Source organism: Nycticebus coucang, chromosome 16 (genome assembly GCF_027406575.1).
Source record: "Nycticebus coucang isolate mNycCou1 chromosome 16, mNycCou1.pri, whole genome shotgun sequence".
In the NCBI taxonomy this organism is placed as follows: domain Eukaryota; kingdom Metazoa; phylum Chordata; class Mammalia; order Primates; family Lorisidae; genus Nycticebus; species Nycticebus coucang.
Genome location: NC_069795.1, coordinates 58152223 through 58222865, shown reverse-complemented (window position 1 = coordinate 58222865; position 70643 = coordinate 58152223). Strand labels below are relative to the sequence as shown.

General features: G+C 43.7%; 2 protein-coding genes and 2 non-coding genes across 4 annotated transcripts in view; 3 read left to right on the top strand and 1 right to left on the bottom strand.

Annotated features, from left to right (window-relative positions):
* DPPA4 (developmental pluripotency associated 4) overlaps window positions 1-6875 on the top strand; it is a 7824-nt gene extending 949 nt beyond the window's left edge. The window contains exons 3-8 of the mRNA XM_053564628.1: window positions 502-673; window positions 1117-1280; window positions 1366-1416; window positions 2338-2668; window positions 3695-3893; window positions 6725-6875. Coding sequence (XP_053420603.1) covers window positions 502-673; window positions 1117-1280; window positions 1366-1416; window positions 2338-2668; window positions 3695-3893; window positions 6725-6761 — 954 coding nt within the window. The 3' untranslated portion in view covers window positions 6762-6875. The remainder of the gene's footprint in view (window positions 1-501; window positions 674-1116; window positions 1281-1365; window positions 1417-2337; window positions 2669-3694; window positions 3894-6724) is intronic.
* A 7626-nt stretch (window positions 6876-14501) lies between these two features.
* On the top strand, window positions 14502-14637 carry LOC128568294 (small nucleolar RNA SNORA49). Its single transcript, XR_008375101.1, has one exon. It is a non-coding gene; the product is annotated as a small nucleolar RNA SNORA49 (small nucleolar RNA).
* A 10336-nt stretch (window positions 14638-24973) lies between these two features.
* LOC128568308 (small nucleolar RNA U13) lies at window positions 24974-25076 on the bottom strand. The gene has a single exon (XR_008375114.1). It is a non-coding gene; the product is annotated as a small nucleolar RNA U13 (small nucleolar RNA).
* Window positions 25077-42976: 17900 nt separating this feature from the next.
* Window positions 42977-59760, top strand: DPPA2 (developmental pluripotency associated 2). Its single transcript, XM_053564626.1, has 7 exons — window positions 42977-43078; window positions 44834-44982; window positions 49200-49359; window positions 49452-49505; window positions 50835-51096; window positions 55511-55706; window positions 59691-59760. Exons 1-7 carry the CDS (start codon window positions 43046-43048, stop codon window positions 59758-59760), a joined length of 924 nt encoding a protein of 307 aa, XP_053420601.1. The 5' UTR covers window positions 42977-43045.
* The last annotated feature ends 10883 nt before the right edge of the window (window positions 59761-70643 follow it).

Below are 70643 nucleotides of genomic sequence, written 5' to 3'. Positions count from 1 at the left end.
AGAGCAATAAACCACTGGCAGGATGTAAAGTTTTGGGATTGGGGGGAGGGTGGGTTTGTTTGAGACAGGGTCTTGGTTTATCACCTGGGCTAGAAGGCTTAGAATGCAATTCACTGAAACCTCAGACTCCAGAGCTCAATCATTCCTCTCTGCCTCAGCCTCCCAAGTAGCTGGGACTATAGACGTGTGCCCCCATACCCAGCTAATTGTCCTATTTTTTTTTTTTTTGTATAGATGGGGCGGGGGGGGGGGGGCGTCTCCCTGTTCAGGCTAATCTGGAACTCCTAAAGCCATCCTTCCTGCATCCACCTCCCAGGGTGCTAGGAATGCAGGTGTGGTGAGCCAATTCACCTGGCCAGGAAGTAACATTTTAATATAATTTATTTGGAAATGGTCAGGAATGATAGAACAGGAAAAAAATCTTAAAGTTTCCTTAAGGCAGGTAGTGTATGTGGTGGTCCTGATACCAGAGAAATGACTGACCAGCTCCTCTTTCCCCAGTGGAACTCCACAGAGGCCAGAGAAAAATGTGGGAATTACAGTGTTAACCACACATCCGCAGAAACTTCTTTGTTAGAGGATCAGCATGCTGCAAGTCAACACAATGCACCTGCTGTACCAGGAACCTCAGCAAAAGGGACCAAACGAAAAAAATCCATCAGTGGTAACAAAGGTAAGAAGTCTGCAAATAGTATACGTTCGTGAAAGCCTAACTTGAAATTCTCCTCCCTGGGCGGCACCTGTAGCTCAAAGGAGTAGGGCCCTGGCCCCATATGCCGGAGGTGGCAGGTTCAAACACAGTCCCAGCCAAAAACTGCAAAAAAAAATAAATAAAAATTCTCCTCCCTGAAGACTTTTTTTTTTTTTTTTAGACAGAATCTCAGTATGTTGCCCTTGTTAGAGTGCCGTGGCGTCACTACATGGTATAAGGACTAAAGCTGATTGTACTTCTGAAATTATTAAAAGCTACACAGGGTTGTCACTAATTTTTTTTTTTGCAGTTTTTGGCCGAGGCTGGGCTTGAACCCACCACCTCTGGCATATGGGGCCAGTGCCCTACTCCTTTGAGCCACAGACACTCAGAGTTGTCACTAATTTTATTTCATTATTCTTCAGAGTTCTGCCCCAAAAAGAAAGCAGAATGTAGTGACATGCCAAAACCTCAGAAGAAGGTGCTGCCTATTCCTCCAATACCCGATGAACTGCCACCAATTAATCTGCTTCACCGGGACACTGTACGGGCCTGGTGCCAGCAATTACACCTGAGCACCAAAGGCCAGGTGAGGGCCCGGGCCGGGGACTCTGCCACTGGGAGGAAGTGTAGGAACTTCACTTTCCTATTAACTCATTTTTATCTTCTTTTAGAAACTGGAAGTATATAAACGATTATGCACACATGCCTTTCCGAATCAAAAGGTGAGTTCACTTTTTTTTTTTTTTTAAAGAAAAATTGACAGGCTCGGTGCCTATAGCTCAGCAGCTAGGGCACCAGCCACATGCACCAGAGCTCCCAAACAACAATGACAACTACAACCAAAAAATAGCTGGGTGTTGTGGCAGGGGCCTGTAGTCCTAGCTACTTGGGAGGCTGAGGCAAGAGAATCACTTAAACCCGAAAGGTTGAGGTTGCTGTGACTAACGCCAGGGCACTCTACCTAGGGCAATGTAGTAAGACTCTCTAAAAAAAAAAAGAAGAAAGAAAAGAAAAATTGGCAGAGTGAAGGTTCAGTGTTAAGGCTAGTTACCAATTTTGGGAACAAAAGGTTGAGTTAGGGAGCTATCTTACGTCTCAGCCTCTCCAATGCCCCACCCCTAGTTCTGAGAAAGAACAGTAACCCCTCCCTACTTTTCACCAACTCTGCAAAGAATAATAAGAATAAGGCTGCTTTGTTTTAAAGATTTTTTCATTGTCAAAAATTGCATGTAAAATTGATCATGTATAGCATATGGTTATGAGACGTGTGTACCTTGTAGGATGGCTAAATTGAGCTCATTAAACATGTATTACCTCACATACTTGTTTTTTCATGGTGAGAACACTTAAAATCCACTTTTAGGAGTTTTTAAGAATATAATACATCGCACCATGTTGCACAATAGATCTCTTGAATCTATTAGTCTTATCTAACTATGCATCTTTTTTTTTTTTTTTGGTTTTTGGCCAGGGCTAGGTTTGAACCTGCCACCTCCGGCATATGGGACCGGTGCCCTATTCCTTGAGCCACAGGCGCCGCCCTAACTATGCATCTTTTGACCAATACTACCCAACCCCTGCAGACCACGCTTATGGTAGCACTTTATTTATTATTAACTTCATTACTTTAACTCTATTTGTAGGATATTCCTAGCACAGCAAAAGAGGCCAAGATCCAGAAAACACTTAAAAAAAAGTTAAAGGTGGAAAAGAAAGAAATGTCCCCAGAAGATGCTGAGCAAAGGATGTGTTCTCAGGGTACTGATCCTCCTGCAGTAGTTCTCACTCCTGGATTAGGTTCTCCCCCTGAAGAAGGGGGTTTGCCTGTCTTGGAGTCTGCTTCTCTTCTTGAGGGAGTTAATACAGTTGTTGTGACAACTTCTGCCCCAGAGACTGTGTTGGCCTCCTGGGCCAGAATTGCAGCAAGGGCCGGGTCATCCACAGAGGCAGTGGAATCTCCGAAGAAGGACTGTGGTAAGCCCCAAATTAAGAACAACTTGTTTGATGTAATAAGAAAATAGACTGGGGTGGCGCCTGTGGCTCAGTCGGTAGGGCGCCGGCCCCATATACCAAGGGTGACGGGTTCAAACCCAGCCCCGGCCAAACTGCAACCGAAAAATGGCCGGGTGTTGTGGCGGGCACCTGTAGTCCCAGCTACTCGGGAGGCTGAGGGAAGAGAATCGCTTAGGCCTGGGAGTTGGAGGTTGCTGTGAGCTGTGTGAGGCCACGGCACTCTACCGAGGGCCATAGAGTGAGACTCTGTCTCTACAAAAAAGAAAATAGACTGAATTGATAGTAACAACTGATAAATGTTAGGGTATATTAAAATCAGCTCGAAGGCTGGTGATTTCTGGGCCTCATCCACAGAGTTTCTGATACAAGCCTGGGGCAGGGCAGGAAAGTTTGCTTTTCTGACATTTTCCCGGGCAATACTAAGGATGTTGGTCTGGGGACCGTATTTTGAGAACAATTGCTGTAAATTATTGATGACATCAAGAAGGTAACAGTCTTTCCCCTTTAAGAAATTAAAAGTAGAGCAGTGCCTATGGCTCAAAGGAGTAGTGTGCCGGCCCCATATACCGGAGGTGGCGGGTTCAAACCCGGCCCCAGCCAAAAACTGCAAAAAGAAAAAAAAAAAGGAAATTTAAAGTAAAGGCAAGGTATGAAATCAACTGGCTGGATTTGAACCCCAGATCTTACTAAGACCCTTGAACTTCCTGCACTCCTTCCAGGACAACTCAGTGTTAGTCTTTCTACCATCTGCCCACTCAAAGCTGAATCACTTCCAACTAGATTTTTTTCTTTTTAACTTTGAACAAGAATTGTCTTGCACACTTTTCTAAAGGGGAACGGGATATAATAAAGGTTTAGTTAGGATTCTAGGCCTCATCTTGTAACTAGTACTTAAGAAAGAGAGAATAATCAACGGTGATAGGCTGTGATGCAGTCTCAGTCATGAGCAGGTGGTCCAGGTGTGTTCATACTTCATTACTTCCACAGATGTCAGATGGTGCGTAGTCCATGGGAAGAGTCTACCTGCAGACACAGATGGTTGGGTTCACCTGCAGTTTCATGCAGGACAAGCCTGGGTTCCCGAAAAGAAGGCAGGGAAAGTAAGCGCACTCTTCCTGCTTCCTGCCTGCAATTTTCCACCCCCACATCTTGAAGATAACATGTTGTGCCCCAAATGCGTCCACAGGTAATTATCTGGTGCTTTTCTACAAACTAAAAATGGGCACTTGATTTATAGTTGGGGAAAGTGTAGATACACATTAATCCTTTTTTTTTTTTTAGACAGTTTCACTATGTTACCATCGGTAGAGTGCTGTGGCATCACAGTTCACAGCAACTTTAAACTCCTGCGCTTAAGAGATTCTCTTGCCTCAGTGTCCCAAGTAGCTGGGACTATAGGTGCCTTCCACAACACCCGGCTATTTTTTGGTTGTAGTTGTCACTGTTTGGCAGGCCTGGGCTGGATTTGAACCTGCCAGGTCTGGTGTATGTGGCTGGCGCCTCAGCTGCTTAAGCTACTGGTGCCAAGCCTTAAGGTATTCTTGTCTCAGCCTCCCAGGTAGTTGGGACTGGGACCCACCACAACAACTGGCTATTTTTTATTTTTATTTATTTATTTTTTTTTTTTTCAGACAAATCCTCAAGCTCTCGCCCTATATAGAGAGCTGTGGCATCACAGCTCACAGCAACCTCCAACTCCTGGGCTCAAGCGATTCTCTTGCTTCAGTTTCCCAAGTAGCTGGGACTATAGGCTCCCGCCACAATACCCAGCTTTTTTTTTTTTTTTTGGTTATAGTTGTCATTCTTGTTTGGCAGGCCTGGGCTGGATTTTTGAACCTGCCAGCTCTGGTGTACGTGGCTGGCGCCGTTTGAGCTACTGGCGCCAAGCCAGAGTGAGACACTATGGGAAAAAAAATTATTAGGAAAATCCTAGGAGACTTCAACCCTTTTCATGCATTTAAAGTGATGGTGGGCCGGGCCTGGTGGCTCAACACCTGTAATCCCAGCACTATGGGAGGCTGAGGCGGGAGGATTGCTTGAGCTCAGGAGTTCGAGATTTGTCTGAGTGAGAGTGAGACCACGACTTGAGAAAAAAATTGAAAAACCCAGTCGGGTGCAGCAGCCTGAGAGGCTGAGGCAGCAGGATGCTCGCAGCCTGAATCTGAGGTTGCAGTGAGCTTAGAGGCCACTGCTCTGGGCAGAGGGTAGTACTCTGGCTCAACAAAAACAACAAAAAGGTAACAATTGTTCGGCAGGCCAGGTGCAGTGACTCACACCTATAATCATAGCATTCTGAGAGGCCAAGGGAGGTGGATTGCTTGAGCTCATGAGTTCAAAGACCTGCCTGAGCAAAAATGGAGATCCCATCTCTACTAAAAATAGAAAAATTGAGGCAAGAGGATCCCTTGAGCCCAAGATTTGGAGGTTGCTGTGAGCTATGGTTCCACTGTATGCTACCGGAGGTGACAGCTTAAGACTGTCTCAAAAAAAAAAACATAAAAAATGTTTGGCACCTCCTGTAGGTGCTGGGGATTTGTCCTTTAGGTAATTATTTGGTGGTTATTTTTTATTTATTTATTATTATTTTTTGAGACAGTCTCAAGCTGTTGCCCTGGGTAGAGTGCTATGGGGTCATAGCTCACAGCAACCTCCAACTCGGGCTCAAGCAATCCTCTTGCCTCAGTTTTTCTGTTTTTAGTAGAGACGGAGTCTGGCTTTTGCTCAGGCTGGTCTCGAACTCATGACCTCAGGCAGTCCATCCGCCTCGGCCTTCCAGAATGCTAGGATTACAGGCGTGAGCCACCGGGCTGCGCTATTTTTGTGGTTCTTTAAAGAACAGTGGTATTTTAGGAGCACATTGACAGAGGCAGAAGAGAAACAGTTTAAAAAGCTGAAATATGAAGTCAGCAGGACATTTAGCATAGGGATATTGCCTTAAGTAGTATCTAAGCTGGTGGCACCTGTGGTGGCACCTGTGGCTCAGTGAGTAGGGTGCCGGCCCCAGCGAAACTGCAACAAAAACATAACTGGGCATTGTGGCTGGCGCCTGTAGTCCCAGCTACTCAGGAGGCTGAGGCAAGAGAATCCACTAAGCTCAAGAGCTAGCGGTTGCTGTGAGCTGTGATGCTACATTACTCTACAGAGGGTGACAAAATGAGACTCTGTCTCAAAAAAAAAAAAAAAAAAATGTAGTGTCAAAGCCAAAGATGGTATGAATAATATTCTCGTTTAGTTAGTAAGAGATTCAAAGTAGTAAAGGATACAGGTAATTTAATGTTGGTGGAAAAAGAGGAGAGAAGTGGAGTCTATAATTAGATGTGTTTTCTGAAAATGCAATTCAAAAAATAGAGCAGTGAAATGCTTAAAAGGAGTTTTAATTGGTTTGTGTCACAGAGAATGAGCCTAACTATGCTTCTGGGCTTAGGTTGGGGAAGGCATCTATGGTGAGGTAGAATGTTAACAAGAATCCCTTTGGAAAGGAGGGACATGGTATAGCTCAGACTTGACTCCCAGAGGTCCATCTCACCACTCTACTTCAGTTGTGTAGAAATCATCTTGGGTTTCATCCCAATTTCTCTGTTGGCCCACCTTTGGTTTTGAGATCATAGAACACTAGAGGTCTAGGAGATCTGAAGTGCTTTGTATCCAAATCTTGACTTCCCCTCCCCTAGCCCATTGAGGGAGAGGCAGCCCCTTGGCCCTGGCACTGTGACAATCTCTGGCTGAAGTGTGAATGTGTGCTTGTCTTCCTCCTTTGGGCTGCCCTGCTTCCTGCTACACAGTTCTCTTGATCTCACGTCCTACACAGGTCAGGAACATACTACAGACACACGGTAACTTGGCTGATGTTCATTCCTTAATGACATAGTCATAGGCTTCCTATCCCTGATTCTAGTTTTATGGGCAAGTCTGTTAGAATTCCAGCAGTGGGTCTCATGGCTGTTTTCAAGGATGGAACTTGATATTGCTTCCTGATTCCTGTCTTTTTAAAAACAAAACATTTTATTTGCTTTATAGGAACAAGGCCTTAATAAAAAGTCTCCGGTGGGAATGAAGTCCTGAAAAGGGGGTATATACATCTCTGATTGGAATTGATGGCAGAAATGCTCAGCAGTCGATTACATGGTGCTACTGACAGCTGAACGCTGGTCCTCTTCACATGTGTTCACAGGCTTTGCAGACTGGTGGGTTGCAGATGTACCATCAGACCCCTGGTGGGACCTGCTGCTCCATGGGTCTGAATATAGAAAGTTAAAAAGGAAAAACACAAATTTGTAAGAAAAAAATTATTCATATTCAAAATTTTCTTAATACCCTGAGACTACTGTGGTTTGACACAGGGATAAAAACATTAGGCACTTTGACAGGGAATTTTCTCCCCTCCTATGAAGATAGAAAAAACACTAGAAGAAATGGTAGAGTTGGAAAATTTATAACTCCTTTTATAGAGTTGATAGATGTGGGGAAAGATAGGTTTATGTTCTTACAGTGTTGTTCCCTCCAGCTTGTTAGTGATCAGACTTTTTCATCATAATAAATAAACGTTTTATACCTTATTGTATATGTGTTATTTAATTTTGTTTCCATTTTTTAGCATGTTATGTATTTTCGTTGCATTGATCTTTTTTTTTTTTTTTTTGCAGTTTTTGGCCAGGGCTGGGTTTGAACCTGCCACCTCTGGCATATGGGGCCAGTGCCCTACCCCTTTGAGCCACGAGCACTGCCCAACAAAATGTTTTATTTTAAAACATTGGGAAAAAACGTTAAAAGACAAATGTTCATTATTATGTAACCAGGAATGTTAAGTATATGAAAACTAAATCTTCTAAAATGTGGTAGGCACTTCCCGAGAGCTAAATATTGTAAAAAACTGCCTTTTCTAATCAGCAGTACTCGATATGATAAAATATATATATAATAAAAACCCTACTTAATCAAAGTCATCATTGGGTTCAACTTACACAAGTTTTTTGTTTGTTTGTTTTTTTGCATACAGCCTTTTTATTTTATTTATTTATTTATTTTTTTTTGCAGTTTCTGGCCAGGGCTGGGCTTGAACCCGCCACCTCCGGCATATGAGGCCAGCGCCCTACCCCTTTGAGCCACAGGCGCAGCCCAACTTACACAAGTTTTGTCCAAGATGGTTTTTTTTTGTTTGTTTGTTTTTTTTTTTTGTAAAGACAGAGTCTCAATGTACCGCCCTCGGGTAAAGTGCCGTGGCGTCACACGGCTCACAGCAACCTCTTAACTCTTGGGCTTACGCGATTCTCTTGCCTCAGCCTCCCGAGCAGCTGGGACTACAGGCGCCCGCCACAACGCCCAGCTATTTTTTTTTTGGTTGCAGTTTGGCCGGGGCTGGGTTTGAACCCACCACCCTCGGCATATGGGGCCGGCGCCCTACTCACTGAGCCACAGGCGCTGCCCTTGTTTGTTTTTTTTTTTGTAGAGACAGAGTCTCACTTTATGGCCCTCGGTAGAGGGCCGTGGCCTCACACAGCTCACAGCAACCTCCAACTCCTGGGCTTAAGCGCTTCTCTTGCCTCAGCTTCCCGAGTAGCTGGGACTACAGGCGCCCACCACAATGCCTGGCTATTTTTTGGTTGCAGTTTGGCCGGGGCCGGGTTTGAACCTGCCACCCTTGGTATATGGGGCCGGCGCCCTACCCACTGAGCCACAGGCACTGCCCTGTCCAAGATGTTCTTGATGCATGAAGCTTCCAGTTGAATTTCAGAAATACTAACAAAGGTATCTTCTTTTTTTTGCCTGTGGATATTGGAGTATTGTATTATTGGCTTATATCTACTACAGATAACTGGTTCTAGGCCTTCAGGCATTGAAGGCATGAAATAACTTTCCCATTCATTAGACATTCTTTTTTCTCTACCACACCATCATCCAAATGGCATAGACGTCCTTGAACCCTGGGGGTGGGTGTGCTGGTGGGCTGCTCCCTTGGGAGTAGCTAAAATGCTGGTGGAACCTCACGGGACTTGAAGTAGGAGCCAGGGTAGCTACCGTGTGCAGAGACCCAAACTGGCACTGCATGCACCTACCCCCTCCCTCTGGAAACTGCTTCTGTGTCTCAAAAGTGTCTGCTCCCTTAGGGCCTAGACCTGGGCTCATACCGGTTCCGAGGGGAGGGCAGCCATGGTCTGCCTCTGTCTGGGGTATCCTGGAAGCTGCCTCCTACACCCAGGCTGGGGCAAGGAGTCGGGGGCAAAAATTCTGTCATTGCATATCAGGAGCTGGTCATGTTTTGCGTTCTCCCACTCTGGTCGTGTTTCTATTTCCTTTCTTTTTTGGGTTGTTTTTTTTTTTTTTTTTGGTGGGTGAGGTTGTGTTTGTTTTGTTTTTTGTAGAGACAGTTTCACTTTATGGCCCCGGTAGAGTGCTGTGGTGTCACACAGCTCACAGCAACCTCCAACTCCTGGGCTTAAGCGATTCTCTTGACTCGGCCTCCCAAGTAGCTGGGACTACAGGCACCAGCCACAACGCCTAGCTGCTTTTTTTTTTTTTTTTTCTTTTTTGAGACAGAGCCTCAAGCTGTGGTCCTGGGTAGAGTGCCGTGGCATCGCAGCTCGGAGCAACCTCCAACTCCTGGGCTCAAGCGAGTCTCCTGCCTCTGCCTCTCAAATAGCTGGGACTAGAAGCGCCTGCCACAATGCCCGGCTATTTTTTGGTTGCAGCCATCATTGTAGTTTGGCAGGCCCGGGCTGGATTCGAACCCGCCAGCTCAGGTGTATGTGGCTGGCGCCTTAGCTGCTTGAGCCACAAGCGCCGAGCCACAGCTGTATTTTTATTGTAGTTTGGCTGGGGCCGGGTTTGAACCCACCACCCTCAGCATATGGGGCCCGCGCCCTACCCACTGAGCCACAGGCGCTGCCCTGTTTGTTTTTTTAGAGACGGGTCTCTGCTGAATTTGGTCATAAACTTCTGAGTTCAAGCAATCCACATGCCTAAGTCTCCCAGAGTGCTTGGATTATATAGGTGTGTGCCACCACGCCCAGCTTCTCTCTTTTGTTAATTTGGGAATTTTTGCTTTCTGATCCTGCTTAAAGATGGTTCTTTGTTTCTAGAACATTTTTTGTTTCTTGCAGTTTGGGGCTGAGGCTGGGTTTGAACCTGCCACCTCCCTCATATGGGGCCAGCGCTCTACTCCTTTGAACCACAGGCACCGCCCTCTAACACATTTAAATAAACTTAAATTTCCCTCTATACAAAATAAATGACTTGGTTCATTTCTCTGGCCGGAAAAGACTTTGACATACCTATCACAGAGTGTTAGCATCCGTGGCTTCCAGTGCTTTGATGAAGCTTGAGACTTGTAACATGTTAGGCATCTGTGGTTCAGACTGGTTTAGTGTTCCTTCATCTCTAGGGATTGCTGCTCTCAATTAAGGTTTGCTGTGGCTGTACCAGGAAAGAAGAAATATGCAGGGCCCCAGCCGAACTGCAACCAAAATATAGCTGGGCGTTGTGGCTTGCACCTGTAGTCCCAGCTACTCGGGAGGCTGAGGCAAGAGAATCGCTTAAGCCCAGGAGTTGGAGGTTGCTGTGAGCTGTGTGACACCACGGCACTCTACCGAGGGCAATAAAGTGAGACTGTCTCTACAAAAAAAAAAAAAAAATCTGCATATTTTGTAGAGACAGTCTCACCACTAATGTCATGTTCTGAGCCACAGATGCTGCCCCTGTCAGTGTGAATATACTAAAAACCCTTTGAATTATACTATTTCAAAGGGTAAATTTTATTATATGTGAATAATATTTAAATAAACCTGTTATATATATTAAAAAGTACATTGAGAGGGCGGCGCCTGTGGCTCAGTCTGTAAGGCGCCGGCCCCATATACCGCGGGTGGCAGGTTCAAACCCGGCCCCGGCCAAACTGCAACCAAAAATAGCCGGGTTTGGTGGGTGCCTGTAGTCCCAGCTACTCGGGAGGCTGAGGCAAGAGAATCGCTTAAGCCCAGGAGTTGGAGGTTGCTGTGAGCTGTGTGAGGCCACGGCACTCTACCGAGGGCCATAAAGTGAGACTCTGTCTCTACAAAAAAAAAAAAAAAAAGTACATTGAGAAAAACTATCTGCTGGACCCAGGAACTCGGAAGCCCAGCTTTGAGAGTGTTAATCAAATTAAAACTTTTCTGTCTCCTTTACCTCTCTCAGTCCCTAGGGGTCTGAGTCAGCTGAGTAATGGAAGGGTAGAGACATTAAAGGGGAAATGAAAATGAGTCATCTGTGTACCTCTTTCTGGCTTTTAGCTTTCTGCCCGAAACAAACTCTAGCTAGAGAGGAGAAAACCCTCAATTTTAAATCAAGTCTCAAATTAGCATTATGAAATGGAGCTAGAAGTTTTAATTTTCGAACTGGATTTACCTACAAGTGGCCAGAAATACTTTAGTGCAAACAAAATTTTATTCAGGGAAAGTGAAAAGAGTAACTCCAAGGAATAAATCTAATGAGGAAATTGAAGATGATTAATTAATTGAAGATAAATTAAGATTATATCCTGTAGATTGCTCCAGTTCAATAAACCAGTTGCAAGTGAAAGACATAACTGGTTGGGTGGCGCCTGTGGCTCAAGGTATGGGACCGTAGGGCGCCGGTCCCATACGCCGGAGGTGGCAGGTTCAAACCCAGCCCTGGCCAAAAACCACAAAAAAAAAAAAAGAAAGACATAACTGGCAATTCAGGTGTCAAGTAGCTCAAAATACTAGACTTTTATGAGACTTAGGCAAAAACTTTCCTTTGCTTCTCTTGGCCACAGTCCTACTTCCTTCAATAGTGCAAGGTAGTTTCTCTAATTCTGTCACTGTAAAACATAAACATGGTGTGATAATTATGATGATTGAGCTATATTTTAACAGAGTGATAAGATTTTAAAGGATGCACCTCTGGATTACCATAAAGATAATGACATTTATGATTTCCTCCATCAACCCCAAAGGAAAGAGGCAGTAAAAAAGAAGAAAGAAGTATAAGAATGAGGAGGACGGCTCGCCTGTGGCTCAAACAGCTAAGGCGCCAGCCACATACATCTGAGCTGGCAGGTTCGAATCCAGCCGGGGCCCACCAAACAACAATGATGGTTGCAACCAAAAAAAAAAAAAAATAGCTGGGCATTGTGGCAGGCGCCTGTAGTCCCAGCTACTTGGGAGGCAGAGGCAGGAGAATCACTTAAGCCCAGGAGTTGCAGGTTGCTGTGAGCTGTGATGCCATGGCACTCTACCCAGAGCGACAGCTTGAGGCTCTGTCTCAAAAAAAAAAATGTTTCTCTTGATAAACATTCCAACCGTTAAGACAGTTTATTTATTCCTCCTTCCTGCCCCTGGCAAGACACATGTACTCTCCAATTCTCCCTAATGCCCACAGGCCTCCCCCCAAATTTTTCTAATGTTTTAATTAACCACACTTTATCCCCCATTCCATCTCTCTGTTATGCTCCCTTAATGGAATACTTCTAAGAAGTAGACAATAGAACCTATGAACTCCATGTGTCTAGATGAATTCTCTTGGCATGCTATGATCTTGCTGTTTTCAGGATGGGTGCTAAGAGAAGAGATTTGACTTAATTTCCCACATGGATAGTAAAGTAACATCCATGCAGATAGATGTGTGCCTGCAGGTGCAGTGGTGTGAACTGGGTGTGAGATGCAATAGAAATAGTGGTGCAAGAAGTCTAGATCTAGACCTCCAAATGTCCTAACACGGAGGAAGACCCCAAGAGTAGGTGCTGAAGTAACTGAGCTGAAGTCAGAAGGTCTGCCAAAACATTGCTGGCAGAAGTAAATGGACTGCATGAAGAAAACGTGTGAACTCCCTGACAGGAATCAAAAGGGATGTGACCACATGTCTGAGAATAGCCCTACAAGGAGCACAGATGAGGAAGATGAGGAGCATAGGGAAATTGTTAAGGTCCCATTTCATTGGTGGCACCTGTGGCTCAAGGAGTAGGGCACAGGTCCCATATGCTGGAGGTGGTGGGTTCAAACCCAGCCCCGGCCAAAAATCACAAAAAAAAAGGTCCCATTTTATTGAATTGGACTAAATTTATTTAGAATTGCTGGAAGCAGGCCAGGCATGGTGGCTCACACCTATAACCCTAGCACTCTGGGAGGCCACAGATGGTGGATTGCCAGGAACTCAGGAGTTCCAGACCAGCCTGAGCAAAAGTAAGACCTCATCTCTACTAAAGCTAAAAAACTAGCAGGGCTTTGTGGTGGCGGACACCTATAGCACCAGCTACTCAAGAGGCTGGGGCCAAGAGTTTGAGGTTGCTGTGAGCTGTGATGCTACCCAGGGTGATGAAGTGAGACTGTCTCCAAAATAAATAAAAACGCCACAAGCAGATTTCTACATTTTTGGCATGATAGTGCTTATAGACATAATAATTGAAATTGGTTATTTCTGCCTTAACCAAGTACTTAAACTTGGCACCACCAAGAATAGTACAAACTGAATCGTGTTGTTTTTTTTTTTTCTTTTTGTAGAGACAGAGTCTCACTGTACCGCCCTCAGGTAGAGTGCTGTGGCATCACACGGCTCACAGCAACCTCTAATTCTTGGGCTTACGCGATTCTCTTGCCTCAGCCTCCCGAGCAGCTGGGACCACAGGCGCCCGCCACAGCGCCCGGCTATTTTTTTGTTGTTGCAGTTTGGCCAGGGCTGGGTTTGAACCCGCCACCCTCGGCATATGGGGCCGGCGCCCTACTCACTGAGCCACAGGCGCCGTCCCTGAATCGTGTTTTATGTTATAATACAATGGGAAGTACCTGATGTTATAGATAATATACTAGTCAAAAAGATTCCCCTCCCCACAAAAGACAGAGCCTCAAGCTATTGCCCTGGGGAGAGTGCTGTGGCATCACAGCTCACAGCAACCACCAACTCCTGGGCTCAAGCGATTCTCCTGCCTCTGCCTCCCAAGTAGCTGGGACCACAGGCACCACAAGGCCCAGCTATTTTTTGGTTGCAGCTGTCATTGTTGTTTGGCGGGCCCAGGCTGGATTTGAACCCACCAGCTCAGGTGTATGTGGCTGCCTCCTTAGCCCCTTGAGCCACAGGCACCAAGCCAGTCAAAAAGATTTAATGTTTGTGGTGGCTCATGCCTGTAATACTAGCACTCAGGGAGGATTGCTTGAGCTCAAGACAAGCTCTTTGACACCACAACTAAGCAGGAGTGAGACTCCATCTCTCTACTAAAAAAAATAGAAAAATTAGCCGGGCATTGTTACTGGTCAGGAGGCTGAGGCAGGAAGACTCCTTGAACCCAGGGGTTTGAGGTTGCTGTGAGCTAGGCTAATGTCATGGCACTCTATCCTGAGACAAAGGAGTGAGACTCTGTCTAAAAAAATTTAATATGCATCTAATCAAAACCACACAATCAGTCCTGATTATACCTGTTGTCTAGGCCTAGTTATTAAGTAAACCTACCTTGCTTTGCGTAGCAGTTGCTTGGGCATCTCCATATGTAGAGTCCCAGACCTATGCATGTAAAATGTATATATTTACCATATATAAGTCACATACCATTTTTTTTTTTTTTTTGGCAATTTTTGGCCGGGGCCGGGTTTGAATCCACCACCTCTAGTATATAGGGTTATTTGAACCCGCCCTACTCCTTTAAGCCACAGGTGCTGCCCTCACATGCCATTTTTTTTTTTTTTGTAGTTTTTGGCCGGGGCTGGGTTTGAACCTGTCACCTCCGGCATATGGGTCTGGCACCTTACTCCTTTGAGCCACAGGCGCCACCCCACATTTTTTTCAAGTGTCGTGGCTTGAATGATAAATTATAGCTCTTCTATTTAAAGAAGTATTTGTCATTGTGCCTGTCGAGTGCCCTGGCATTGTCTGAGGATAGACAAGCAAGCACACGTCCCTCCCCAGTAAGACTCTGCTATCTTTTGGGGCCTACAAGGTGAGCTGACAGTATATTCAAGATGGAATCCTCTTTTTTGTGACCGATGGCTCGTGTTAATGAGGCAGTACATAGAGACACTGGTGAGCAGTGAGTGAGAGATGATGCAGATGTACAGAAGACCCAGAAGAGAAATCTCAAACTTGGTGTTACTTTATAGCACACACCTCATGTCACACGGAACACAAATCAAACAGTTTTGTTATGGAATAATGTCTTATCCACAAGTATTAGAATGTGTCAGAGGTTTCCTAACACGTCTGTTCTGTGCCATCTCAGAAAAAAAAAAAAAAGAAGTATTTGTCATTAATTGTCTTCAAATCAAAATTGAGTACATAGGATACATGCTTCTCCATTCCTGTGATGCTTCACTAAGAATGATGTGTTCCGAGGAGGGGGAGACAAGATGGCGGACTGAAGCCAGCTTTCAACAAAGGCTCCCGTCCAGAAGGAGAGTTAAGGGACAGGAATTTAGTAAGTATCCTGGTGGACTTGAGCCTCACCAAGAGAGAAGGCTGAAGAACGCACATCAACACCGCTGAGGCAAGTTGTGATCACAAGGACGCAAACAAAAGCTGAGACTTCAAGCCAGAGTAGAAGTTGCAATAGGATCGAACAGAAACCAGCTGAAAACAAGACAGAACCACTTTGCTCCACCACACCAGACAGGGCCCCAGTTTCTCAGGCCACAACACTGTACGGGCCCTCGATAAAACCCCAGGGGAAAAACCAAAGGGAGTAAACCATGGGGCGGAATCAGCGGAAAAACTCTGGTAACATGAATAACCAGAATAGATCAACCCCCCCAAGAAAAGATACGGCAGATGTGATTGAAGATCCCATTCATAAACAACTGGCTGAGATGTCAGAAGTCGAATTCAGAATTTGGTTTGCAGACAAGATTAATAAAATGGAATTAGGAATTCGAGGAGAAATTCAAAAATTGTCTCAAGAATTTAACGAATTTAAAGACAAAACCACCAAAGACTTAGACACACTGAAACAAAAACTTACAGCCCTCAAAGATATGAAAAATACAGTAGAATCCCTCAGTAACAGAATGGAGCAAGCAGAAGAAAGGATTTCTGACATTGAAGATAAAGTCTTCGAATGCTCCCAATCTCTCAAAGAGGAAGAGAAATGGAGAGCAAAAACGGATCACTCACTCAGAGAGCTCTCAGATAATTCGAAAAAAAACAACATAAGGGTTATAGGAATTTCGGAGACTGATGAAGTAGCTGCCAAGGACACAGAGGCCCTTCTACATGAAATTATGAAAGAAAATTTTCCAGACATGCCTAGAGAATCTGAAATTCAGATAGCAGACAGCTTCAGAACCCCAGCACGATTCAACCCCAATAATCCATCTCCCAGACATATCATAATTAGCTTCACTAAAGTTAACATGAAAGAGAAGATTCTCAAAGCAGCTCGGCGAAAGAAAACTATAACGTACAAAGGTAAGAATATTAGAATAACTGCAGATCTCTCTGCTGAAACTTTTCAAGCAAGAAGAGGCTGGTCATCAACTTTTAATCTCCTAAAGCAAAAAAACTTTCAACCCAGGATCTTGTATCCAGCTAAACTGAGTTTCATCTATGATGGAGAAATTAAATACTTCAATGACATTCATATGTTGAAAAAATTTGCCATAAGTAAACCAGCTCTTCAGGATGTTCTCAGACCTATCCTCCACAATGACCAACCCAATCCTATACCACAAAAGTAAACTCACTCAGAATCTTCGGATCAAACTCCAACTTCCACACTGGCGAAAGGATTAAAAATGTCCACTGGACCTTTGAAAAACTCGATACCCAAAATTCCACCAGACTTATCAATACTCTCCATCAATGTGAATGGCTTAAACTGTCCTCTAAAGAGGCATAGGTTAGCTGACTGGATACAAAAACTCAAGCCAGATATTTGTTGCATACAAGAGTCACATCTCAACTTAAAAGACAAATACAGACTCAGGGTGAAAGGATGGTCATCCATATTTCAGGCAAATGGTAATCAGAAAAAAGCAGGTGTTGCAATTTTATTTGCAGATACAGTAGGCTTTAAACCATCAAAAGTAAGGAAGGACAAGAATGGTCACTTCATATTTGTTAAGGGTAATACTCAATATGACGAGATCTCAATTATTAATATCTATGCACCCAACCAGAATGCACCTCAATTTATAAGAGAAACTCTAACAGACATGAGTAACTTGATTTCCTCCAGCTCCATAATCATTGGAGATTTCAACACTCCCTTGGCAGTGTTGGATCGATCCTCCAGAAAGAAGCTGAGCAAAGAAATCTTAGATTTAAACCTAACCATCCAATATTTAGATTTAGCAGACATCTACAGAACATTTCATCCCAACAAAACTGAATACACATTCTTCTCATCATCCCACGGAACTTACTCCAAAATTGATCACATTTTAGGTCACAAGTCTAACCTCAGTAAATTTAAAGGAATAGAAATTATTCCATGCATCTTCTCGGACCATCATGGAATAAAACTTGAATTGAGTAACAACAGGAATCTGCATACCCATACAAAAACATGGAAGTTAAATAACCTTATGCTGAATGATAGCTGGGTCAGAGATGAGATTAAGAAAGAAATCACCAATTTTTTGGAACAAAATGACAATGAAGACACAAACTATCAGAACCTCTGGGACACTGCAAAGGCAGTTCTAAGAGGGAAATTTATAGCACTGCAAGCCTTCCTCAAGAGAACGGAAAGAGAGGAAGTTAACAACTTAATGGGACATCTCACGCAACTGGAAAAGGAAGAACATTCCAACCCCAAACCCAGTAGAAGAAAAGAAATAACCAAAATTAGAGCAGAATTAAATGAAATTGAAAACAAAAGAATAATACAACAGATCAATAAATCAAAAAGCTGGTTTTTTGAAAAGGTCAATAAAATAGATAAACCTCTGGCCAAACTAATCAGGAAAAAAAGAGTAAAATCTCTAATATCATCAATCAGAAACAACAAAGACGAAATAACCACAGACTCATCAGAAATCCAAAAAATCCTTAATGAATATTACAAGAAACTTTATTCTCAGAAATATGAAAATCTGAAGGAAATAGACCAATACTTGGAAGCACGCCACCTTCCAAGACTTAACCAGAATCAAGTGGAAATGTTGAACAGACCCATATCAAGTTCAGAAATAGCATCAACTATACAAAACCTCCCTAAAAAGAAAAGCCCGGGACCAGATGGTTTCACGTCAGAATTCTACCAAACCTTTAAAGAGGAATTAGTACCTATATTACTCAACCTGTTCCAAAATGTAGAAAAAGAAGGAAGACTACCCAACACGTTCTATGAAGCAAACATCACCCTGATCCCCAAACCAGGAAAAGACCCAACAAGAAAAGAAAATTATAGACCAATATCACTAATGAATATAGATGCAAAAATATTCAACAAGATCCTAACAAACAGAATCCAACAACACATCAAACAAATTATACATCATGACCAAGTTGGTTTTATCCCAGGGTCTCAAGGCTGGTTCAATATACGTAAATCTATAAATGTAATTCAGCACATAAACAAATTAAAAAACAAAGACCATATGATTCTCTCAATTGATGCAGAAAAAGCTTTTGATAATATCCAGCATCCCTTCATGATCAGAACACTCAAGAAAATTGGTCTAGAAGGGACTTTTCTTAAACTGATAGAGGCTATCTACAGCAAACCCACAGCCAATATCATATTGAATGGAGTTAAATTGGAATCATTTCCACTCAGATCAGGAACCAGACAAGGCTGCCCATTGTCTCCATTGCTTTTCAACATTGTAATGGAAGTTTTAGCCACCGCAATTAGGGAAGAAAAGGCGATCAAGGGTATCCATATAGGGTCAGAAGAGATCAAACTCTCGCTCTTCGCAGATGATATGATTGTGTATCTGGAAAACACTAGGGACTCTACTACAAAACTCCTAGAAGTGATCAAGGAATACAGCAGCGTCTCAGGTTACAAAATCAACATTCATAAATCGGTAGCCTTTATATACACCAACAACAGTCAAATTGAAAAAGCAGTTAAGGACTCTATCCCATTCACAGTAGTGCCAAAGAAGATGAAATATTTGGGAATTTACCTAACAAAAGACGTGAAAGATCTCTATAAAGAGAACTATGAAACTCTAAGAAAAGAAATAGCTGAAAATGTTAACAAATGGAAAAACATACCATGCTCATGGCTAGGAAGAATCAACATTATCAAAATGTCCATACTACCCAAAGCAATATATAATTTCAACGCAATCCCTATTAAAGCTCCACTGTCATATTTTAAAGATCTTGAAAAAACATTACTTCGTTTTATATGGAATCAGAAAAAACCTCGAATAGCCAAGACATTACTCAGAAATAAAAACAAAACAGGAGGAATCACACTACCAGACCTCAGACTTTACTACAAATCGATAGTGATCAAAACAGCATGGTATTGGCACAAAAACAGAGAAGTAGATATCTGGAACAGAATAGAGAACCAAGAGATGAATCCAGCTACTTACCGCTATTTGATTTTTGACAAGCCAATTAAAAACATTCAGTGGGGAAAAGATACCCTATTTAACAAATGGTGCTGGGTGAACTGGCTGGCAACCTGCAGAAGACTGAAATTGGACCCACACCTTTCACCATTAACTAAGATAGACTCTCATTGGATTAAAGATTTAAACTTAAGACATGAAACTATAAAAATACTAGAGGAGAATGCAGGGAAAACCCTTGAAGAAATTGGTCTGGGTGAGTATTTCATGAGGAGAACCCCCCGGGCAATTGAAGCAGCTTCAAAAATACACTACTGGGACTTGATCAAACTAAAAAGCTTCTGCACAGCTAAGAACACAGTAAGCAGAGCAAGCAGACAGCCCTCAGAATGGGAGAAGATATTTGCAGGGTAGAACTCTGACAAAGGTTTAATAACCAGAATCCACAGAGAACTCAAACGCATCAGCAAGAAAAAAACAAGGGATCCCATCGCAGGCTGGGCAAGGGATTTGAAGAGAAACTTCTCTGAAGAAGACAGGCGCAAGGCCTTCAGACATATGAAAAAATGCTCATCATCTTTAATCATCAGAGAAATGCAAATCAAAACTACTTTGAGATATCATCTAACTCCAATGAGACTAGCCTATATCACAAAATCTCAAGACCAGAGATGCTGGCGTGGATGCGGAGAAAAGGGAACACTTCTGCACTGCTGGTGGGAATGCAAATTAATACATTCCTTTTGGAAAGATATATGGAGAACACTCAGAGATCTAAAAATAGATCTGCCATTCAATCCTGTAATTCCTCTGCTGGGCATATACCCAGAAGACCAAAAATCACAACATAACAAAGATATTTGTACCAGAATGTTTATTGCAGCCCAATTCATAATAGCTAAGTCATGGAAAAAGCCCAAGTGCCCATCGATCCACGAATGGATTAATAAATTGTGGTATATGTATACCATGGAATACTATGCAGCCTTAAAGAAAGATGGAGACTTTACCTCTTTCATGTTTACATGGATGGAGCTGGAACATATTCTTCTTAGTAAAGTATCCCAAGAATGGAAGAAAAAATACCCAATGTACACAGTCCTACTATGAAACTAATTTGGGACTCTCACATGAAAGCTATAACCCAGCTACAACTTAACAATAGGGGGAAGTGGGAAAGGGGGGGGGTGGGTAGAGGGAGGGGAATCGGTGGGATCACACCTGTGGTGCATATTATAGGGGTATTTGCGAAACTTGGTAAATGTAGAATGTAAATGTTTTGGCACAGTAACCGAGATAACGCCGGAAAGGCTATGTTAACCACTGTGATAAAAATGTGTCAAATGGTTTATGAAGTGAGTGTATGATGCCCCATAATCATATCATTGTATACAGTTATGATTTAATAAAAAAAATTAAAAAAAAAAAAAAAAAAGAATGATGTGTTCCACCTCCATCCAGGTTAGTACAAATGCTGCAAAATCTCCATTTTTTATTGCTGAATAATATTCCATGGTATACATATACCACAGCTTACCGATACATTCCTGGGTTGAAGGACATTTAAGATGTTTCCACATTTTGGCAATTGTAAATTGGGCTGGGATAAACAGCCTAGTACAAGTGTCTTTATAATAAAAGTTTTTTTTTTCCTTCTGGATAGATGCCCAGTAATGGGATTGAAGGATCAAATAGGAGGTGTAAGTTGAGTTCTTTGAGGTTTCTCCATACTTCTTTCCAAAAAGGTTGTCTAAGTTTGCAGTCCCACCAGCAGTGTAAAAGTGTTCCTTTCTCTCCACAACCGTGCCAGCATCTGCAGTTTTGAGATTTTGTGATATAGGCCATTCGCGCTGGGGTTATGTGATATCTGGTCTTTGGAGAAGATTCTATTCATCTCTCTTCCCCGTTGATGTATGGGATTGTTGGTTTTTTTCTTGTGAATTAATTGAAGTTCTGCATAGATCCTGGTTATTAAGTGTTTGTCTGATTCAAAATATGCAAATATCCTTTCCCATTGGGTAGGATGTCTATTTGCTTTGGTTGTTGTCTCGGCTGCACAGAAACTTTTCAGTTTAATTAAATCTCATTTGTTTATTATTGCTGTTGTTGCTCTTGCCATAGCAGTCTTCCTCATAAAATCTTTCCCCAGATTGATATCTTTCAGTGTTTTTCCTATTCTTTCTTTGAGGATTTTTATAGTTTCATACCTTAAAGTTAAGTCCTTTAACCATCTTGAATCAATTTTTGTGAATGGAGCATCGTACGGGTCCAGTTTCAGTGTTTTACATGTGGATATCCAATTCTCCCAGCACCATTTATTGACTAGGGAATCTTTCCCTCAGTGGACACTCTTGTTTGGTTTATCGAAGATGAGGTGTTTGTGAGTTGATTTCATTTCCTGGTGTTCTATTTGATTCCAAATGTCTATGTCTCTATTTTTGTGCCAGTACCATACTGTCTTGACCACTATGGCCTTGTAATACAGCCTAAAATCTGGTATGGAGATACCCTCAGCTTTGTTTTTATTACTAAGAACTTCCTTAGCTATATGGGTTTTTTTCTGGTTCCATACAAAACACAGAATTGTTTTTTGCAAATCTTGAAAATAGGATGTTGGTATTTTAATAGGGATGGCGTTGAATCAGTAAATTGCTCTGGGAAGTATAGACATTTTAACAATGTTGATTCTTCCCAGCCACGAGCATGGTATGTTCTTCCATTTGTTAAAGTCCTCTGCTATTTCCTTTCTTAAGGTTACATAATTTTCTTTATAGAGGTCCTTCACCTCTTTTGTTAGGTATATTCCTAAGTATTTCATTTTCGTTGGGGCTATGGTGAAGGGATTTGTGTCTTTAATTAATATCTCATCTTGGCTGTTGTTGGCGTATACAAAAGCAACTGATGACAATTAATGACCAGGTGGGGCGTGGGGGAAGGAGAGAGCAGACAGAGAAGGAGGGAAGGGGTGAGGGAAAAAGAAAAGAACGAGAAAAGAAAAGAAAATAGTGACTTATTTTCATATAAATTGGTTTTAATTTTGACCAAAGTACATTACTTAAACATTAATTTTTAACTCAACATGTTAATATGTTGTTTAGGCTATTGTATCCTCATTTGTAAGTGACATATGTTTGTAATTTCTCCTCTATAATAATAAATTTTCTCCAACTTTAATATCAGGTGTACCGAGTTCAAGTAGAATGATTTTGATGTATTTCTTCTTTTTCTATTGTTTATAAGATTTAGCATGATGTGTTTTTTGAAATTATCTTTTACTTTTATTTATAAATATGAGTTGTCTATTTTTTGATACTTAAAGAAAATAATAAGAAGTTAACTGATGACTCCATACTGAATCTCAGAGTCAAAGCATTCTATAATAGACATACTCTTATTTGACAATGTGAATGTTACTTTCTTTGCATTCTTATTATTATTGCTTAAGATTTCGATGTAGCAATTGTCTGATTCCTTTTCCGAATGTATTTATGTTTGTTTGTTCGTTCTTTACGAGGTTTTTGTTTCTAGTCCTTATCTTAGCATTGTTATTGTTACTAAACTTTAAGTCTTTTTAATTTTGTGAAGGCAAAAAAAAGGAAACCTAATTAACACATGTATATGTAAAAATAAAAATAAAATTAAAAAAAGAAGTATTGGTGGGTAATTGGGTAAATTTGAATGTGTTATTAATATCAAATTACACTATAGCAATGTTAGCCAAATGTGGTGACTCATGCATATAATCCTAGCACTATGGGAGGCCAAGGCCAGTGGATTACTTGAGCTCAGGAGTTCCAGACCAGCCTGAGCAAGAGAGACACCTCATCTCTACTGAAAATAGAAAAAAATAATAATAATGATAATAAGTCAGGGGAACCCCTTGAGGGGTTCAAGGTTTCTGAGAGGTATGATGATGCCAAGTTACTACCCAGGATGAGAGAGTGAGATTCTGTCTCAAAAAAAATATGAGCCCTATAGCAATGTTAAATTTATTGGTCGTAAAATCTGAATACCATGGCAGGTGCCTATAGTCTCAGCTACTTGAGAGCCTGAGGCAGGAGAATCACTTAAACCTAGCTGTTAGTCTAGCCTGAGCAACAGGGAGAACCCCATCCCTAAAAACAAAACAGGGCAGCGCCTGTGGCTCAGACAGGTAGGGCGCTGGCCCCATATGCCGGAGGTGGCAGGTTCAAAACCAACTCCTGGCCCAAAACAAAACAAAACAAAACAGAAAATCCTGGTTGCTATAACCAATAGAAATAGGAAGCAGTGGTTCACACGTGTAATCCTAGCACTCTGGGAGTCCTAGGGGGGCAGGTTGACTGAGCTCAGGAGTTCAAGAGTAGCCTGATCCAGAAGTGAGACCTCATCTCTAAAAATAGCTGGTGTTGCGGTGGGCACATGTAGTCCCAGCTACTTGGGAGGCTGAGGCAAGAGAATTGCTTAAGCCCAAGAGTTGGAGGTTGCTGTGAGCTGTGATTCCATGATACTCTACCAAGGGTGCAAAGTGAGAGTGTCTCCAAAAAAAAAAAGAGAGAGATAGAAATATACAGAATATATTGCAAAATATTCCCAACTGATTAATACAGAATATATAGGTCATGACTTTTTTTTTTTGTAGAGACAGAGTCTCACTGTACAGCCCTCGGGTAGAGTGCCGTGGTGTCACACGGTTCATAGCAACCTCTAACTCTTGGGCTTACACGATTCTCTTGCCTCAGCCTCCCGAGCAGCTGGGACTACAGGCGCCCGCCACAACGCCCGGCTATTTTTTTGTTGCAGTTTGACCGGGGCTGGGCTTGAACCCTCTACCCTCGGCACATGGGGCCGGCGCCCTACTCACTGAGCCACAGGCACCGCCCATGACTTTTTTTTTTTTTGAAACAGAGTTTCACTCTTTTGCCCCAAGTTAGAGTTAATGGCCTCAGCCCAGCTCCCAGCAACCTCAAACACCTAGTTCAAGTGATCCTCCTGCCTAAGTCTCTGAGAAGCTGGTTCTACAGGTGCCTGCCACAATGCCCAGCTACGTTTTTCTATTTTTAGGAGAGACAGGGTCTCCCTCTTGCTTACACAAGTCTGGAACTCCCAAACTCAAGGGATCTTCCCACCTCAGTCTCTCAGAGAGCCAGTATTTACAGGTATGAGTCACTGTACCTGACCCTGTGCCAACTTCTATGTTTGGAAATTTGAACTAATGTATTATTTAATACTATTTAATTTTTTTTTTTTTAGAGACAGAGTCTTATTTTGTCTCCCTCAGTAGAGTGCTGTGGCGTCACAGCTCACAGCAACCTGCAACTCCTGGGCTTAGGAGATTCTCTTGCCTCAGCCTCCCGAGTAGCTGGGACTATAGGCGTCTGCCACAACTCCCAGCTTTTTTTTTTGGTAGAGACAGAGTCTTACATTACCGCCCTTGGTAGAGTGCTGTGGTGTCACAGCTCACAGCAATCTCCAACTCCTGGGCTTAGGCAATTCTCTTGCCTCAATCTTCCAAGTAGCTGGGACTACAGGTGCCCACCACAATGCCCGGCTATTTTTTTTGTTGCAGTTTGAGTGGGGCCAGGTTTGAATCTACCACCCTTGGTATATGGGGCTGGTGCCCTACCCACTGAGCCACAGGCGCTGCCCAATAGCTATTTTTTTGTTGTTGTTGCAGTTTGGCCAGGGCCGGGTTCGAACCCTCTACCCTCAGTATATGGGGTCGGCGCCCTACTCACTGAGCCACAGGCGCTGCTCCATACTATTTTAATTTTATATAACATTCTCTGAGAAACTTATTTTCTGTTGTGAGTTACATCTTTTTTTCTCTCTCTCTTTTTCATGTCAGACGGGTAATGTGCCGACATCGTAACAAGATTTATGGGAGGCACATGTCATGTATATATATGAAAACCCAATCATCAGGCTTATAAACTACAAAGGATCGCTGTTAGTTACATCTTAGAAAGAAATTCTCTCTTGTATACAGCCCCCAGAATAGTGTTTTCTGTTCTCTCTGTGAATGTCATACTTAATCCTCTGTAAAATACAACTTTAGAAGGTCTCTAGCAAATTCTTGTCTCCTCTGCTACTCTACTGTTTTAGAATGTGAAGTCCTAAACTGGACAGCGGTAATCACCCAATATTTTGATTGCCATTATCTAAAGCTGTGGTTCTCAACCTTCCTAATGCTGTGAACCTTTAATATAGTCCAAAGGGGCTGCGACTCACAGGTTGAGAATCGCCGGTCTAAAGAAGAAGAAAAATGCTGAAATTACAATACTGTAGTTTTTGAAGGATAAGAAAAGAGAAGAGGGCAGTGCCTGTGGCTCAAAGGAGTAGGACACCGGCCCCATATACCAAGGGTGGCAGGTTCAAACCTGGCCCCAGCCGAACTGCAACAACAACAACAAAATAGCCAGGTGTTGTGGCGGGCACCTGTAGTCCCACCTACTCGGGAGGCTGAGGCAAGAATCACCTAAGCCCAGGAAATGGAGGTTGCTGTGAGCTGTGTGAGGCCACGGCACTCTACCGAGGTTGATAAAGTGAGACCCTGTCTCTACAAAACTAAAATAAAATAAATAAGAAAAATGCTGAAATTACAATACTGTATTTTTTGAAGGATAAGAAAGGAGAAGAGGGCGGCACCTGTGGCTCAAAGGAAGAGTGCACAGGCCCCATATACTGGAGGTGGCAGGTTCAAACCCGGCCCCGCCCAAAAAAAACTGCAAAAGAAAGAAAAGAAAGGAGAAGAGAAAGAATTTCCTGTTCTGACAGGAAACAGAAAATTAGAGGAGACATTGGTTTATTAAAATGAGGCCCTTGGAGTAATCCTCGCATTAGAAGAACTGGGTTGGGTCATCATGTTTAGTTCTGGTCACAGAACCTCTAGATTGAAATGGTGTGGGGGGCTGGCATTCTTCCCTTCTTTGGCATGCCCCAACATTCTCTGTCCCTCCCACATCTCTCGCACTCCTTGCTTTCTGCTCTTTCATCTCTTCCCCTCACTATTTCCCCTCTCTTTAATATAAAATAAATTTACAGATAAAACTGTGTTTGGTTTTGTTTTGTTTTTTTTGGTTTTGGTTTTTTTTTGAGACAGAGTCACACTTGTCGCCCTCAGGTAGAGTGCTGTGACATCACAGCTGACAGCGATCTCAAACTCTTGTTCTTAAGCGATTCTCTTGCCTCAGTCTCCCAAATAGCTGGGACTACAGGTGCCCACCAGAATGCCCGGCTATTTTTTTTTTTTTTTGAGACAGAGCCTCAAGCTGTTGCCCTGGGTAGAGTGCCTGTGGCATCATGGCTTACAGCAACTTCAACCTCCTGGGCTCAAGCGAGTCTCCTGCCTCCACTTCCCAAGTAGCTGGGACTACTACTACTACTACTACAACGCCCCGCTGTTTTTTGGTGGCAGCCGTCATTGTTGTTTGGCGGGCTGGGCTGGATTTGAACCCACCAGCTCAGGTGTATGTGGCTGGCACCTTAGCCACTTGAGCCACAGGCGCCAAGCCTGGCTATTTTTTTTGTTGTTGCAGTAGTCATTGTTGTTTTATCAAGCCGGGGCTGGGTTCAAACCCACCAGGCCCGGTGCACATGGCTGTCGCCCTAGCCACTGAGCTATGGCACCAAGCCAAAGTTTTATAATCTAACAAAGGAAAGGGGTGGGGGTGGTAAATCACGCCAAAGGTGTTATTTTTCTCCTCTGAGTCCATTACCTAACTGAAAATTTCCCTAGAAAATGTTTTGGACTGATGTCAGACGAGAGAATAAAAATTAAATACTAAAAACAAGGAGAGGAAATGGCATTTCAGTCAGTGGAAAGGGCCTGGGCGCCTGTAGTCCCAGCTACATGGGAGGCTGAGACAAGAGGATGGCTTGCACCCAAGAGTTTGAGGTTGCTGTGAGCAATGGAGCCATGGCACTCTACCCAGGGTGACAGAATGAGACTCTGTCTCAAAAAAAAGAAAGTACTGAAGCGAGTGACACAAACCAAAAAAGACCAGTGTGTTGGAAGTACAGTGTTGGGGAACAGGATATCAGAGGAGACCAGGGAGGAACAGGGACCCAGATAACACAGGGCTTTTGTTTTGACTTTATCTTTAAAAAAAAAAACACAAGAAAAAAAATAAGAAGTTAATTGATAACTCCACACTGAACCTCAGAGTCAAAGCATTCTATAATAGACATACTCTTATTTGACAATGTGAATGTTACTTTCTGTGCATTACTATTATTATTATTGCTTAATACTTCGTTGCAGCAATCGTCTGATTTCTTTTCTGAATGTATTTGTCTTCGTTCGTTCTTTGTGAGGATTTTTTTTTCTGGTCCCTATCTTAAACATTGTTATTGTTGTTAAATTTTAAGCCTTTTTAATTTTGTGAAGGCAAAAAGTGCAAGCCTAATGAACACATGTATATGTGGAAAAACACACACACACACACACACACACACACACACACACACACACACACACGGAAGCCATTAGGAGTTCAAGGGGCTGGGCTGAAATGTCAAATTCGTATTTTAAAAAGACTACTTGCCCAGGTGGTGCCTGTGGCTCAGTGAGTAAGGTGCCAGTCCCACATACCAAGGGTGGTGGGTTCAAACCCAGCCCCAGTCAAACTGCAAAAAAATAATAGCTGCATGTTGTGGCGGGCGCCTGTAGTCCTTGCTACTCAGGAGTCTGAGTCAAGAGAATCGCCTAAGCCCAAGAGCTGGAGGTTGCTGTGAGCTGTGATGCCACGTACTCTACCAAGAGCGACAAAGTGAGACTCTGTCTCTAAAAAAAAAAAAAAAAACTACTTGCCTTCAGCATGGACAAAGGAGCAGAGGTCAAGCGGTGTGTATTATAGAAGACTAGTTAAGAAGTGTTTATTTTTAGGGTGGCGCCTGTGGCTCAGTGAGTAGGGTGCCGGCCCCATATGCCGAGGGTGGCGGGTTCAAACCCAGCCCCGGCCAAACTGTAACAAAAAAATAGCTGGGTGTTGTGACGGGTGTAGTCCCAGCTACTCGGGAGGCTGAGGCAAGAGAATCGCGTAAGCCCAACAGAGGTTGCTGTGAGCCGTGTAACGCCACGGCACTCTACCGAGGGCCGTACAGTAAAACTCTGTCTCTAAAAAAAAAAAAAAGTGTTTTTTTAGCAAGAGATATTGCTAGCTTGGACTCTGGTGGATGGGGGAAATGTAGGTAAGCTTGATAGGAATCAGTCATGGAAAAGAGGATAATCCATGTATGCAAGTAAATAAAATACTTCCCATCCAATCTTTTGCTTGTTTTCTTATTGATTATCATTTTAAAGATAGGTAGTTATAGAAACCAACTATGCTTTTCATTTAGTCCCCAAACCAGCAACAAAGGCCTTCCCCTGGGACTTTTAGAATGCAAATTATCAGGCTCCACCTCAGACCTGAATCACAAACTCTGAGGGCAGGGTCCAGCTGCTGTGTGTTTTAACAAGTCCTGGTGGTGATTCTGATAAATAGTAGAATGTTAGAACCACTCATCTTGGTGATAGAAATCAGAACTGAGGTTTAACAAAGGGCAGGAGTAGTGGGGATTGACTGGAAGGGCCACAAAGGAACTTTTCAGTGGGGAGGAAAATGTTTCTACCTTGACTAGGCTACACATTTTTGAAACTTCATCACAATAGACACTCAAGATCTATGCATTTTCCTGTGTAAATTTTACTGTAAAAGATTATAAAAGAGTTTAGTTTGAAAATCAAAGAGGAGGGTGGCGCCTGTGGCTCAGTGAGCAGGGCACCAGCCCCATGTACCGAGGGTGGTGGGTTCAATCCAGCCCCGGCCAAACTGCAACAACAAAATAGCCGGGCGTTGTGGTGGGCTCCTGTAGTCCCAGCTACTCAGGAGGCTGAGGCAAGAGAATTGCCTAAGCCCAAGAGCTGGAGGAGGCTGTGAACTGTGATGCCACAGCACTCTACCAAGGGCGACAAAGTGAGACTCTGTCTCAAAAAAAAAAAAAAAAAAAAAGAAAGAAAGAAAGAACTAAAGAAATAAAATCAAAGAGGAAATGATGCCTTACCATATGACTCTGCTCCCAGTATTTCTATACAGAGACTTCAGAGCTAGAGATTGAAAAAGTCCTGTTGAAGGTGGCGCCTGTGGCTCAATGGGTAGGGTATACAGAAGGTGTCGGGTTGAAACCCAGCCCTGGTCAAACTGCAACAAAATAATAGCCAGGCATTGCAGTGGGCGCCTGTAGTCCCAGCTACTTGGGAGGCTGAAGCAAGAGAATCACCCTAGTCCAAGAGTTGGAGGTTGCTGTGAGCTGTGTGAGGCCACAGCACTCTACCGAGGGCCATAAAGTGAGACTCTGTCTCTACAAAAAAAAAAAAAAAAAAAAAAAGAAAGAAAGAAAGAAAAAGAAAAAGCCCTGTTGGTTCAGTGCCTGTAGCTCAGTGCTAGGGCACCAGCCACATACACCAGAGCTGGCAGGTTCAAATCCAGCCCAGGCCTGCCAAACAACAGTGACAACTACAACCAAAAATAGCTGGGCATTGTGGTGGGCACCTGTAGTCCCAGCTACTTGGGAGGCTGAGGCAAGAGAATCGCTTAAAGCCAAGACTTTGAGGTTGCTGTGAGCTGTGATGCTACAGCACTCTACTGAGGGTGACAAAGTGACACTCTGTCTCAAAAAAAAAAAAGAAAAAATCCTATTTATGGCAGTCCCTGTAGCTCAGTGGGAAGGGCACTGGCCACATACACCCAGGCTGGTGTGTTCAAATCTGGCCCAGGCCAGCTAAACAACAATGACAACTGCAACAAAAAAGTAGCCAGGCATTGTGGTAGGTGCCTATAGTTCCAGCTACTTGGGAGACTGAGACAAGAGAATCGTTTAAGCCCAAGAGTTTGAGTTTGCTGTGGGCTATGATGCCACAGCACTCTATCAAGGGTGACAAAGTGAGACTCTGTCTCAATTACAAAAAAAGAAAAAGTGGGCGGCGCCTGTGGCTCAGTGGGTAGGGCGCCAGCCCCATAGACCAAAGGTAGCAGGTTCAAACCTGGCGGCAGCCAGCTAAAACAGCAGTGGCAACTGCAACAAAAACAGCCTGGCGTTGTGGCGGGCGCCTGTTGTCCTAGCAACTTGGGAGGCACTCTACTGACTCTAAAAAAGAAAAGAAAAGAAAAGAAAAAATGTTCAAGATCCAAGCTGGAAGATCAGCTTTGCTTTTTCGATTGCTGGTTGACATTGAGTGTCCCTTACCTAAATGGGAATAATCAAAATATTTATCTCACGGGTTGTAAGAATTAATGACATGTAATTAATATTGGCAGTACACCACATTTGCTGGTGATTATGCAAATATTATTTATCACAATTTTATTCAATTCCTTCTTAGCTTCTATTTTTCATTGTGTGTGTGAAGAGGTAGAGGTTTATTGAAATATAAACATTCGAAGATGTAAGATAGAAAATAACCACAACGTATGCAGACACTTGCTATAATAGGACATCTGAGGTATTTATTCTCTGCCTAGGCTACCCATGTGCTATCACATTTTTCCTGGTTACAATACATGTAAGATGGGAAAGGGGAGGGGACAGAGCTGCCCTGGCTAACTGCTGACCAAATGGCCTTAGGGACTGCATGTATATTTCAATGTTTCCCCAAGCAGAACACTTCCTGGCCAGCAAGTCCGCCTCCCATGGGTGGGCTACTTTGACACTTTTTCTGTACCTGGTGCCAAAAATATAACTTAAGTACTGGGCCGGGGGAGGTGGCTCACTCCTGTAATTCCAGCACTTGGGAGGCTGAGAAGAGAGGATTGCCTGAACTCAGGAGTTCGAGACCAGTCTGAAAAAGAGCGAGACCCTGGGCGGCACCTGTGGCTCAAAGGAGTAGGGCGCCAGGAGGTGGCGGGTTCAAACCCAGCCTCGGCCAAAAAAAACAAACAAACAAAAAAGCGAGATCCTGTCTCTAAAAATAGCCAGGCATTGTGGTAAATACCTGTAGTCCCAGCTACTTGGGAGGCTGAGGCAAGGGAATCACTTGAGTTTGAGGTTGCTGTGAGGACGCCACAGCACTCTAATGAGGATGACAAAGTGAGACTCTGTCTCAAAAAAAAAAAAAGAGAGAAAGAAAATAACTTAAGTACTGGTGACCTAGTTAGTAAATTGAGAATTTTTTTTTTTTGTTTTTTTTTTTGTAGAGACAGAGTCTCACTGTACCGCCCTTGGTAGAGTGCCGTGGCGTCACAAGGCTCACAGCAACCTCTAACTCTTGGGCTTACGCGATTCTCTTGCCTCAGCCTCCCGAGCAGCTGGGACTACAGGCGCCTGCCACAACACCCGGCTATTTTTTTGTTGCAGTTTGGCCAAGGTTGGGTTTGAACCCGCCACCCTCGGCATATGAGGCCGGCGCCCTACTCACTGAGCCACAGGCGCCGCCCGAAAATTGAGAATTTTTACTACTTAGAACAAAGACAGGAATATGAGTCCTCTTGTTAACTTTTTAATTTTATTTTTGGAAACAGAATATCATTTTGTCACCCTCGGTAGAGTGCTGTGGCATCACAGCTCACAGCAACCTCAAACTCTCAGGTTGAAGCAATTCTCTTGATTCAGCCTCCCACGTAGCTGGGACTACAGGTGCCCGCCACAGCACCTGGCTATTTTTTTGTTTGTTTGTTTGTTTGTTTTTTGCAGTTTTTGGCTGGGGCTGGGTTTGAACCCGCCACCTCTGGCATATGGGTCCGGTGCCCTACTCCTTTGAACCACAGGCACCGCCCTATTTTTTGTTTTTTAGAGATGAGTCTCACTCTGGCTCAGGCTTGTCTAGAAGCTGTGAGCCCAGGCAATCCATCCACCTCAGTCTCCTAAGTGCTGGGATTACATGCGTGAGCCACCACGCCCAGGCCCTCCTCTTATTAACTTTTATTTCTCTCTTACCTTTCACAGAAAAAGAGTGATTTATAAAAATGCATATCAAGAAAAGTCACTTTTGGGGTGGCACCTGTGGCTCAGTGAGCAGGGCGCCGGCCCCATATGCTGAGGGTGGCGAGTTCAAACCCAGACCCTGCCAAACTGCAACAACAACAAAAAAAATAGCCGGGCGTTGTGGTGGGCGCCTGTAGTCCCAGCTACTCGGGAGGCTGAGGCAGGAGAATTGCCTAAGCCCAGGAGTTGGAGGTTGCTGTGAGCTTTGTGATGCCACGACACTCTACCGAGGGCAATAAAGTGAAACTCTGTCTCTACAAAAAAAAAATAAATAAATAAAAAAAGTCACTTTTGGGTGGCGCCTGTAGCTCAGTGAATAGGGCACCAGTCCCATATACTGAGGGTGGCCCCAGCCAAACTGCAACAAAAAAATAGCCTGGTATTGTGGCGGGCACTTGTAGTCCCAGCTACTCAGGAGGCTGAGGCAAGAAAATCGCCTAAGCTCAAGAGCTGGAGGTTGCTGTGAGCTCCTACCAAGGGTAACAAAGTGAGACTCTGTCTCAAAAAAAGAAAAGTCACTTTTGGGGAGGACAGTAATGGTATAAACTCAGAATTTTTTGTTTTGTTTTGTTTTGTTTTTTGAGATAGAGTCTCATTATATCGCCCTTGGTAAAGTGCTGTGGCGTCGCAGCTCACAGCAACTTCAAACTCTTGGGCTTAAGGGATTCTCTTGCCTCAGCCTCCCAAGTAACTGGGACTACAGGCGCCTGGCACAATGCCCAGCTTTTTTTTTTTTTTTTTTGTAGTTGTTATTGTTGTTTGGCAGGCCCAGGCCTGGTTCGAACCTGCCTGCCCTCCCTCACAGCAGCCCCCCCCCCCATCGTGTATGCGGCCGGCGCCCTAGCCAGTGAGCTACAGGCACCAAGCTGACTCAGAATTTTTATATCCATTTATTTTTGCCTATTTTTGATGTGACTCGAGGCCTGAGAAGGCGGAGAGATAGATAGAAAAGAGGAAGGCCTTATTCTCAGTCTCTCCCCTCATACATCCCTCTCGTCACAATCCTTCCCATTTGCATGTTTGGAATTACTAAAATAAATAACACTCAGGCCCAGCTCCAGGAGGCTCGCACATATAATCCTAGCACTCTGGGAGGCCAAGAGGGTTGGATTGCTTGAGATGAGGAGTTCAAGACCAGCCTGAGCAAGAGTTAACCCCCCATCTCTACTAAAAATAGAAAAAACTAGCCGGGCATTGTGGTGGGTGCCTATAGTCCCAGCTACTTGAGAGGCTGAGGCAAGAGGATTGCTTGAGCCCAAGAGTTTGAGGTTGCTGTGAGCTATGATGATGACATAACAGTCTACCCAGGATGAGAGAATGAGACTCTGTCTCAAAAAATAAATAAGTAAATAAATACCTACATAAAGAAATAGGCCGGGCATGGTCGCTCAGACCTATAATCCTAGCACTTGGAAGGCCGAGGCAGGTGGGTTGCCTGAGCTTACTGGTTCAGACTGCTCGAGCAAGAGCTAACCCCTGTCTCTAAAAATAGCCAAGCATTGTCGTGGGCACCTGTAAGCCCAGCTACTTGGAAAGCTGAGGCAAGGGAATCACTTGAGCCCAAGAGTTTGAAGTTGCTGTGAGCTATGATGGTACGGCACTTTACGGAGGGTGATAAAGTGAGACATTGTCTCAAAAAAAAAATAATAAAAAGAAATAAATAAGTAACACTCATTAAAACAAAAGTTAGTGGTACATTACTTTAGGACACCGATCATGAGGCTTATTTCAGAACATGCTCACCTAGCAGAAGCGGAGCAGAAACTGTCACATTCAGGAAGAGGCTTGATGTCTGTCAGTTCAACAATGGCCACTACCCTTCACATGACCAAAATACTTTTGATCAGTAACTCAGACCAATGGGCTGTGCAACCATTCTATTCAAGAAAAGGACCAAGATCAGACCATCCTACAGCAGTAGCTTCAGCTATGTTAGTGCCACTTTTTGAATTCTCGATGCAAAATGTTTCTGGTAAGACTGACATTAACAGTCAGTGCTGGTCAGGTAGAAGGAGCAAGCTCAATTTTAATTAGCTTCCAACGGTAAAGTGGGGGAAAGAAAGCAATAAAACAAGTCACTCACCATTTAATAGTCTATCGGTTGGAAAGTGCTCTCGTAGGGTATCCCTCCCTTTGCTTGGTGCAGCTCGTTTTCTTCTGGCAGATGTCGATATTTTTCATGAATTGATTGCTAAGCCAAGTGATTTGGCCCGGTTCTATTCCCATAAAGTGTTAATATCCTCAGAAGAGAAGCACCACACCTGAGAATATGATATTTCTCTTCCCTTTCTTCAAGGCATTTAGGCAAAGGAAGTGTAGCTGTGCAAATGTGCCTTTCAGCACTCTGCTGCCAGGGGAGTAATTAACCTGTGGTCTCTCAGTTGAATTCACCAGTATGCTTTTGTCCAGGCTATAAGTCCCATCAGCTATTCCCAACAGCCATGTACAGCAGAAATTCTGAGGCAAGGCTTTTCTTTGGGCTGAGAACTCATCATCCTTGCTGACATTTTCTTAGAAGTGCACTATGGTTTACGAGTCTTACTCCCCAAACTCCTCTCTCTCTCCTTTACAGAGGTCAGACCTACATTAGGGTCTGACAGCTCTCCCAGCCTCCTCAAGTGCCCTTCACATTCTCCTTCACTATTGCTTTCTACAATGAATCTCTTGCACGCCTAATTCCATCCTGGCATTTGCTTTTTGGAGGACCTGAACAAATGCATGTGTTGGAGCAGGCAGAAAAAAAAAATGATGGAATTCTGTACTAGCTCACTCATCTGCTGGTGAACACAAAAGGACCCATTTTGATAGTCCCTGGCACATCATGGTGGTCCAATTGCTTAAGGTTTCACTGGCAGTGACCTGGAAAAAATGTCCTGGTAGAAGAGAATGCCCTCATAAGTGCAATAATTCAGGTATTTGCAAAATGTAAGTATAAAAGGATTTGTAAAGTCAATGAAGTTGTCTGAGAACTGATAGATCAAGTTCAGGGTATGGTAGCTCATGCCTGTAATCCCAGCACTTATGGAGGCCCAGAAGGGAAGATTGATTGAGGACAGAAATTTGAGAGCAGCCTGAGCAAGAGCAAGATCCCTGTGTCTATCAAAAATTAGAAAAATTAGCCAGGTGTGATGGTGCACACCTGTAGTCCTAGCTACCTGGAAGGCTGAGACAGGAGGATCGTTTGAGCCCAGGAGTTTGAGGTTGCTGTGAGCTATGATGATATCACTGCACTCTAGCTCAGGCAATAGAGTGAGACCCTGTTTCAAAAGCTTTATTTTATTTTATTTGCAGTTTTTGGCCGGGGCCGGGTTTGAACCTGCCACCTACGGTATATGAGGCCAGCACCCTACTCACTGAGCCACAGGCACTGCCCTCAAAAACTTAAAAAAAAAAAAGTTGTAATAATGTCAGTCTGGGTGCGGTGGCTCACACCTGTAATCCTAGCACTCTGGGAGGCCATGGCATGAGGCATCACACCTAGTTTTAAGTAGGAATTTTGTTTTATTATTATTTCTTTTGTAGTACCCAGCAAAAGGACCCCTAAAGGCCCCTACTGTTTCAGCCTGAGTCCCTGCACATCTCAAACCCCTGCTTGAGTTAATTCTGAGAACAGGTTTCAGAACAAGGAAGTTCCCTCAGTTCCCTAAAAACTCCTAGTCACAGGTAAAACAATGGTGAAAACTTATTCAAACTTAGTTTCCCAAGCTAAATTTGTCCTGGTGCCAACTGCCATGCTGTAGCCTCCCCTGAGCCAACTCTGTAACCCTGCCTCTGAGCTAACCGGCCACGTCATGCTTCTGTGTTCACCAGCTTGCCTGCCAACACAGCACAAAAATGGTATAAAAGACAGCCTGCTTTTCTGTTCGGGACCATTTGCCCTTTGGGGCAGCGACCTGCCTACACAGGTGTGATAAATCACCACGGTCCCCTGTGCAGGTGTAATAAATCACCATCTGATTTATACCTGAAGTGGGGTCCAAGTTTTTCTTACAGGTGGCACATGAGTACAACACTTTCTTTCTTTCTTTTATATTTTTTATTTATTTTTCTTAGAGCCTCAAGCTGTCATCCTGGGTAGAGTATCATGACATCACAGCTCATGGCAACCTCCAACTCCTGGGTTCAAGCGATTCTCTTGCCTCAGCCTCCCAAGTAGCTGGGACTACAGGCATCCGCCATAATGCCTGGCCATTTTTTGGTTGTAGTTGTCATTGTTGTTTGGCAGCCCGGGCTGGGTTCAAACCCATTACCTCTGGTGTATGTGGCTGGCACCTTAGCCACTTGAGCTACAGGCACCAAGCCTATTATTTCTTTTTTTATAAATTTGATCCTTTACTGAGACAGCACAGAAGTGGAAATTTCTTGTACTGAAGGATATGTCCAAATTTGGAACACCTTTCAGTATAATTTCATTTGACTTCTAAGAGAACTGAAGAACTCAGTAACTATATCTTCCTTGTTTTAGTGATACTAAACAATAGTTTCAGCTACTCAGCTATTTCTTTTTTCTTTCTTCTTTTTTTTTTTTTTTTAGAGACAGTCTCACTTTGTTGCCCTCAGTAGAGTGCTGTGGCGTCACAGCTCACAGCAACCTCCAGCTCCTGGGCATAGGCGATTCTCTTGCCTCAGCCTCCCGAGTAGCTGTGACTATAGGCACCCACCACAACGCCCCGCTATTTTTTTTTTTTGATGCAGTTTGGACGGGGCCAGTTTTGAAACCACCACCCTCAGTATATGGGGCCAGCGCCCTACCCACTCAGCCACAGGCGCTACCCTGAGACAGAGCCTCAAGCTGTTGCCCGGGGTAGAGTGCTGTAGTGTCACAGCTCATGGCAACCTTAAATTCTGGGGCTCAAGCGATCCTCTTGCCTCAGTTTTTCAATTTTTAGTAGAGACAGGGTCTCACTTTTGCTCAGGCTGGCACTTTGGCTCAGGCTGGTCTCAAACTCGTGAGCTCAAACAATCTACCTGCTTCAGCCTCCCAGAGTACTAGGATTATAGGCATGAGCTACCATGCCCTGCCTCAGCTATTTATTTATTTATTTTTCTTTAATTGAGACAGAGTTTTACTTTGTTGCCCTTGGTAGAGTGATATGGCATCACAGCTCATAGCAACCTCAAACTCTTGGGCTCAAAAGATTATCTTGCCTCAGCCTCCCGTGTATCTGGGACTACAGGCGCTCACCACAATGCCCAGCTACTTTTTTTGTTTAGCAGGCTCTTGCCAGGTTCAAACTCAGCAGCCCAAAGCATATGGCCAACGCCCTAACCACTAAGCTCTGGGTGTCTCCTCTCCAGCTATTTCTTTAAATTATAGAGTTCTAGGCCAGGCTTTGTGGCTCGTGACTATAATCGTAGCACTCTGGGAGGCCAATGTGGGTGGATTGTCTGAGCTCACAAGTTCGAGAGTTCCAGACCAGCCTGAGCCAGAGCAAGACTTCATCTCTAAAAATAGCCAGGTGTTGTAGCAGGCAATCTGTAGTCCCAGCTACTCGGGAGGCTGAAGCAAGAGAATCTCTTGAGCCCAAGAGTTTGAGGTTGCTGTGAGCTGTGACATCATAGCATTCTACCAAAGGTGGCAAAGTGAGACTGTCTCAAAAAACAAAAACAAAAACAAAGAAACCGTTGGGTTCTATGGGATGCCTTATGTTTGTTTTTTAACTCAATCAGAGTTACTCCACTTTTATCTATTACATCTTGGCACTCCATAAACATTTACTCTTGTACAACATGTTCTTCTGCCTTAAAAAAAGAGGATTCTGAAAAACACTTATCTAACTAAGATAAATGAGGCATTTATAATTTTTTTTTTTTTTTTGAGAGAGTCTCACTTTGTCATCCTGGGTAGCATGCCCATGGTGTCACGGCAACCTCAAACTCTTGGGCTCCAGAGATCCTCTTGCCTCAGCATCTTTAGTAACGGGGACTACAGGTGCATAGCACAGGACCTGGCTAGTTTTTCTATTTTTAGTAGAGATGGACTCTCACTTTTGCTCAGGCTGGTCTTGAACTCCTGAGCTCAGGTGATCCATCTGCCTGGCCTCCCAGAGTTCTAGTATTATAGGCATGAGCCACCTTGCCTGGTCCATTTATAAATATTTAACTTAAAATATAGTAAGTAAAATATATATCTGAAATAGGTAATGCATTTTTATTTCAGAAATTTTATCTATGATTGAAATAATTATTAGAATAAGGATTCAGAAACAGTTTTTTTCCTCTCTTTTTAAAATCTATACCTTACAACCTAAGTTATTTTCTTTTCTTTTTTTTTTTCTTTTTTTTTGTAGAGACAGAGTCTCACTTTATGGCCCTCGGTAGAGTGCCATGGCATCACACAGCTCACAGCAACCTCCAACTCCTGGGCTTAAGCGATTCTCCTGCCTCAGCCTCCCAAGTAGCTGGGACTACAGGCGCCCGCCACAACACCCAGCTATTTTTTGGTTGCAGTTCAGCCGGGGCTGGGTTTGAACCGGCCACCCTCAGTATATGGGGCCGGCGCCTTACCGACTGAGCCACAGGCGCCGCCCTTATTTTTTGTTTTTTGAGACCGAGTCTCAAGCTATCACCCTGGGTAGAGTGCTGTGATGTCATGGCTCAAAGCAATCTCAAACTCTTGGGCTTAGGTGACTCTGTTGCCTCAGCCTCCCAAGCACTTGGGACTACAGGAGCCCACCACAATGCCCAGTTATGTTTTTTTGTTGCAATTGTCATTGTAGTTTTAGCTGGCCAGGCTGGGTTTGAACCCGCCAGCTTTGGTGTATTGTCCGGTGCCCTACCCACTGAGCTATAGGCGCCACCATGCCTGGGTATTATTTTATTGCCCTCGGTAGAGTGCGTGTTGTCACAGCTCATAGCAACCTCCAACTCTTGGGCTTAGGCGAGTCTCCTGCCTCAGCCTCCCCAGTAGCTGGGACTACAGGTGCCTGCCACAATACCGCTATTTTTTGTTGCAGTTCGGCTGGGGCCGGGTTCAAACCCACCACCCTTGGTATATGTAGCTGGCGCCCTATGCACTGAGCCACAGGCACTGCCTAACCTGGATATTTTTTAAAGACAAGGTCTTGCTTTGGCTCTGGCTCAGGCTGGTCTCCGAGCTGGTCTCCAGCTACAGGTTCCGAGGCTAATTTTTTTTTTTATTTTTGCAGTTTTTGGCTGGGGCTGGGTTTGAACCCACCACCTCCAGCATATGGGGCTGGTGCCCTACTCCTTGAGCCACAGGCGCCGCCCCCACACCCCACCAGCCTAATTTTTGTAATTTTTTTTTTTTTTTTTTTGGTTTTTGGCCAGGGCTAGGTTTGAACCCGCCACCTCTGGCATATGAGACCAGCGCCCTACTCCTTGAGCCACAGGAGCTGCCTAATTTTTGTATTTTAATAGAGATGGGGTCTCACTCTTGCTCAGGCTGGTCTCCAATTCCTGAGCTCAAAGGATCCTTCCACCTTGGCCTCCCAGAGTGTTGGTATTACAGGTGTGCGCCACCATGCCCAGCCTGACCCTGTCTGTTTTGAGCCAGACAGAGTACAAGGCTCTGGGAGACCAGGGGTGGCCTACCTGGCCATTGCTGTCCTGAAACTTGCTAACTGGGGAGATGAAGTTACACATCGAATTCCAAAAACATACAGAATTAAAGATTCAATTGATTCTTAGAAGGAAGAGAGTGAGTGGAAAGAATAACAACAGGAGTAATCTCTTTCAGAGTTACTTTTAAGAACCTGGTATTTAAACTTAAAGAATGAGTAAATAGGGAGGCACCTGTGGCTCAGTGGATAGGGCACTGGCCCCATATACCGAGGGTGGTGGGTTCAGACCTGGCCCTGGCCAAATTCCAACCAAAAAATAACTGAGTGTTGTGGCAAGCACCTGTAGTCGCAGCTACTGGGGAGGCTGAGGCAGGAGAATCGCCTAAGCCCAGGAGTTGGAGGTTGCTATGAGCTGTGACAACACGCACTCTACCGAGGGCAATAAAGTGAGACTCTGTCTCTAAAAAAAGACAGAATGAGTAAACAGATGAATGAAGATGGCAAGAAAGACTTTTCATTTATTTACTTATTTACTTTTTGGGATTTTGCTATTTTGCCTGGGATAGACTCAAACTCTTGGGCTCAAGGGGTGGAGGTTGGAGGAAAGCTTGACCCTAAGAGTTTAATACCATCCTGACAAATAGTGAGACACCCCCCCTCCCAACCCTGCTTCTTTCTTTTCTTTTTCTTTCTTTTTTTTTTGCAATTTTTGGCTGGGCCTGGGCTTGAACCCTCCAGCTCTGGCATATGAGGCTGGTGCCCCACCCCTTTGAACCACAGGCGCCACCCTCTTTCTCTTTCTCTTTTTTTCCCCTTTAATTGAGACAGTTTATTTGTCGCCCTCGGTAGAGTGCTGTGACATCACAGCTCACAGCAAACTCAAACTCTTGGGCTCAAGTGATTCTCTTGCCTCAGCCTCCCAAGTAGCTGGGACTATAGGTGCCCACCACAATGCCTGGGTATTTTTAGAGACAGGGTGTTGCTCTGGCTCCGGCTGGTCTAAAACCTGTGAGCTCAGGACAATCTACCCACCTCAGCCTTCCAGAGTGCTAGGATTACAGGCATAAGCCACCGCACTCAGTCCTTAAAATCATTTTTAGATACAAAAAAAGATATTGTAGTAATAGTAGAAAAAAAGTATTTTTCACCTTAATTTATGCTTTTTTTTTTTTTTTTTTTAGGCAGAGTCTCACTCTGTTGCCTAGGCTAGAATGCCATAGTGTCAGCCTAATTCACAGTAACCTCAAATTCCTGGGCTTGAGGGATCTTCCTGCCTCTGCCTCCCAAGTAACTGGGACTATAAGTGTCCGCCATAACACCTGGCTAATTTTTTATTTTTTTTATTTTTAGTAGAGATGGGGTCTCACTGTTCCTCAGGCTGGTCTCAAGCTCCAGAGCTCAGGTGATCCTCCTGCCTTAGCCTCCCAGAGTGGTAAAATTACAGGCATGAGCCACCTCACTGGTCTCCCCTTGATTTATAAATAAAATGATATGAAGCCTGGCATTTGCTTTAAAATAACCTGGGAGAAGGGGAATGGGTAGAGGTTTGGATAAAACCAGATTGAGAGTGTGAGAATCATTAATTATTGAAGCTATATGATAGATTGATAGAGACTGATGATATTATTGTCTTTTATGTATGTTTGCACTTTCCCATAATAAAACACTTAGAAAAACTCCTAGTAAAACAGGATATTTTATTGTGAAAAATGCAACAAAAAAAATAGTATAAAAAAGGAAATAATAGTAAAAAAAAGAAAAATGGTCCTCCCACCTGAAATCCTGCCTCAACTCCTAAGGCACTAAAATCAGCTCCTGTCACCAGCTCAGCTTCCCTCTAATTTACTGAGAAAAAGCTCCTGAGGCTGCACCCAAGCAGGGAGATGAGTGCTTTGTGGGTTGATCTGCTTGCAGCAGCATTCCACTTCCATACTGGAAAGGAGGAGCAAAAGGAGGAGCTGGAATGCTAACAATTAACCGCCATTATCTACCCATCTCCAAAGCCCTTAGGTCAAATCTTCCTCAAGCCACAGTTCTTGACTTCAGGGGCCTAAGTTACCCAGAGGGCTTTTGAAGCTGTTTCTTTGGCCCTACCCTCAAGGAGGTCTGGGATGGGGCCTCATAATTTATATTTCCAATCAGTTCTTCAATAAACTGAAACTGAGCATTTGCAGACTACACTTTTACTAAATTATACTGTGAAATGAAACTGGCCATGGGCCTCCTAGCTCCTGAGACTTACGGATGGAACCATTCATGGGGCAGAGAAAGTCGTCTATAAAGGCACTTGGCTCTCAGTGCTGCCATCTTATTCCTTAACAGCAATTTCTTAGCTCTTAAAGTGACCTGAGAGAACATCTGCTTTCTCTTTCGCTACATTCTGCCTCCAACATATGCTCCAGCAATTCCCAAGTGTTTACAGCTCCCCCTGCATTCCTTATTCCATGGCTTGTCTTAATGTTTGGAGTCCTGCTGCTCCTCTTCTGCATAGCCAAACCCTTCTCTTCTGCCCAGCTCAATATATTATTATTATTTTTGAGACAGAGTCCCACTCTGTTGCCCAGACTAGAGTTCACTAGCATCAATCTCAAACTCCTGGGTTCAAGCGAGCTTCCTGCCTCAGCTTCCCCAGTAGCTGGGCCTACAGGCGCCTGCCACCATGCTCAGGTAATTTTTCTATTTTTAGAAGAGCCAAGATCTCTTTCTTAGACAGACTTTTCTGGAACTCCTGAGCTCCAGGGATCCTCCTGAGCTGGCCTCCCAGCGTGCTAGGATTATAGGCCGAGATTATAGCAGAGAGCCACCACGCCCAAACTCCACCCCCAAACCCCTCCCCCCCCCTTTTTTTGTTTTTTGAGACAGAGTCTCACTATTTTGTCCAGGCTATAAGTGCTGTGGTATCAGCCTGCCTCACTGTAATCTCAAACTCCTGGGCTGAAGCAATTCTCCTGCCTCAGCCTCCCAAGTAGCTGGAACTACAGGCTTGTATCACCATGCTCAGCTCACTTTTCTATTTTTAGTAGAGACAGGGTCTCATTCTTGCTCAGGCTGTTCTCAAACTCCTGATCTCAAAGTGATTCTCCACCTCGGCCTCTGGGAGTGCTAGCTAGGATTACAGGTATGAGCCACCAAGCTTGGCCCAAAATCGAATTTTAAAAAAGGATTTGAAGTGATTCTAATTACTCAACAATTCAACTATCACCTTACGTACAAGACAGTATAAAACAGATAAAGTTATATTGTCAGATAATGAGGGCGGGGGAGAAAGTGGAGCGAAGGAAAACAAAGCTCCTCTGGGTAACCGGAAGTGAAGGGAGACATTTGCTTATAAAAGGAGAAATCAAGCTAGAAATCTTCAGATTAAAAGAAGTAAACTGCACCTATCCTTACTATTGCTGGCTTTACCTCCCCCAGGTCCTGCTGAAAAAATGTCAGACTCAAATCACTGTAGCAGCCAGAAGGTAAGTTCTGTTCTGATAGAATTAATTTTCTCACAGAGCTGCTTTTCAAAGTCTCTGTAGGCCTTGCTTGTTTCCTTTCTGCCCCGATTCTTAGTTTCCAGATGTAAGAAACCTCCATCTGAAACCACCTCTTCTTTGCAAGTGGTAGTTACTTTTCTTTGATGTGGTTGTGGCTCCACATGTATTTGGGTGAGAGTAGAAAGAAGTAAAATTTCTTCTTCTTAGTTCAAAGGAAAGGACTTATTTTGTAGGAAAGACTACCAGTACCCCAACTGGACAAGAAAAAATAAATTAAAAAAGAAAGGAAAACTACGGTAAAAAGAACGTGGAAAGGGTAATGTGGATAAAATCAGAAAGTAGCCAATTGTTTTCTTTTTCCTCCTGGAGTAAGGAGTAATCTACTACAAATGGCCTTTAAACCAAATGAGTTTCCAGACTAGACTTGGGTTGCCCTGAAGTGTCCAAGAATCTAAACAGAGAAGCTGTCATAGCACATTTACAGGGACCACTGTACCAGCCTAGAGGAGAAGCTTGTAGTAGTTATATTATTACAGGCAAGTCCCAGAGCTACTCTGAGCTTTGAGCCTCTATTTATTTCTACAATCAAAAAATATTTGCCAAATAATATTTTTCTGAAGCTGACAAGAACGAAAGTGAGGGGAGTGGTTTAAACAAGTGCTATACACATGCAAAAATCATGATACCCGAGCTGAGAGTGAATAGAAAGCCATTGACGAGATTAAACTGGCTAAGGGGGAGGGGCACCATGTCAGCTCTACTGAAGAGCTGGAATAGAGTTTATTCAAATACCTCTGGATTTGAGAAGAAAAAAGCTAACCAGAAGCACACTTGAGCTTGTGTTACTCCGTGACATTGTTCATTTAATTCCTCAGACTCAGTTTCCTCATTTGTAAAACAAGAAACTAAAAAATGCCTGTAAATATGCTGTGAGAATTACCTGGAAGAAATATACAGAAAGCACTTAGCACAGTGCCTCTGTACTGTAGAAAACCAGTAAATGTTTCCGGCTTTTCCAATGTAATTCATTAAATAACAAAAACAACAGGGGAATGCAATTGTGTTGGGTGCTTTGTCAGTTACAGTGAAAGCTACAAAGAGCAAAACAGATAGATACCTGCTCCAGGCTCAGGCCTGGGAGCTGAAATAAGCCCTTAGAGGCTGAAGCTTAGAAAGGGTGGGGTTTGAGCTGGAGACACGGGCAGGGGCCAGGCTGTTGAGGCATTCATTTGTTCACAGATTTTTGGACTAATCTTGGTTTTAACCCGAATAACAAAAACAAGCCACTAAGTTTTCAAGAAGTAGGAGAGCGAATTGTGCAAAAAAAACAGCCAGAATGGACTGGGGATAATAGGAGGTTATTGCTTGTGTGAGTGAAATTTAATAACTGGAATTGGGAATCTTGGGTGTGATAGCAGATTCAGGAGACACAGTGAAAGTGTTTGGTGTTTTGGCTGATGGGGAGGAAGCCCTGAGGAAGTAATTCTTCAAACTCAAGCCCTACTCTTTTATTTTCTCTTTCATTATCACCCACCTGTAAATTGGCTTTTGCCCATTTTCTCATTGTTTCCTTTACCAAGGAAGGTTCTGCTAATAAACATCGTGTATAAGGAATATTAGAACTCTTCACTCCATCCACCTATTGTCTTCTCAGTTTCTGGTTCATCAGTTGTGCCTTAAAAGTAAGCAGTTTAGTTGTATAATGTTAAATAAGAATCTGTGACTGATTCTTTCCAGAATTTCTCTGAGGAGGAAATAGATGATGAAGAAAGTGTGATTTTGACATTGGTTCCAGTTAAAGATGATTCAAATAATGAACAAATGGAACCAACTGTTTCTTCAACTTCTGATGTCAAACTGAACAATCCCCAGAAACACAATGAAGATATGAGAACAGGGACTGCCTCAGTGAGCCAGCTCTACAACTCTGAGAAGTTCAGGAAAAGTAAGATTTTTTTTCCCTATCCTTTGATTCTACAGCACCAATTTAAATCTCGCCATCATGATCTGTAGTAAGAGATCTCTCAAACTCCCCTACTTCTCATCTGCTAAGCCAACTCCATGTACTGCTGCTTTTAAGACAAAAAATAGGCCAGGCGCAGTGGCTCACACCTGTAATCCTTGTACTCTGGGAGGCCAAGGTGGGTGGATTGCCTGAGCTCTCAGGTTTGAAACCAGCCTAAGCAACAGTGAGACCTCGACTGGGCACGGTGGCTCACGCTTGTAATCCCAGCACTTGTGATGCAGAGCCCGGTGGATTGCTTGAGCTCAGGAGTTCAAGACAAGTCTGAATAAGAGACAGACCTCATCTCTATTTATTTATTTATTTATTTATTTATTTATTTTTGTAGAGACAGAATCTCACTGTACCGCCCTCAGGTAGAGTGCCGTGGCGTCACATGGCTCACAGCAACTAACTCTTGGGCTTACGCGATTCTCTTGCCTCAGCCTCCCGAGTAGCTGGGACTACAGGCGCCAGCCATAACGCCCAGCTATTTTTTTGTTGCAGTTTGGCCGGGGCTGGGTTTGAACCCGCCACCGTCGGCATATGGGGCTGGCGCTCTACTCACTGAGCCACAGGCGCCGCTTGAGACCTCATCTCTAAACATAGCCGGGCATTGTGGTGGGTGCCTGTAGTTCCAGCTACATGGGAGGCTGAGGCAAGAGAATTGCTTAAGCCTAAGGGTCTCACTCTTGCTCAGGCTGGTCTCGGACCCCTGTGCTCAAGGGATCCACCTGCCTCCCAGGATTATAGGCTTGAGCCACTGTACTTGGCCTTTAATTATTTTAAAGCACCTGAAGTCCCAGCTTCCCTGGAGGCGAGGTGGGAGGGTCTCTCAATCTCAGGAGCTCAAGGCAGCAGTGAGCTGTGATTATACCAGTGCGTTCACTCTAGCCTCTGGGAAAAAAAAAAAAACAGTGGAGCATTTTGGACAGAGCATGGTCTTGTGGGGCAGCTAGACAAGAAAGAATTCAAATTCCCAACACATGAAGCTCAATCTCCTCTTCTATAAAAAATGGAGTTAATACTTGCCTCTATGACAATTTAGATAATTTTGGTAAAAATCTAGTATTTTTCTTAGCAAATAATTACTGATTAAATATACAGCAGCTTGGCTGGGCACCTGTGGCTACCTATAATACTTGCACTCCGAGGCAAGTGGATTGCTTAAGCTCAGGAATTCAGAAACAGCCTGAGCAAAAAACAAAAAAATACAACAGCTCTTAAAATCATGACCCTTTAGATCTGTTCTCAGTCTTTCATATAAAATCACCAAATAAATATTTCAGGATAGTTTTATTTTCTGGGCCAATAATGAGGATTTCAAGGTGATTTTTTTTTTTTTTTTTTTTTTTTGAGACAGAGTCTCGCTCACCCTGGGTAGAGTACCGTGGTGTCACAGCTCACAGCAACCTCCAACTCTTAGGCTTAAGTGATTCTCTTGCCTCAGCCTTCCAAGTATCTGGGACTATAGGCACCCACCACAATGCATGGATATCCAATACTTTTTATTTATTTATTTATTTTTTGAGGCAGAGCCTCAAGCTGTCGCCCTGGGTAGAGTGCCATGGCATCACAGCTCGTAGCAACCTCCAACTCTTGGGCTTAAGTGATTCTCTTGCCTCAGCCTCCCAAGTAGCTGGGGCTGTAGGCACCAATGCCCGGCTGCCACAATGCCCGGCTATTTTTTTTTTTTTTTTTTGGTTGCAATTGTTGTTGTTTGGCAGGTCTGGGCTGGATTTGAACCTGCCAGCTCTGGTGTATGTGGCTGGAGCCTTAGCTGTTTGAGCCACAGGCGCCGAGCCCAATACTTTTTTTTTTGAGACAGAGTCTCACTCTGTTGCACTGGTTATAGTGCTATCATAGCTCACAGCAATTTCAAACTCCTGGGCTCAAGTGATCCTCTTGCCTCAACCCTCCAAGTAGCTGGGACTACAGGGGCCCACTGCAATGTCCAGCTAGTTTTTCTTTCTTTTTTTTTTTTTTTTTCCATTTTATAAAGTTTTTTTTTTTCTTTTTTTCTTGTTTTTATTGTTGGGGATTCATTGAGGGTACAATAAGCCAGGTTATACTGATTGCATTCACCAGGCAAAGTCCCTCTTGCAATCATGTCTTGCCCCCAGAACCCAGCTAGTTTTTCTATTTATCTGTTTTTAGTAGAGACAGAGCCTCACTCTTACTCAGGGTGGTCTCGAACCCCTGAACTCAAGGAATCCACCTGCCTCCCAGAGTGCTAGGATTATAGGCATGAACCATTGTATTTGGCCTTTAATTATTTTTTTAAGCCCATGGACTAAGGGAAGAGCAGGAGCCGGTCCTGGGCCTTCCAGCCCTCCCCTCAAGGCCCACGGGCCCAAGATGAAGTAAATAATGATGGGCTAGAGCTAAGCAGAGGGAGGTGAGATGGGGTGCTGAGGTACCATACAGAAAAATGAGGCAGGCTGCCAGAAAGGTGGACCACTGCTGATTGGAGGTAAGGTTAGTGGAGGTTTCTTTTTATTTCTGTACAGAAAGCTGATAATTTGTGTTCCAAAATCTAGACATTTTGTGGTTTTTTTGTTTTTTTTTTTTTTGAGACAGAGCCTCAAGCTGTCACCCTGGGTAGAGTGCTGTGGCGTCACACCTCACAGCAACCTCCAACTCCTGGGCTCAAGCCATTCTCCTGCCTCCGCCTCCCAAGTAGCTGGGACTAGAGGCGCCTGCCACAATGCCCGGCTATTTGTTGGTTGCAGCCCATCATTGTTGTTTGGTGGGCCAGGGCTAGATTCGAACCCACCAGTTCAGGTGTATGTGGCTGGCGCCTTAACTGCTTGAGCCACAGGCGCCGAGCCCCAAATCTAGACGTTTTAGAAGAGAAATCCAATACAATATTCTACATAGTTGATGGTTGGAGGCCACAGAAAACAACAGGCTGCTATATGTAGTATAAAAACATGGAATTTAGAATCTAAACATAGGTTTGAGTCCTAGGTCTGCCATTTTTTGTATCTCCGAAATCTTGGACAAATCCTTACATTCCTGAATCTGTTACCTCATTTGTAATAGGAGAAATAAAAACTGATTTTTCTTTTTTTTTTTTTGAGACTCTGTCTTGGGCTTAAGCTATTCTCTCTCTCTCTCTTTTTTTTTTTTTTTTGTAGAGACAGAGTCTCACTATGTCCCCCTTGGTAGAGTGCTGTAGCATCACAGCTCACAGCAACCTCAAACTCTTGGGCTTAAGCAATTCTCTCTCTCTCTCTCTTTTTTTTTTTTTTTTTGTAGAGACAGAGTCTCACTTTATCGCCCTCGGAAGAATTCTGTGGCGTCACACAACTCACAGCAACCTCCAGCTCCTGGGCTTTAGGCCATTCTCTTGCCTCAGCCTCCCGAGTAGCTGGGACTATAAGCACCCGCCACAACACCCGGCTATTTTTTTTGTTGCAGTTCTGCTGGGGCCAGTTTGAACCCACCACCCTTGGTATATGGGGCTGCTGCCCTACTCACTGAATCACCACCCTTAAGCGATTCTCTTGCCTCAACCTCCCAAGTAGCTGAGACAATAGGTGCCCTCCACAACACCTGACTATTTTTTTGTTGTAGTTGTCATTTTTGTTTGGCAGGCCCGGGCTGAGTTCGAACCTGCTAGCCCTGGTGTGTGTGGCTGGTGCCCTAGCTGCTGAGCTATAGGTGCCGAGCCTGTTTTTTTGTTTTTTTCCCCTGTTAGTTTGTTTCGTTTTTTTTTTTTTTTTGAGACAAAGTCTTACTCTTGCCCTATGTAGAATGCTATGGTATCATAGCTCACAACAACTTCATAGTCTTGAGCATGAGTGATCTTCTTGCCTCATCCTCCCAAGTAGTTGAGACTACAGGCAGCTAGTTTTTCTACTTTTAGTGGAGATGGAGTCTCCCTCTTGCTCAGATTGGTCTCTTGAGCTCAGGCAATCTGCTCACATTGGCTTCCCAGAGTGCTAGGGATTCCAGGTGTGAGCCATCCTGCCTGAGGCAAAAAAATTGAATGTTTGTGTGCAGACTGGTCGTGGGAAAAGCAAAAAGATCTTGTAAAATTGTAAAAGAATCACAGACTTTAAATTATTCCTACTTTTGTTCTATTCTTTTCTCAGTTCATCTACCTCCAACAAATAAACAATCAAAAGCCTTCCGAAAAGCTAGATGTAAAAAACCTGATCTTCCCTTGCCAACCGTTTTGCCTCCCATTAATGATGTGTGTCGAGACACTTTGAGGAACTGGTGCCAGCAACTCAAGTTGAGTACTGATGGCAAGGTTAGTAACACTAGTGAAAACCTCTGCTGCTTGGAATAAACATGGCAATATTTGTCAACTTTTAATTTTTATTTCCCTCTTAACTTCCTAAGAAAACAGAAGTTTTTCTGAGGCTTCAGGAGCATGCCTTTCCTGAACAGAAATGTGTGAGTAATGGGTGTTTTGATGGTGTAAAGAGGGTGGGTTCTAAGCATGAGTTGTCTCTCTCTACATGGGTTGTACCTCCAAGGTAGGGTTTCTTTTTCTTTTCTTTTCTTTTTTTTTTTTTTGAGACAGAGCCTCAAACTGTCCCCCTGGTAGAGTGCCATGGCATTACAGCTCACAGCAACCTCCAACTCCGGGACTCAAGCGATTCTCCTGCCTCCTAAGTAGCTGGGACTCCAGGCACCCACCACAATGCCTGGCTATTTTTTGGTTGCAGTCATCATTGTTGTTTGGTGGGCCCTGGCTGGATTCGAACCTGCCAGCTCAGTTGTATGTGGCCGGCGCCTTAGCCACTTGAGCCACAGGTGCTGAGCCTCTTTTTTCTTTTTTGAGACAGAGTCTCGCTATGTCACCCTTGGTAGAGTGCTCACAGCTCACAGCAACCTCCAGCTCTTGGGCTTAGGCGATTCTTTTGCCTAAGCCTCCTGAGTTGCTGGGACTACGGGCACCTGCCAGAACACCCAGCTATTTTTTTTTTTTATTATTAAATCATTGCTGTGTACATTAGTGCAATCAAGGGGTACAATGTGCTGGTTTCATATACAATCTGAAATATTTTCATCAAACTGTTTAACATAGCCTTCATGGCATTTTCTTAGTTATTTTATGAAGACATTTGAATTCTGCATTTAGTAAGTTTTGCCTGTACCCATTCTAAGATGCACCGTAGGTGTGGCCCCACCAATTACCCTCCCTCACCCCAACCTTCCCCCTCCCCTTCCCTCCCTTGGCCCTTTCCCCATAGTCTTGTGCTATAGTTGGGTTATAGCCTTCATATGAAAGCTATAAATTAGCTTCATAGTAGGGCTGAGTACATTGGATACTTTTTCTTCCATTCTTGAGATACTTTGCTAAGAAGAATATGTTCCAGCTCCATCCATGTTCAGTTTGGCCAGGGCCGGGTTTGTAGCCGCCACCCTCGGTATACGGGGTCGGTGCCCTACTCACCAAGCCACAGGCACCGCCCCAGCTATTTTTTTTTGCAGTTGTCATTGTTGTTTAGCTGGCCCAGGCTGGGTTCAAACCCACCACCCTTGGTGTATGTGGCTGGTGCCGTAACCATTGTGCTATAGGCACCGAGCCTACCCCCCAGTTTAGAAAACAAAAAACTTCTAATTGAGAATCACTGCTTTAAGACACCTAATATTCCTAAACCCTTCCCAAATTGACATACATGTTCAGTTCAGTATAAAGAATGATAAATTCAAAACCAAAGTCCTTATGGCAGTAGTACTCCACTGAATAATACTCATCATGAATTTCATTGGCAGGAAATTCCTGAAACACCAAAGGAGGCCAAAGTGCATTCATGTTCAAGGAAACTCAAGGCAGAGATCGAGAGAGCAAAACCTCAGAAAAGGTCCAAGATGAGTGTGAAAACAGAAGAGCTCGATAGAGTGGAAGTGATAACATCAGCTCAGGAATCTGCATTGGCATCCTGGGCAAGGATTGCTGCAAAAGCTGGTCAGCCGAAGACTCTGAATTCACGGTCCGTTCCTGCTTCTGCTGAGGCCTTTTTGACAACAGCTTCTGGTAAGATCAAGCTTCATGCATGAGTATCACTCCAGAGAAACAGGTTAACTGTCATCTATCCAAGACTAATCTAATAGTGTAGTTGACCACAGGATGAGGTCTTCTGCAAGGCATTCATAGCACGAATATTGGTTCAAATTCTTGCCTTATCTTTTCCTAGATAAGTTCTGGCATCCTGATCTATAAAATGAAAATTATAACTACTATTTCTTTCTTTCTTTTTTTTTTTTTTTGTAGAGACAGAGTCTCACTTTACTGCCCTCGGTAGAGTGCCGTAGCGTCACATGGCTCACAGCAACCTCTAGCTCTTGGGCTTACGCGATTCTCTTGCCTCAGCCTCCTGAACAGCTGGGACTACAGGCTAACTACTATTTTTTTTCTTTCTTTTTTGAGACAGAGACTCAAGCTGTCACCCTGGATAGAGTGCTGTGGCATCATAGCTCACAGCAATCTCCAACTCAGGCTCAAGTGATCCTCTTGCCTCCGTTTTTCTATTTTTCTAATTTTCTTTTTGCTCAGTCTGGTCTCGAACTCATGAGCTCAAGCTAGCCACCTGCCTAGGACTCCCAGAATGCTAGGATTATAGGCATGAGCCACCGTGCCCTGTCCAATAACTACTATTTCATAGATTGGGTATGAGACTGTATGAGACACACCTAAACACACCAAAAGCAAACAACAATGATCAGAAGGTTTGGGGGGTTGGGTGTGGTGGTTCACACCTGTAATCCCAGCACTCTGGGAGGCCAAGGTGGGTTGATTGCCTGAGCTCACAGGTTCAAGATCAGCCTGAGCAAGAGTGAGACCCTGTCTCTAAAAATAGGTGGGCATTGTGGCAGTCACCTCTAGTCCTAGCTACACAGTAGGCTGAGGCAAGAGAATCACTTGAGCCTAGCAATTTGAGGTTACTGTGAGCTATGATGCCACGGTGCTCTAGAGGGTGACAAAGTGAGACTCTCTTAAAAAAAAAAAAAAAAAAAGAATAAAAGATTTTTGGGGCTCCTGTCCTCTAAGAAATCTTGATGGTGACTTAACTCCACTTGTCTCCAAATCCTGCTCCTTCTTCCTTGCTATTTTTCCTTCACCTCCAGACCCTATCTCAGACCAGCAAAAAGTTACCCTCCTTTTTGCTGGAACCCTTTTCTTCTCTCCCACACTCTCCTTTTGTAGAAGTGTTCCAGATCGATCCTTTTTGCTCAGGGCCAACTTGTATAGTAGGGCACATTATCCATCATGCAAGGACCTGGTCAAAAGGAAGATCTGGAGCTGAAATTGGCCTATCCTTAGCTCCCCAAACTGCATTCCTTTCTGTGAGGAGGAATAGGCACCTTTTAATAATTTGTGCAAAGACATTGTTCTTCCATAAAGCTGTGCTTCTGTGGTACTCAGTTCTCAAAGATGACGCTTCTTTGCAAATTTCATTAATGTGCCATATGAGCTAATGTCATCCCACAATTACTCATCCTTTCATGTTCTTCTTTATTCAGTAATTATTAAGCATCTACTGTGGTCCAAGAATATATCTAGGTGCTAAATATATTGTGCTAAACACACATGTTCACTACTTTTGTTTCACAGTCTAACTAGGGAGATATTACTCCACATACACTGCTTATCCACGGGTAGTTTAAACCCGCCATGACTGCACCTTTCCGTTTTAGACGTTTGGTATCTGTTCACTTGTGTTATTTTCTTGAAAACATCCCATCTCCCTAACTAGATTGGTGTTTTACTCTTTTACTTTTTTTTTTTGAGACGGAGTCTCACTCTTTTGCCTAGGCTAGAGTGCTGTGGCATTAGCCTAGATCATAGTAACCTTAAACTCTAGGGCTGAAGCAATCCTCCTGCCTCAGCTTCCCGACTAGCTGAGAGTACGGGCACCTGCAACAATATCTGGCTACTTTTTGTAGCAGTGCAGTTTTTTTGCAGTTTTTGACTGGGGCTGGGTTTGAACCCACCATCTCCGGCATATGGGGCTGGCGCCCTACTCCTTTGAGCCACAGGCGCCACCCTCTAGCACTGCAGTTTTTTGTTTTTTTTTTTTTTTTTCAAAAGAGAAGATGACAACATTTATTGTTATTACAAAAGCAAATTTAACTTTAGTCATTTGAATATTAATTGCAAGAGCAGACAAAGGGCTTAATCCTCACACAGGCACCAAGTCAGGCACAGTAGGTAGCTACAAATCATAAGGGAAGGTTTTTTTTTTAACCTAGAACACTTTTCCATGCTTTAGGCTAAAACACCCAGCAAACCTAATCAGTTCCCTTTAGTCCTTTTTTTTTTTTTTTTTTAAGCATTGCAGTTTTATTTATTTATTTTTTTTATTTTTTTTTTTTTGTAGAGACAGTGTCTCACTGTACCGCCCTCGGGTAGAGTGCCGTGGCGTCACACGGCTCACAGCAACCTCTTAACTCTTGGGCTTACGCGATTCTCTTGCCTCAGCCTCCCGAGCAGCTGGGACTACAGGCGCCCGCCACAACGCCCGGCTATTTTTTGGTTGCAGTTTGGCCGGGGCTGGGTTTGAACCCGCCACCCTCGGCATATGGGGCTGGCGCCCTACTCACTGAGCCACAGGAGCCGCCCAGCATTGCAGTTTTAATAGAGAAGGGGTCTCAGTCTAATCTCGAACTTCTGAGCTCAAGTGATCCTCCTGTCTTGGCCTCCCAGAGTGCTGAGATTATAGGCATGAGCCATCTCACCTAGGTTTGTTCTTTACACTTTTTATTTTTATTTATTTATTTGAGTGCCATGGCGTCACAGCTCACAGCAACCTCAAACTCTTGGGCTTAAACAATTCTCTTGCCTTAGCCTCCCAAGTAGCTGGGATTACAGGCACCCACCACAATGCCTGGCTATTTTTTGGTTGTAGTTGTCATTGTTGTTTGGCGGGCCTGGGCTGGATTTGAACCCGCCAGCTCCAGTGTATGTGGCTGGTGCCCTAGCTGCTTGAGCTAAACCTCATCAGTTCCCTTTAGTCCTTTTTTTTTTGTTTTTTTTTTGAGACAGAGTCTCACTTTGTCACCCTGGTAAAGTGCCATGGTGTCACAGGTCATGCAACCTCCAGCTCTTGGGCTTGGCAATTCTCTTGCCTCAGCTTCCCGAGTAGCTGGGACTACAGGCGCCCGCCATAAGGCCCAGCTATTTTTTTTTGTTGTTGTTGTTGTTGTTGCTGCTTTTGGCCGGGGCCGGGTTTGAACCGGCCACCCTTGATATATGTGATCAGCACCCTACCCGCTGAGCCACAGGCGCTGCCCACACTATTTTTTTTTTTTTTTAAAAGACAGAATCTCACTTTGTCGCCCTCAGTAGAGTGCTGGGGCATCACAGTTCACAGCAACCTCCAGCTCTTGGGCTTAGGCAATTCTCTTGCCTCAGCCTCCCGAGTAGCTGGGACTACAGGTGCCCACCACAACACCCGGCTATTTTGTTGTTGTTGTTGCAGTTTGGCTGGGGTCGGGTTCGAACCCACCACCCTCGGTATATGGGGCCAGTGCCCTACTCACTAAGCTACATTATACCTTTTATACTTTTTAAACAAACTTTTTGAGGCCAGGCACAGTGGCTTATACTGCCTCTTTATACTTTTTAAACAAACTTTTTGAGGCCAGGCACAGTGGCTTATACTGCCTCTTTATACTTTTTAAACAAACTTTTTGAGGCCAGGCACAGTGGCTTACGCCTGTAACCCTAGCACTCTTGGGAGGCCGAGCTGGGTGGGTCAATGGAACTCAGGAGTTCCACACCAGCCTGAGCAAGGATGAAACCTTGCCCTGTTTCTATTAAAAATAGAAAAATTACCTGGGTGTCATGGCTGATGCCTGTAGTCCCAGCTACTCATGAGGCTGAACCAAAAGGATCACTTGAGCCCAATAGTTTGAGGTTGCTGTGATGCCACAGACCTCCAGCCTTGTACAACAGAGTGAGACTCTTTCTACCCCCCCCAAAAAAAAGAAAGAAAGAAAAGAAAAAGCAGATTTCTTCCCCACCCCCCCCCCGTTTTCTGTAGTTGAAGCAGTACAATGTAGTGGTTAGGTAAATGGGTGGAGTCAAAATCCCATGCATGTCTTGCTTCTGGGAAAATTAATACACTTAGCACCATAAACACCTGCTACCTCACCTGTAAATAAGAAGAGAAAATAGAAATGTACTTAAAAATAAAATAAAGATATTAGTACATGTAAATCACTTAGCAAAATCCTAGACACAAAGCAAGCTTTCCAAAATGCTAACTAGTATCCCTCATGCTGTATTATTTGTGAAGTTAGATTACAGTGTCTTTTGGTCTACTTTTCATGCAATTGATTTGTGAGTACAATGTAAGAGAACAAAACCCAGAGTGACTTGATGAGAGGTGTGGTAAGTCTTGTCTTGATTTTTTGCTGTTTACATTTGCTTCTCTTTGCTTCCCCAGGCCTTAGGTGGTGTGCGATCCATGGCGAGCTTCTCCCTGCAGACACAGAGGGTTGGGTACGCCTACAGTTTCATGCAGGTCAGGCCTGGGTGCCTGCCACTCCCCGGAGGATGATTTCCCTCTTCCTGTTACCAGCCTGCATTTTCCCATCTCCAAGCCTAGAAGATAATTTGTTGTGCCCTGAATGTGCTAAGAGGTAACCCTTACATAGAAAAGTAGAGGTATCGATGGAATTCTGAATAATTTAATAGACGGCAGGGGGCAAACATGCTGTTTTGCCATGTAGATCAGGCCATCTAATTTGCCATGTGGACCAGGCAAAAATAGGAATCAAAAAGAACTTAGTGGTGGACTAGAATTCAGATGAATATGGCTAGTTCTTAGCAGCCTTCACAAAGTACCTGACAAGTCAGGATCTGATTTCGGTCTTACTTGCAGGGATCCATTCTAAAGGAAAAAGCCCCCACAAATATTAGAATATTTTTAAAATTTTTTTAGAGATGGAGTCTCGCTCTATCACCCGGGCTCCTTGCAGTAACAAAGTCATAGCTCACTGCAGTCTCAAACTCTTGGCCTTAAGTGATCCTTCTGCCTCAGTCCTACCAAGGATTTGGGACTACTGGCATGAGCTACCATGCACACCTGGCCTTGGGTGGGAATTCTTACTACATGGCACATACTCACCTGAGGATAAAAATCCATTTATTTATTTATTTAGGTGGCAGGGGATACAGAATTTAGACAATCAATATAGCATACTCAAAAGTAAGTAAGAAAAGCTATGAAAATATATGGGATGAACTGATATTAGAGTAAATTAAGAAAACTTCGGAGGAAATTTCATGTAATGGGGATGAGCTTACCACTTGTGGGGATAGCTAATATAAACACATGGGGATAAAATGATATATATTTAGAAACTGCCAGTAAATCAGTATAGTTGAAACTTCTATTGACATCGATGAGTATAAAACTCATCTTTTGGTGATGGAATAGTATATAAGTGATGTGAGAGGCATGAGAGGGTTGAAGACAGAAGTTAAGGGAGTTTTTTGGTTTTGTTTCTTCTTTTTTTTTTTTTTTTTTTTTTTAAAGACAGAGTCTCAACCATGTTACCCTTGGCAGAGTGCCGTGGCATTGCAGCTCACAGCAACCTCAAACTCTTGGGCTTATGTGTTTCTCTTGCTTCAGCCTCCCAAGTACCTAGGACTACAGGTGCCCAACACAAAACTTGGCTATTTTTTTTGTTGCAGTTGTTGTTGTTTAGCTGGCCTGGGCCAGGTTCGAACCCACCAGCCTCGGTGTATGTGGCTGGCACCATAACCACTGTGCTATGGGTGCTGAGCTTTTTTGTTTTCCTTTCTTTCTTAAGAAAGTGGCTCACCCCTGTTATCCAAGCACTTTGGGAGGCCAATATAGGAGAATTGCTTGAACTCAGGAGTTGAGACCAGCCTGAGCAGTAATAGTGATATCCCATCTTTGCTAAAAATAGAAAAAGTTGTCCAGGTATCATGGCAGGCACCTGTAGTCCAGCTACTTGGGAGGCTGAGACAGGAGGATCACTTGAACCCACGAGTTTGAGGTTACTATGAGCTAGATTGATGCCATGGAACTCTAGCCTGAACAAGAGAGTCAGACTCTGTCTCAATAAAAAAAAAGGTAGTTTAAAATCTTGCAACAGAGACTATATTGGAGATTAAGTAAGTGATTACTATAATCAGGAAAGACATAATCCATTACCCTGATGAAAATTTAAAGGAGTCAATGCTCAGCAGCGCCCGTAGCTCAGTGGTTATGGTGCCAGCTACATACACCAAGGTTGGCCGGTTTAATCTCGGCCCCGGCCAGCTAAAGCAACAATGACAACTGCAATAGAAAAACAGCTGTGCGTTTCGGCGGGCATCTGTAGTCTCAGCTACTTAGGAGTCTGTGGCAAGAGAATCACCCAGGGGTCCTTAAACTTTTTTTTTTTTTTTTATTTGGGGTCCTTAAACTTTTTAAACAGGGGGCCAGTTCACTGTCCCTCAGACCGTTGGAGGGCCAAAAAAAAAACAAAAAAAAAAACAGCTCAGCGCCTGTGGCTCAAGCGGCTAAGGCGCCAGCCACATACACCTGAGCTGGCGGGTTCAAATCCAGTCCGGGCCTGCCAAACAACAATGACGGCTGCAACCAAAAAATAGCCGGGAGTTGTGGTGGGTGCCTGTAGTCCCAGCTACTTGGGAGGCGGAGACAGGAGACTCGCTTGAGCCCAGGAGTTTGAGGTTGCTGTGAGCTATGATTCATAGCACTCTATCCAGGGCAACAGCTTGAGGCTCTGTCTCAAAAAAAATAATAATTAAATGAATAAAAAATTTAATAAAAATAAAATAAAAAGAACTATGAACAAATTCCTATGCACACTGCACATATCTTATTTTGAAGTAAAAAAACAAAACAGGAACAAATACAATCATACCACCTCATGTGGCCTGCGGACCGTAGTTTGAGGACCCCTGACCCAAGACTTTGAGGTTGCTGTGAGCTGTGATGCCACAGCCCTCTACTGAGGGCGACATAGTGAAACTCTATCTCAACAACAACAACAACAAAGTTGAATGCTCAAAGGCAGGAAAAAAAAATTAAAGAGGAATGAGACAGGGTCTTGCTCTGGCTCAGGCTGGTCTTGAACCCGTGAGCTCAGGCAATCCACTCGCCCCAGCCTCCCAAGTGCTGGGATTACAGACATGAGCCACCATGCCTGGCAGCCCATACATTTTTGATAAGAGCTTGTAAGAAAGGATTTAGGAAAGAACTCTGAAGGGAATCAGCATATTGATGGGATGTAGACAATGAGGACAGAGAAAGCACAATAGAGGTTAGGGAATGAGAGAGTAAAGAAAGAAATGGGCAGAGAGTCTTAGATGGGAGTGGTTGGCAGTGAGGTGGCCATCTATGGTGTAGGGTAAGGATGAATGCTGTGCTGTTGGGACCGGACATTTTTTTTTTTTTTTTGGTAGAGACTGATTTTCACTTTGCTCAGGCTTGAGTGTCATGGCATAATCGTAGTTCAATGTCACTTTGAATTCCTATCACCACACCTGGCTAAATTTTTGTAAAGACACAATTTAACTATGCACCCACCCTGGTCTTGAACACCTGATCTCAAGTAATCATCCCATGATGGCCTTCCAAATTGTTGGAGTTATAGGAATGAGCCACTGCAACCCACCATGGTGCCTCTTCTGAGGGTAGGTTGTGGGGGTCAGTAGAAACCAGAGCGTGAGTGCAGTCGGTTGGAGTGGAGCCCGTGCAGAGCTAGAAGCAGAACATGTTGATTATCTTCATTTGCTAAGCCTAGAAGGAGGGCATGGCGGATACATAGTTCAGTCACCTCGAGGAGGTTTCTTTCTCTGTCTCTCCCTCCTTTTCTCCCTTCTTTCTCTCTTTTTCTTTCTTTCTTTTTTTTTAATTTTAATGGTAAAACCATAAGCTTGTGTGAATGGGGGGTAGTATGAGAAAGACTGAATGGAGAGTATAAAGGGTAAAGGAAGTGAGACCCCTTGGTACATACAGAATAGCAGCCCTGAGAATAAGTGGACAGTCCTATCCCTTTGCTTACTACATAAAACTTTTTTTTTGAGACAGAGTCACTATGTTGCCCTCAGTTAGAGTGTTATGGCATCACAGCTCACGGCTATCTCTTGGGCTTAAGCGACTCTCTTGCCTCAGCCTCCTGAGTAGCTGGGACTACAGTAGGCACCCGCCACAATGTCTGGCTATTTTTTGGTTGCAGTTGTCATTGTTGTTTAGCTGGCCCGGGCTCAACCTGCCACCTTTGTGTATGTGGCCATGGGCCAGGCTCAACGCGCCCCCTTTGGTATATGTGGCTGGCGCCCTACTCCCTGAGCTACGGGCACCAAGCCTACATGCATCATCCTACATTTGGGGGCAAACTACTCAGGAACTCCTGAAGTAGATTCTTTTTTTTGTTTGTTTGTTTTTTATTTTTAGTAGTTTTTGCCCGGGGCTGGGTTTGAACCCACCACCTCCAGCATATGGAGCCAGCACCTACCCCTTTGAGCCACAGGCGCCGCCCTGGATTCTTTATTTTATTGGTCATTTTTATGGGGTTGGTATGGAGTGGTTTATATTAATTGCTCTAGCATTTTTTTTTTACAATTTTTTTCTACTTGCCTTATAGAAATAAGAAGATAATGAAAAGATTAATGATAGCGAAGAGGAAGAAGCGAACTACTTCAAACACAAAGTAGGAGACCAGAATGTGCCACCTCAAAGTAAGTATAATTTTGAGTTGAAGGCAATTGAGAAGAAACTGATAAAAGAAAAACTTTCTGCCTTCCCACTATTTGCCAAGGTTTAGGGGAGAAATTTACAAGTCTTTCATTGCTTGCCTTTCTACCTGGAAGGTCAGATGGTGGAGAGCCCATAAATTGACTCACATCCCAATAATTGCTGTGCTATATCCTAACCATCCCAAGTGCCTCCTGATGCCTGGAGTATAGATTTATGAACTATTTAGCTATATAGAGTATAATAATTTGTTTTATTTTTAATTTTTATTTCAGGTTAATGTGAGGGTACAAAGAATTAGATTATAATGCTTGCATTTGTTAGGTAAAGTCCCTGTTGTAGTTATGTCCTGCTCCCAGGAGATGTGCCATACCCTTTTGCCTCAGCCTCACTATAGACATGTGTCACTACACCCTGTTAGTTTTTCTATTTTTATTATTTTTTTATTTTTTATTATTATTTTTTTTTATTGTTGGGGATTCATTGAGGGTACAATAAGCCAGGTTACACTGATTGCAATTGTTAGGTAAAGTCCCTCTTGCAATCATGTCTTGCCCCCATAAAGTGTGACACACACCAAGGCCCCACCCCTCTCTCTCCTTTCTATTTTTATTTTTATTTTTTTTGTAGAGACAGAGTCTCACTTTATGGCCCTCAGTAGAGTGCCATGGCATCACACAGCTCACAGCAACCTCCAACTCCTGGGCTTAAGTGATTCTCTTGCCTCAGCCTCCCCAGTAGCTGGGACTACAGGCGCCCGCCACAACGCCCAGCTATTTTTTGGTTGCAGTTCAGCCGGAGCCGGGTTTGAACCCACCATCCTCGGTATATGGGGCCGGCGCCTTACCGACTGAGCCACAGGCGCCGCCCAGTTTTTCTATTTTTAGCAGAGACAGGGTCTCACTCTTGCTGAGTCTGATCTTGAACTCTTTTTTTTTTTTTTGTAGAGACAGAGTCTCATTTTATGGCCCTTGGTAGAGTGCCGTGGCATCACACAGCTCACAGCAACCTCCAGCTCCTGGGCTTAAGCGATTCTCTTGCCTCAGCCTCCTGAGTAGCTGGGACTACAGGCGCCCGCCACAGTACCCAGCTATTTTTTTTGTTGTTGTTGTTGCAGTTTGGCCGGGGCTGGGTTTGAACCCGCCACCCTCGGCATATGGGGCCGGCGCCCTACTCACTGAGCCACAGGCGCCACCCTGATCTTGAACTCTTAAGCTCAAACAATCCACCCACCTTAGCTTCCCAGAGTGCTAAGATTACGGGCATGAGCCACTTTGCCTGGCCCTGAAATTTCTGGATATTAAAGTTTAATCTTAATTGTATAGCTATTCCATTAAAGAAAATCCTTGGCTAATGAAACCACCTAGTATAAGACAGGATTAACAGGATTAACATAATCCTGTTTTTGCCTTTTTCTTTTTGAGACCATGCTACCCTAGGCTGGAGTGCAGTGGCAAGATCATAGCTCACTGCAGCCTTGAACTCCTGGATTTAAACCATCCTCCTGCCTCAGCCTGCTGAATACCTGGGTCTACATGCATGTGCTCCTGTGCCCAACTAGTTTTTCTATTTTTTGTAGAGATTGAGTCTTGGGTCCCCTTATGTTGTTGGGGCTGGTCTCAAAGTCCTCAAGTGGTCCTCCTGCCTCAGACTCCCAAAGTGCCGGGATTCTAAGTGTGAGCCACAGTGCCTGGCCTCATGTTGAAAAAAAAATTTTTTTTTTTGAGACAGAGTCTCACTATGTCACCCTCAGTAGAGTGCTGTGGTGTCACAGCTCACAGCAACCTCAAACTCTTGGGCTTAAGCAATTCTCTTGCCTCAGCCTTCCAAGTAGCTGGGAGTATAGGCATCCGCCACAAAACTGGCTATTTTTGGTTGCTGTTGTCATTGTTTAGCAGGCCCGGGCTTGGCTTGAACCCACTACCCTTGATGTATGTGGCTAGTACCCTTACACAGAGCTAAGACTGAGCCTCATTTTGAAATTCTTTTTTTTTGAGACAGAGTCTTACTATGTCACCCCTTGGTAGAGTGCTGTGATGTCACAGCTCATAGCAACCTCAAACTCTTGGGCTTAAGCTATTCACTTGCCTCAGCTTCCCAAGTAGCTGGGACTACAGGCACCTGCCACAATGCCCAGCTATTTTTTTGTTGCAGTTGTCATTATTGTTTAGCTGTCCTGGACTGGGTTCGAACCTGCCAGACTTGATGTATGTGGCTGACGCCATAACTACTATGCTACAGGCGCTGAGCCAATGTTGAAATTTTTTTTTTTTTGAGACAGAGCCTCAAGCTGTTGTCCTGGGTAGAGTGCTGTGATATCACAGCTCACAGCAACCTCCAACTCCTGGACTCAAGTGATTCTCCTGCCTTCACTTCCCAAGTAGCTGGGACTACAGGCTCCTGCCACAATGCCCAGCTGTTTTTTGGTTGCAGCTGTCATTGTTTTTGGCAGGCCTGGGCTGGATTCGAATCTGCCAGCTCAGGTGTATGTGGCTGGTGCCTTAGCTGCTTAAGCCACAGGTGCCGAGCCTAATGTTGAAAATTTTAACTACTCTGTAGAGTGACACTTTGACAAATGTGACATCATGCCCCTTCTCAAAAACTGTTTACCTGAAGATTTTAGATTCCCTTGGTTGTCCATTACCTGGAAATCATTGAGGGTTTCAAAATGTTATCATTTTGTTCATTTATTACCTGTCATTCTACTATAATAAAGAACTTTCTCCTCTTTCCTCTTTGATTGTCATTATGGCCTTATGGCTTAAAAATAGTTTTAAGTTAACTTATTTTGCCATAACCACTGTGCTATGGGTTCCAAACCATTAATTTTTTTTTTTTTTGAGACAGTGTATCACTTTGTCACTCTTGGTAGAGTGCCGTGATGTCATATCTCACGGCAACCTCAAACTCTTGAACTCAAGTGATCCTCTTGCCTCAGCCTCCTCAGTAGCTGGGACTACAAGTACCCACCACAACACCTGGTTATTTTTAATAACTCAGGCTGGTCTCGTGAACTCAAGCCATTCACCCACCTTAGCTTCCCAGAGGGCTAGGATTACAGGCGTGAACTTTAATATTTTTAAAGCTAGAGGTTTCCTCCTAAGAACTGCTTTAGATGCATACATAATCCAAGACTCCTCATCTATAATTTGGAAGTTCTCAGTTATTTATTTAAAACATTTCCCCCCTGTAGTTTACCTTTTTCTCTCCTAGGGCTCTTAATAAATTTTGTTAACTACCTTCGTAGCTCCTACTTTAATAATTTTATATTAGGTTTGGGTCCGGAAGATCAAGAATTCTGGGGCACCCATCATCAGACAAAAGGGGTCCTGGGCAGGGAGGTTCTAGGTTCTTCCCTCTCTTCTGTCAGACTAACCATGTAAATGCCCAGAATCAACTTATGCTATCATGAAAGGCAGTAATTCTGTTCCTCAGCAAGCCAGCAGGATTCCTGCCACCTTCAGGATCAACCATCCTGGGAGAAAAGCCAGCACATACTGTCATTAACTCTGTCTCAGCTATGGTCTCTAAACTACTTTGCTCTTCTTTTTTGTTAAATTACATCTAATCCTTCAACAGAACAAATGGCTTCAGTTTTTGTATTCTGTCCGAGCGCTTCTATTTCATACCTATTTTTTTCTAAGCCTAGCTGCCTGTTATTTCTCATATTTGTTCTCAGCTCTGTGGCAGAAGAGGAGGAGGGTGAATAAGGAAGATGTTACGGTCCCAAGTAAGCACTTAATCTCACCCTTTGCACTTTAATTGCTTACATTGAGAACACCTCAAGCTTGAGAATATGTGTGTGTGACCTGTAATATATTTTGTAGAGTTAAAAATGGGCCTGTCCTGAATTTGGGCTATCGATGGCTAATGGCACAGTTGCTAGTAATCAGTCTATTTTAGAGTAATGCAAACTAGCACAGAGAATAGAACAGAAAGACCAAAGGTCAGGTAGAACCCTTCCCAGTAGAGTGTTTAGTTGGGCTCTTAGGTCAAATGCAATTAGAGCAAAGTGCTGTAAAATCTGTTTTCTACAAGTATGGCTAATGAATAGTCTAGCATAAGAATTTCTTGCCAAGGCTCAGGGCCTGTAGCTCAGTGAGTAGGGCGCCAGCCACATACACTGCAGCTGGTGGGTTCGAGCCTGGCCTGGGGCTGCAAAACAACAATGACAGCTGCAATCAAAAAAATAGCCAGGTGTTGTGGTGGGCACCTGTAGTCCCAGCTACTTGGAAGGCTGAGGCAAGAGAACCACTTAAGCCTAAGAGTTTGAGGTTGCTCTGAGCTGTGACCCACAGTACTCTACTGAGGGCAACATGAGACTCTCTCTCAAAAAAAAGGAGGAATTTCTTGGCTAAATAGTCTAGACCAGTGGTTCTCAACCTGTGGGTCGAGAATATGGGAACTGTGTTAAAGGGCCACAGCATTAGGAAGGTTGAGAACCACTCGTCTAGACTGAAGAGAAGCCCAGGGTTTAAAAACATGGTATCATCAGTCTTTGAAATAACTAAGAAGGAGTCTAATTCAATAACCAGAAAAAAATCAGTTCTGGCTATAAAATTAATCCTGCTCTCTTCCTTCCTTTATACCTCGTTAAAAATTCTATTTCATTTTTTTCCTATTGTAGTGCACAAAAGACTATCTCTTTTGACCTTGTAATCAATGTGTATAGCTAGAAGCTGCTCTTAATTTGAATGTACACTTTCAATTTTGTTCCTAGGTATTAGAGAGTGATGGATATACTTTCAGAATGTGTAAGCTGATTTGAGGAAATGAAAGAAGAGATCATTGGAAGGAACCTCTGTGATCTACGAAACAGAATCAAGTAATTAGGACTCCACTGTGAAGATGGTTGACTGGGTGCCAGCCCTGGCTAAGGAGACCCTTTGGGAGGCTTGGAAAGCCACTAAAATAAAGTCATTGCAGTCGATTTTATATTTGTTCTTTTAATGTGTGTTAAAAATCCTTCAAGGAGGGGCGGTGCCTGTGGCTCAGTGGGCAGGGCGCCGGGCCCATATACCGAAGGTGGCGGGTTCAAACCCGGCCCCAGCCAAACTGCAACAACAACCAAAAAAGCTGGGTGTTGTGGCAGGCGCCTGTAGTCCTAGCTTTGGGAGACTGAGGCAGGAGAATAGCCTAAGTCCAAGAGCTGGAGGTTGCTATGAGCTGTGACGCTACAGCACTCTACCGTAGAAGGCAACAAAGAGACTCTTAAAAAAATAAATAAATAAAAAAATCCTTCAAGGAATCAGACTTTGTGTTTGTCTCTGATGGTATAAATGGACTGAAACATTCCCCATGCTGATATTGTGGGTGGGGGACACAGACAAGTGACAGACAACATTGCAGACAGAACAGAATACTTTTTAAGTTGACTGGACTCCAAAGATGATAATTTCTCTTTAACCATACAAAATATTCTCAGAAAGTAATTAAAAGTTTTTAATGTGGCGTTACAGCTCATAGCAACTCTAAACTCTTAGGCTTGAGCGATTCTCTTGTTTCAACCTCCCAAGTAGCTGGGACTACACGCATCTGCCACAATGCCCAGTTATTTTTTTTGTTGCAGCTGTCATTGTTTTAGCTGGCCTGGGCTGGGTTTGAACCCTCAGTATATGGGGCTGATGCCCTACCCACTGAGCCACAGGTGCTGCCCCAAAATAAAATTTTTAGTTTAAAGACAGAGTCTCAGTGTCACCCTAGGTAGAGTGCTATGGCATCGTAGCTCACAGCAACCTCAAACTCTGGGCTCAAGTCATCTTTTTTGCCTCAGCCTCCCAAGTTGCTGGGACTACAGGCATCCACCTAAACACCTGGCTAGTTTTTCTATTTTTAGTAGAAATGGAGTCTCTTTTTTCAGGCTGGTTTGGAACTCCTGAGCTCAGGCAATCCACCTGCCTCAGGCTCCCAGAATGCTAGGATTCCAGGGGTGAGCAAAAGTGTCCAGCCCCCTTCTCTTCTTGACAGAGTCTCACTCAGTCCTCTGACCCCCTCCCACCCCCTACCCTCAGTGCAGTGGCTCAGCCTAGTTTACAGCAACATTAAACTAAGTTCAAGTGATCTTGCCTGAGTTTCCTGACAGGTAGCTAGAACTACAGGTGTGCACTACCACACCTGGCCAGTTTTTTTCTATGTTTTGTAGAGACAGGTCTCACTCTTGCTCAGGATGAACTTAAATTTCTGAGTTCAAGTGATCGTCCTGCCTTGGCTTCCCAGAAAGAGAGCTAGGATTATAGGCATGAGCCATCTAGGGAGTTTCTTGTTTTTCTTTAAAATAATCTAATTTTAAATATTTGTTTATTTATTTTATATATGTATGCATGTATTTGTTTATTTTTTGAGACAGAGTGTCAAGCTGTCACCCTGGGTGGAGTGCCGTGGCATCATAGCTCACAGCAACCGCAAACTCTTGGTCTCAAGTGATCCTCTTGCCTCAGATTTTCTTTCTTTCATTTTTTTTTTTTTAGATAGAGCCTCAAGCCATCGCCCTAGGAAGCGTGCTGTGGCATCACAGTTCACAGCAACCTCCAACTCCTGGGCTTAAGCGATTCTCTTGCCTCAGCCTCAGCCTCCCTAGTAGCTGGGACTATAGGCACCCACCACAACGCCTGGCTATTTTTTGGTTGTAGTTGTCATTGCTGTTTGGCAGGCCCCGGGTTGGATTCGAACCCCAGCTCTGGGGTATGTGGCTGGCACCTTAGCTGCTTGAGCTACAGGTGCTGAGCCAAGATTTTTTATTTTTAATAAAGACGGGATCTCGCTTTTGCTCAAGCTGGTCTTGAACTCATGAGCTCAAGCAATCTACCTGCTGCGGCATCCTAAATGCTGGGATTACAGGCATGAGCCACCACACTTGGCCCAATTATTTTGTTTGTACTTAGCAGAGTTTATCAATCTTTTTTCTTAGTAATATCTGAATTTTATGTCATTCTTAGAATTACATATACCTCATTTAATATATATACAAATATTTACCTTTTCATTTATTCCATTTACTTTTAGTGTTTTATTTTAAATATTTCAGTCTTTGCCAGGTATGGTGACTCACGCCTGTAGTCCTAGCACTCTGGGAGGCCGAGGTGGTTGGATTGCTTGAGCTCGGGAGTTCAAGACCAGCCTGAACAAGAGCGAGACTCCATCTGTACTAAAAATAGGGTGACAAAGTGAGCCTCTGTTTTAAAAAAAAAAAAAAAAAAAGCCGGCATCTTGGCTCACACCTGTAATCTTAGCACTCTGGGAGGCCAAGGTAGGTAGATGGCCTGAGCTCAAGAGTTCCAGACTAACTGGAGCCAGAGCAGACCCCATTTCTAAAAATAGTCAGTGTTGTGGCAGACACCTGTAGCCCCAACTACTCTGGAGATTTGAGGCAAGAGAATCACTTGAGCCCTAGAGTTTGAGGTCGCTGTGAGCTATGACACCATGGTATTCTACCCACCGTGACAGAGTGAGATTCTGTCTCAAAAAAAATTCAGTCTTTGATTCACTAGAATTTTTTCTGGTGTAAACTGTAAGCTATGGACTTAACTACTTTTTAATCTCAAGGTGGTTCTCTAGTTGTAACAGTACAATTTAAATAATCCATCTTTTCTACTCTTAACTGAAATGCTACCTTTGTTATATACAAAATGTATCTATGTATTTGGGTCTATATATTGACTCCGTGTAGTGCTGTGGAGTCACAGCTCACAGCAACCTCAAACTCCTGGGCTTAAGGAGTCTCAGCCTCCCAAGTAGCTGGGCTACAGGCGCTCACCACAGTGCCTGGTTATTTTTGTTGTTGTTGCAGTTGTCATTGTTGTTTAGCAGGCCGGGGATGAGTTCGAATCCTCCGGCCTTAGTGTACGTGGTCAGCACCCTAACCACTGAGCTATGGGCCCCGAGCCTGCAAAGCTATTCATTTCTTCTTCTATTATATAAGTAGTTATTTTATTATGCATTTGAAATAAAAAGCATTTGAAAATAAAAATAAATAAAAAGCATTTGAAAATTAATAATGGTTAATAGATTTATAATGAGAAAATATTTTAAATATTTTTCATGGAAAAATTGTTGCAACTAATTTTATGAAAATAAAAATGCTGTATTGGTGGGTGCCTGTGGCTCAGTGAGTAGGGTGCTGGCCCCATATACTGAGGGTGCTGGGTTCAAACCCAGCCCTGGCCAAATTGCAACAACAACAACAGCAACAAAAATAGCCGGGCGTTGCAGCGGGTGCCTGTAGTTCCAGCTACTCGGGAGGCTGAGGCAAGAGAATCGCCTAAGCCCCCAAAAAAGCTGGAGGTCGCTGTGAGCTGTGTGATGCCATGGCACTCTACCGTGGGTGATCAAGCGAGACTCTGTCTCTAAAAAAAAAAAATGCTGTATCAATTAGTAAATGTACTGATTAGGATTCATGGAGTAAAATAATAAGTCAGAAAATAAATGATGTAATTTAAAAAATATTGTTTTTTTGCACCAAAGGAATGACACAAATTTTTTTTTTTTTTTTGAGACAGAGTCTCACACTGTCACTCTGGGTACAGTGCTGTAGTGTCGTAGCTCACGGCAATCTCAAAATAGTATATATATATATATTTTTAATATAATGAAGATTGGAATTTATTTATTATTTTTGAGACAAAGTCTCACTTTGTTGCCCCTGGTAGAGGACCGTGGCATCATAGCTCACAGCAACCTCCAACTCCTGGGTTCAAGTGATCTTCTTGCTTCAGCCTCCAAGTAGCTGGAACTACAGGTGCCTGTCACAACACTTGGCTATTTTTAGAGATGGGGTCTCACTCTTGCTCAGGTTGGTCTTGAATTCCTGAGCTCAGGTGGAGGCAGGAGAATAGCTTGAGCCCAGGAGTCGGAGGTTGCTGTGAGCTGTGATGCTACAGTACTCTACCCAGGGTGAAAGCTTGAGGCTCTGTCTCAAAAAAAAAAAAAGACTGAGATAGGGCGGCTCCCTGTGGCTCAAAGGAATAGGGCGCCAACCCCATATACTGGAGGTAGTGGGTTCAAACCTGGCCCCGGCCAAAAACTGCAAAAAAAGGGTATGCCTGTGGCTCAAAGGAGTAGGGCGCTGGCCCCATAAACTGGATGTGGCTGGTTTAAACCCAGCCCCGGCCAAAAACTGCAAAAAACAAAAAAAACACTGAGATAATTTATTATTTTTTTGAGCCACAGGTGCCAAGCCCCCCACCCTTTTTTTTTGAATCAGAGTCTCAAGCCCAAGTCTCTTGGGCTCAAGCAATCCTCTTGCCTCAGTTTTTCTATTTTTGGTAGAGATGGGGGGTCTTGCTTTTACTCAGGCTGGTCTCGAACTCGTGAGCTCAAGCTATCCACCTGCCTCGGCCTCCCAGAGTGCTGGGATTATAGGCGTAAACTACCGCTCCCAGCCAAGACTGAGATAATTCTACTGATATGAAAGCTATCTGGTACATATTAAGTGAAAAGGAAATTACTAAAATATCTACAAGATATAATTAGCTGTATTTTCTAAATGAATATACATACTGCAGACTTTATCAGTTAGCTTTTGCTACCTAATGACCCCCCCAAAAAAAAAACAGCTATTTTTTTTTTTTTTATTAAATCATAGCTGTGTACATTGATATGACCATGGGGCATCATTCACTAGCTTCACAGACCGTTTACCAAGTTTCACACATACCCTTGTAAGATGTACCACTGGTGTAATCCCACCAATCCCCTTCCCTCTACCACCTCCCTCCTCCCTCCCCTCCCTTCCCCCTTTCCCCCTATTCTTAGGTTGTAACTGGGTTATAGCTTTCATGTGAAAACCCTAAATTAGTTTCATAGTAGGGCTGAGTACATTGGGTACTTTTTCTTCCATTCTTGAGATACTTTACTAAGAAGAATATGTTCCAGCTCCATCCATGTAAGCATGAAAGAGGTAAAGTCTCCATCTTTCTTTAAGGCTGCATAATATTCCATGGTGTACATATTCCACAATTTATTAATCCATTTGTGGATCGATGGGCACTTGGGCTTTTTCCATGACTTAGCAATTATGAATTGGGCTGCAATAAACATTCTGGTGCAAATATCTTTGTTATGATGTGATTTTTGGTCTTCTGGGTATATGCCCAGTAGAGGGATTACAGGATTGAATGGCAGATCTATTTTTAGATCTCTAAGTGTTCTCCATATCTTTTTCCAAAAGGAATGTATTAATTTGCATTCCCACCAGCAGTGCAAAAGTGTTTCCTTTTCTCCACATCCGTGCCAACATCTCTGGTCTTGGAATTTTGTGATATAGGCTAGTCTCACTGGAGTTAGATGGTATCTCAAAGTAGTTTTGATTTGCATTTCTCTGATGATTAAAGATGATGAGTATTTTTTCATATGTCTGAAGGCCGCGCACCTGTCTTCTTCAGAGAAGTTTCTCTTCAAATCCCTTGCCCAGCCTGCGATGGGATCCCTTGTTCTATTCTTGCTAATGCGTTTGAGTTCTCTGTGGGTTCTGGTTATTAAACCTTTGTCGGAGATATAACCTGCAAATATCTTCTCCCATTCTGAGGGCTAAAAAAACAGCTATTTTAAAACAACCCCTCAATAGTTACTTTTGTGCGGGCTGTCTGTTTAGACTGGGGTTGGGTGATCCAGATGGCCTCACTTACAGTCTGGAGATGATAGTCTAGGTCATCTAGGGAGAACCTCAGTTATGAATATGAAAGTTGACTTTATGTCACCTAGGCAACGGCCATCCAAGTTTCATGTTCTAGCAGGTTAGCCCAAGCTCCTTCCCATGGTGGCCAACAGGTTTCCTGAAGGAAGAGATGGTAAGTCTCAATGCACACACACTTTTCAACTCTCTGCTTAAGTTACATTTACCATCATC

What these genes read in the sequence shown, in the direction of transcription:
- DPPA2 (XM_053564626.1), top strand. Translation starts at nt 43,046, where the DNA reads ATGTCAGACTCAAATCACTGTAGCAGCCAGAAG. An exon ending in CCCCAGAAACACAATGAAGA is followed by an intron (nt 44,983 to 49,199) that starts TATGAGAACAGG and finishes TCTTTTCTCAGT; the next exon opens with TCATCTACCTCCAACAAATA. An exon ending in CTTTTTGACAACAGCTTCTG is followed by an intron (nt 51,097 to 55,510) that starts GTAAGATCAAGC and finishes TTGCTTCCCCAG; the next exon opens with GCCTTAGGTGGTGTGCGATC.